A 72,089-nucleotide genomic window follows, 5' to 3' on the forward strand; every position below is an offset into this window, starting at 1 on the left:
TTAAAAAGGGGAACCACCACCCCGGTCTGCCACTCCTTCGGTACTGTTTCCGACTTCCACGCAACGTTGATGAGACGTGTCAACCATGACAGTCCCTCAACACCGAGAGCCTTCAGCATTTCCGGGCGGATCTCATCCACCCCCGGGGCTTTGCCACTGTGGAGTTGTTTGACGACCTCAGTGACCTCCCCCCGGGAGATTGGTGTTGATCCCCCGTCATACTCCAGCTCTGCCTCTAACATAGAGGGCGGAGTTGTCGGGTTCAGGAGTTCCTCAAAGTGTTCCTTCCAACGCCCTAACACTTGAGGTCAATAACGTCCCATCCTTACTGTACACAGCTTGGATGGTTCCCTGCTTGCAACCAAAGTTGTTCTGGAAAACTGTCCGACACCTCAGGAGGGGGTCCTGAGGTGGTTGGTCCAGAACAACTTTGGTGCCGCCCGAAAGTCCTTCTCCATGTCTTCTGCGAACTTCTCCCACACCCGCTGCTTTGCCTCGGCCACGGATGAGGCTGCTGCCCTTCGGGCCTGTCGGTACCTTGCAACTGCCTCGGGAGTCCCCCGGGATAACAAATCCCTGAAGGCCTCCACCAGGAGGTTCGAGGGTTACCGCCCCTTGAGGCACCTAGGACCTTGAGACCACAGCTCCCTGCTGCGGCTTCGGCAATAGAGGCTTTGAACACACACAAAGCCGTGGCAGCACATCACTCTCACCCTCATCCACCTCCACTGGTTGCCGGTCAAGTTCCGCATAAACTATAAAGTCCTCCTCCTGACCTACAAGTCCCTCCATGCCCTTGCCCCCCAGTACCTATCGGACATCCTCCACCCCCATGCCCCACCCCGGAACCTGCGGTCTTCAGACTCTGGCCTGCTCACCACCCCCCGCACCAAACTGAGAACCTTCGGGGACAGAGCCTTCAGTGTGGCAGCCCCCACCCTCTGGAACGCTCTCCCTGCGGAGATTCGCAACATCCCCACACTGGACGCCTTCAATAGGGCCCTCAAGTCCCATCTGTTCATCAAGGCTTTCGGCCCTTAAATCGATCTGTTGTTTTGTCTGTCTGACCTTTGTTTTGTTTTGTGTGTGCTCGCCCCAATTCCTGTAAAGCGACCTTGGGTCCCTTGAAAGGCGCTATAGAAATCTCAGTTATTATTATTATTATTACTGACCACTCTGGTTCAATGTCCCAAACCTCCACAGGAATGCCCGAAAAGCTCCGCCGGAGGTGTGAGTTGAAGGCCTCCTGAACTTGGGCCTCCTCCAGACGTTCCCAGTTCACCCGAACTACACGTTTGGGCTTACCAGGTCTATCCAGAGGCTTCCCCCGCCACTCGACCCAACTCACCACCAGATGGTGATCAGTTGACAACTCCGCCCCTCTCTTTACCCGAGTGTCCAAAACATACGGCCTCAGGTCCGATGATACGATAACGAAATCGATCATGGACCTTCTGCCTAGGGTGCTCTGGTACCACGTACACTTATGAGCATCCTTATGTTTGAACATGGTGTTTGTTATGGCCAATCCATGACTAGCACAGAAGTCCAGTAACAAACCACCACTCCGGTTCAGATCAGGGGGGCCGTTCCTCCCAATCACGCCCCTCCAAGTGTCTCCATCATTGCCCACATGTGCGTTGAAGTCTCCCAGCAAGATTAAAGAGTCCCCTTCAGGAGCCCCATACAGGACTCTTTCCAGGGTCTCCAAGAAGGCCGTATACTCTGAACTGCTGTTGGGTGCATAAGCACACACAACAGTCAGAGTTTCCCCCCCCATAACCCGCAGGCGTAGGCAGGCGACCCTCTCGTCCACTGGGGTAAACTCCAACAACGAAGCACCTAACCGGGGACTTGTGAGTATCCCCACACCCGCCCGGCGCCTCAAACCTTGAGCAACTCCGGAGAAGAATAGAGTCCAACCCCTATCCAGAAGTAAGGTTCCAGAGCCGACGCTGTGCGGAGAGGTGAGCCCAACCAGATCCAACTGGTACCGCTCCACCTCCCGCACAAGCTCCGCCTCCTTCCCCCCCAGAGAGGTGACGTTCCACGTCCCCAAAGCCAGCTTCTGCCGCCCGGGTCTGGTCCGTCGAGACCCTCCGCTTTCACTGCCACCCTTCTGGCAGCGCACCCGACCCCATCGCTGTTTCCCGTAGGTGGTGGGCCCGCGGGACGGAGAAGCGCAGGTGTTGCCCATGTTGCCTTTTCGGGCTGGGCCCGGCCGGGCTCCGTGGCAAGCCCGGCCACCAGACGCTCGACGACGAGTCCTCCTTCTGGGCCTGGCTCCAGAAGGGGACCCCGGGCTTCCTCCGGGCCGGGTATCCTCACTTCTTGTTTTTTCTTTCATGAGGTCTTTTGAACCAATCTTAGTCTGGCCCCTTGCCTGAGACCAATTTGCCATGGGAGACCCTACCAGGAACACAAGGTTCCAGACAACACAGCCCCCAGGTTCATCAGGGCACACAAACCTCTCTACCACGGGAAGGTGCTGGTTCTTCAGAGAGGGATCATGAAAATATTTCCAATAAATGAATAAAATGATTTTTGACCAGTTTGTTGTTCAGATATATCACATATTTGTAACTAAATGAAACATTAATTGAAACTAAACACGGTATAAACTGAGGAGTGACTCTCGTGAGTTTCATGTATTTTCTTCACTCCGCTGGGAAACTGCTCTCATGTCAAGAAGCATCAGCGGGGCGAGTGTCTGAGGATATGGGCCCTGTCTCAGGTCGACTATTTTCATTTCCTCGCTCCTCGGTCTCACCGGAAGTTGATTTGTCTGCGCCATCTTGATTACCGTCCCATGGCTCTTATTTCTGCCGGAGGACCGAGGATCGAGGAGCGATAATGGAGGAGCGATAATCGAGGAACCACCAGTCCATCCTCCGATGAAATCCTCAGACACTTGCCCCGCGTATCGCTCACTGATTGGACGATGCAGTGCATGCACTGATCTCATGCTTCTTGACATGAGAGCAGTTTCCAAGCGGAGTGAAGAAAACACATGAACCTCACGGGAGTCACTCCTCAGTTTATACCGTGTTTTGTTTGAATTCATGTTTAATTTAGTTACAAATATGTGATATATCTGAACAACAAAGTGGTCAAAAATCATTTTATTCATTTGTTGGAAACATTTTCATGATCGCTTTTTTCGTTTTACATTTTCATTTATTGTCATTTCCATTCAGTCAGTCATTAAGTGCTATTTAAAATGTTAATGTGCTACATGTCCACACAAACAAACAAAGTGTGCAATCCAATGAATATTAATCTAACTGGGTTTTGATAGATATCTCTTTTTCTTCTCTCAATTATTTTATTTCTATTGTGCACTCTAATCAATATTAATCAAAGTATTGTTTGTTTATACATTTTAAGAATGGCGTTTATCTTTTTTGAGAATGAGTTCTTATTTTATTTTTATTTATTGGGGTCTACAACAGATGATACAAATGTTTGTGTCAGTAAATGTGTGGCGGGGGTGTTTGTGAAAACGTGCGGCGTTTGTGATGACGTGCGGCGTCATCACAAACGGACGTCGCTTCACGTGACGCTCCGGAGGAAAGGACGTCCCATTGCTCTGAAAACTCATTTCCCTGCTTCTCGTGGTTTCCATGCTTCCCTGGTGGGAGGGACTAGACGCAGGGAACCGACGCAAGTGAGGGACGCAAGGATTTCATTTAACCGACCTGAGACGGGGCCTTCATCGGAGGATGGTCTGGTGGTTCCTCGGTTATCGCTCCTCCATTATCGATCCTCGGTCCTCCGGCAGAAATAAGAGCCATGGGACGGTACTCAAGATGGCGCAGGCAAATCAACTTCCGGTGAGACCGAGGAGCGAGGAAATGAAAATAGTCGACCTGTGACGGGGCCTGTGGCGTTGGCGGAGTGGTTACTGCGTTCGCCCCCCACCCATTTTTTTTTTTATACAACGTCTCGTGAGTAAGGTGCAGTACCGGAGTCTAACAGAGAGGCAGCAGCTGCGAGACAGTAGACTGCGTACTGTGAAACCTTCCCTGCCTTGAAGAAGAAGTGATCCTACGTTGTGAAGAGTCTGCTTTGTGCGCTCCGCACCACAGCAGTAGCCCCGCTGCGACAGAGTCCAACAGAGAGGCAGGAGCTGCGGGACAGTAGCCTAGAAGCAGGGTTGGGTTGTAACCATAGGTTGTAACGGATTACATGTAACGGCGTTACGTAATCAGAATACACAAATCAAGAAGGCTAACTGTATTCAGCTGGCGTTACATTTGAAAAACGAGTCATTTGATTACAGATACTTTCGTAACATGAAGTGAATACATTTTGGAATACCTATTGGAATTATTGGTGGAAAAGTTTCCTCACAAAATGTAATATTCATTACCGGCAGAACTGTGTGTGCACAGCGCTGCAGCATGTCTGAGCGAGAGAGAGATGCAGCAGGCTTGTTTGAGACAAGCGAGACCTGCGCAATTGCGATCAACGTCTTGCTAGTGCGTTGCATGATGGTTAGTCATTTTGTCCGACTTGCTCTGGAGGCTGGCCCACATGAGACTTTGAAATCTCGCGGGACAAAGACGCCCAAAGCCTTGAGAGCGAGGCGGCGCAGTTCGGCCCATTCCCAAACCGCCCCCTACACCCTACCCCTCCGTTTGCGCGTTCACGCGGAGGGTCCGCCATATTGAGGGCTGTTCCAAAGCAACGAGTGTGGAGGGGGAGTGGGCTATCAAGCCCTCAAACAGCGAGTCTGCAGCGGTGCTGACTTGAGACCGGTCTCTACCTGACCGGAGTCACGCTGTGTGTGTCCGTCAGGAAACAAGCTGTTTACAAGTAGTTCCAGCAAACATCCGCTGATAAACTGCGATGTTAACAACCTCATGATAACCTCATATGTTTTTAACTTAGGATCAAACCTGTGTTTAGTCTAGAAAAGGTAAATGTGTGCATTTTATTATAAAGTTGTGTATATTTACAGACCGTTGCAAAAACTAAGAAGCTTATAAACATCAGGTTTAAAACTAAAAGAGCTTTGAAACACAATGAAAGATGTTTGGAGTTTTATTTGAGTTATTCATTTAAACTTTTTGTCTAAGAGATGCTGATTTGAAACCGTTGTTACATACAGTTACGGCACTTCCTGTTTCTGCCGGAGAGAGGGGAGGCCGTCCCAAAGCTTGCTGCTGTGTCTACTCCCTCCATCTGACAGGAGGGAGCCTCGTTGAGCTGCGAGTGTGGCTACAGACGGAGTTCACTCCATCACGGAGGGGTAGGGTCGAGGGAGTGGTTTGGGATTGGGCCTTCCTCTCCACGGGCTGCGGAAGCTAAATGCTTGATGGGAAACGGCTCGCTGGTATCTAGAGCTGAGCGCTCATTGGTGGTTTTTACCCCGTGCTGCTGATGAAACTCTCCAATTGGCTCGGCAAAATGTGTTGTTTTGTGTCAGTTTTACGTCGCCACATCCATTCCCATTTGTCATCATTCTTCCACAATGTTTATCATCATGAAATTAATATCTATATATTTTATACTATACTTGCACTGCTTACCGTTTTCATACTTTGTATATCTTAGCATATTCATACACACTGTTCATACTGCTCACAGGTTGATATCTAGTGTATTCATACCCCTCATTGTTTATTCATCATTCAATTCATTCTATATTTGATTCTGATTCTATTGTGTACATTACTTTTCACTTTACTGCTTGTTGCACTCCTGGTTAGAAGCTAAACTGCATGTCGTTGTCTCAGTACCTGTAATATGTGCAATAACAATAAAGTTGAATCTAATCTTGAGCAGGAACAAATGTATTTACTTAATACATATCTGACATTAACGATTAAACACGTGTGCATTCTTTATAAATGCAAACCGAGTCAAGCCGACTCCGGAGGTGGCGGTATGCACCTTAAAGTTGTTTGCTATCCGCCAAAAAACCGAGAGAAGAAGAAGACGAAGCCGACTCCGAGCTGTCCGACTTCAGGCGAACTTTTTGAGACCTCCCCCGGCTGCGATCGGCTATTCTCGTCTACTTTCGAGGCGAGCCGCTGTCACTACCCGATCTGCAGCTCTGCCCGATCTGCAGTGCGCATGTGCGAGATGGTATTATTTAAAGGAATGGTCCACTCATTAGATAATTAATCAAAACTTCAGTATTTAGTGAAACGTTATGTTTAAACCATACCCTGAAGAAATCAGCGATATTCCCCGGTAAATAATGATTTTATAGCTCTTTTTTATCAAGACCTGTATATTCCGTCTGGCCGCCGCAATGTTTGCCATTTTCAGTAGTCACGTGATGGTCGTGACGTCATCCATGCGTTCACTTTGTCAACACACGGAAACATGGTGGAGTATTTCAGTTCGGACTCGTCAGCAGAGGAACAAGTTTTGACCAATGTGAAGAGATTGGATGGGGGAATTCAGCCATGCATATCAGTATGACAATACGACACCCTCTGTCCTAAGACCCTCACATCGTACAAGGAAAAACTTCCGAAGAAAACCCACAGTTTAAAGGGAACATGGGAGAAACCTCGGGGAGAGCAACAGAGGAGGGATCCCTCTCCCAGGACGGACAGACGTGCAATAGATGCCGTGTATAAATTGAAAAGATAATACATTTGCAACATAGGTAGTCCAAATGTTTGAAAATGCATGTGTATGGGAAGATGATATAAGATACTATATGTATGCATGTAGTACCACCCTTGCTAGCGATTCCCTCTCTATAGTTTAGCATACTCAACTTCGTTGTCCCTGGCCATAGAATCACGATTTTATGGGGCCGGAAAAACTGGGGGGAAATACACACTAGTCGGTACTACGCTATATGGAAAGGCCACCAAAAACTGTCCTGGCCTGGACGTTAAAACGGGGCTAGCCGCTGCAATGGAAATGCGCTATAACATACCTTATTCTTACTCCGAGCACTACTTCTGCTCCTCCGTCGCTTCACACTTGCAGAGGGCGATTTCTCTACTGGCCGAACTGGTGTCCTGGTCGGTGATGACACCAGAAAGACCGATGGTACTGCATCTCCATTAAGTATTGGTTGTTCTTTAAATCCCATGTTATGTTTGATCATACTCTCAGAGTAGTCGTCCGGAAATGTGAAATGTTCGCTGCATACATGAGCCTGTAAATCTCTCGGTTCGGGCCGGCCACATTTCGCTAGCCACTGCCTCCGAATGTACTTATTATGCTTACCTTTTGGCAACAGATGGAACCGAGCATTCCGTGGATTGTTCCTATCCGAATTATGGCAATATTTCGCGATACAGTGAGGCATATTTGAAGAGAGAAACTACAGTAAATAACATGGAGATCAACGTGTCTTCGAAAACCAAACGCATGGATTACGTCACGTCCGGGAAATGGCGGCGCCCACAGTGTTGATGTTATTTCGGTATATAATCAGTTTAAAATCACTGATAATGTCATCGGATTAAAAAAAAAAAGAGAGAGAGACTGGCAGAGACTGGTCTGTTTTATCGGATGATAATTTTTTTTAAATGAGTGTCATGAGCATACCATTCCTTTAACAACTCTTTTTATTGGGTTCTTTTATTTGGGGTTACATTGTCAGAATAAGTGAGAAATTGATTTAACTTCTGTTCGACAGCTATCATACTGAATACATATTTACTGTGAATGTGTGCAAAAATGTATGGCATATAGCTGTCTAACAGAAGTTAAATCAATTTCTCACTTATTCTGACAATGTACTTAACCCAAATAAAAGAACCCAATAAAAAGAGTTGTTAAATAATAGTGAAGTCACGTTGTAATAACAATAACTCATCTCTCTCTCTTGTTTGTTTTTTTTAGCTTTGGCAAAAGCCACTGTGTCAATGTTGTCCTACTTGGGTTGCCGTCCGGAGTTGTCCATCTCGCACATGCGCACTGCAGATCGGGTAGTGACCATAGGTAGTGACAGCCGAAAGCCTGCAACGCGTCTCAAACAAGCCCAGCGTTTCTGTTAGGCCCCGCCCCCGCACGCGGATGAGAGAGATCTTTCAAAAATATATTGAAAGTTAGAAACGGAGATGGTTAGATAAAATGTGCAAGATAACGTTTATGTAGCATTTATTTATTGTCGAAATGATAACATTTCATAACGGGATCAAATCAAAGTGAATGGCCTGCTGCTGCTGAATGCATGGGGCAAGTGACTGGAAAAAGTTTTAAAAGTTATTACATCGTTTCAGATAATAAATAATAATGTTAATTCATTCTATTTAGGGGCGCCTTTCAAAGCACCCAAGGACACCTTACAATTCATAACATATTCAAAGGAAAGGTTTTAAGACTGGACAAAGAATGCAGTCCGGGTGATGTTTTTTATGTGGGGTGCAGATGAGAGAGCTGTCCAGAATGACACCAATATGTTGTGTTTGTGCTCTTGATAAGCCATTAAAACAGTAAAATAAGTGTCTCCTGTTCACCAAAACATACCCATCTGTTATGGAAAAAGAAAGTATTCTAAAAGTAATCTGAATACGTTTTTTAAGACACGTAACTGTAACTGTATTCTGATTACTTTCAGAGCATGTATTCAGTATTCAGTAACAGATTACATTTACAAAGTAACCCTCCCAGTCCCAACCCTGCCTAGAAGTGATCCTTCGTTAGTGTGAAGAGTCTGGGCTATATAAAAATCGCTGGCCCGCGATAGTGTCTAGACTCTATTGGATACATTTTGGCCCTTGGACAAATGTAGTTGGTGATCCCTGCTGTAGTGTGTTATATTGGTTTTTGTGCATGTACATTTGCAAAGGGAAAAAAAAGTCCAGGCAAGAGTCTTTTTGTTCCATTTATTTCCACGTTAAATATACACCAAACAAAGGTACATAACAGGTTTCTAATTCCTTTGCTGAAGCCTTTCCTATGGCTTTCCATGTTTAATCCTGCATGGATCAGCTGGGTAGAAAACCATATGCCTACTAGTGCTCTGGCTCATACCCAGTGCCCAAAGATGCATTAAAAAAAGAAGCATAAAACTACTTTAACTAATTTAAATAATATGACTTAATAAAACATTACAAAAAGAACAAGAAAATAAATGTTTAACTATTCAATAATATAAATCAAAAATATAGCTCCAATATTCATTGAAGTATCCACCTATAGGTCTTTTACCAATGTACTTGAGATTTGTGTTTATATGTATTTATTTTTATTCTAACATGGTGCAATTGTCACGAAACTCCCCACTTGGATTAATGTATTGTGATTGATTGATATGATATCAATATATATATATATATATATATATATATAAACATCGATTTGTAAATGTAGGGAGATAAATACATTGCAAATGATCAGTGCAGGAATCTCTCTCTCTCTTTCTCTCTCTCTCTCTCAGTGTGTGTGTGTGGGTGTCTCTCTCCCAGTGCTGCTTTCTCCTGCCCCCCCTCCCTGATTCCTCCACCGGCAGCGATGCAGATGGAATACACTGAAGCTAACGTCAGACTCCGCAGAGTTAATTGTAGTAATTAATGTCATACTTCTGTTTAATTTGCGAGGATGGTGTCGCCCACTGAAGCCGGGTAATCAGACTCAGAGGCCGGAGCGGCAGGGAAGGCTATATCTGCCTGGAGTTCAAGCAAGGACTCCTTGGTTAAATATCGGCCTCCGTGCAGGATTCTATTGGGCCAATTGTGGATATTTTAGGGCGTATTTGAACCGGGTTCTCTCGGCAGTGGAGGTGGCTTTAGGTGGGTTCGGTTCTTGATGCCCGGAGGGCCGGAGGATCCAACATTAAGCAGCCCAGACTGCGGAGCCCCGGAGTAGGGCTCGAACACCGGGGAGTACAGAAGGTATGTTGGCTCTGCGAAAAACAACCTTTCTATTAATCGTGTCCGTGTGTGAAACACCGTTTTAATACGTTTAATTAATGGGATGGTTAAACCACCGACCAGGCTGCTCAACGTCGATCCACATGTTGTTTAATGTTTTGTGTTGGAGGAAGAAGATATCTGGTGGCTAACTGTTAGCCTCCTAGCATTCCATTGTCACAGCCCGTTGGAGCTAGCTATGCTAACAGACTGGCTTGCTGTGAAATAGGAATTAATTCTAACGTTACATTTAACACACACTATCCTTCGTTTGTATTCTCGTTTCTTGGTTGGTTCAATATATGTCTGTGGATTACTGTATGGTGTTTTAGACGCGTCGGATTGCTTTCGTCTTGTTAGCATCTTATGCTAACAGCGGTGTTACCCCATAAAGCAAGGAGAAGCTTCATTAGCAAGTTAGCATTAGCTTCGTTACCTGGTTGCAACACTACAAGGAATCTCAAAATGTCTCCTCTGACTCTGTCATTTTGTCGGAGCAGTTCACTTCACAAAAATAGAAAACACGAGGACGTGACCCGGAAAACTCTCCAGTTTATTTCGTTTTATTGTTTTAATTCAGCCATAACATTATAGCATGCGCGTGCGTGTGTAGCATTCACACGGCTCATGGTAGGAGGGGTTGTTAGGTTGAGAACCAGACACACCGTGAAAACAGTACGTTTAATACTTAATACACATTTTAACCACTTTACAACAGTGTTTAAAGGACATTTACACGTACAAAAGAATCAGCTGTTCTATTAATGGGTTTTTATTTACTTCAACAATTACAAATTGAACAACCCTTTAACAGTATTTGCTAATTACGACACACAATGTGTTAATATATTGTTAATGTTGGATACAATTTAGCAAATGACACTGGAGCCGAGCAATCAGGATGGTGTGATGGAGAAGACGCTCATGTTCATAAAAACAAATAGCCCATCTTTATTTGGGGTATTGATAAAACATTTTTGGGGATTGGCTAATGGAATAGCTAATTCCTGCTTTACCACTTATTTAGAACCATTGAATTAAAGATGTGTATTGTCCCCCTTTTTCCAAAGTTGTTAATTGTAATTAAAGGGTTTGTTAATAATCTATGAAACATGCATAACAAATTGAAGTAATGTTCAGTACTGAGTCCTGGTTAGCAGATTAATTAAGACAAGTCTCATAGTTTTGTGATTACTACTATTAGCGACGGTATAGTTAGTATTAGGGCTATAACAAATGTAATATATGTTTTATATTCAAAACCTAATGCAACAAAAAGTTGTGTTTGGCTCAAATGTTGTTATAGTAGTATGCATTAGAGGTGCCTTTTTAGTGCTTTTACAAACATGTTTACTTAATGAGATCTTTGATAAATAAATTCAGTAATGTGAATAGCATGTCTAAGTGCAGCGTTTAAAACCGGAGAATACACCTATATTATTTCACAATATCCAAAATCTAAGCAATATCTATTATCATATGATATCGATAAAATATTGATATATTGCCCAGTCCCTGCCGAGCATTTTGGATATTAATTTTAAATGTGAACTTCAACATTGTAAATAAAGTTTTTAAACTACTTAGTACAGCCCTAGTTAGTATAGTTCTTTACAGCACAGAGCAAATTCTCCATCCTTTTTGTTTAAATGTAAATGTAATTCCTTTATGTGATTGTGCACTACTTTCTTCACTTTCAGTACTTTTAAAATGTATCTCTCCACAGTATATTTGATCATTAGTATGATTGGTGCTCGAGTGTGTGTCAGTTACTTATTGTTGCAGATCTTACAGTATGTCAGCGAAAGGAGTTCACAGAATATTTCCTGTTTTCCTCTACTTCTGTTTTTGTCTCATAGCGAACGCCAAGCCAAAGTCCATTCACAAATCTGACAATTAAATGTGACCTTTATCAGCAGCAACACGCCCAGTAAAAGTGATTCCAGACATGTTTTGTATTGTCAGTCAGTTGTTCTTTTCAATGACCAAAACAGACTTTAAGATAAAGACCGCTCCTTTTACTGATTGAAAACACCAGAAGAGTCATTCATCTGAAGAAAGTAAATGGTCTGTAAGTGGCTTTACTGTTTGTGTACGGCCAACAATGGCTTATTAGAGGCATCACTCTGGATTGTTACAAGTTGTGAAAGAGACGCTGGTATCGTATTCAGCTTGTGAGTATGCATGTGTCTTAATAGCAAAATGTGCTCTTATAATCACCTACCATTGTAAGAATTACCACAGAGGTCGTTGTGACTATTTTCCAGACGTTTAGACATTCTTTTAGGGTTATGTTCTGACCACCAGATTATGTTGTTCTGATTACAAGATCCATGACCGTTAGCTGCTTCTGTTTCGGTGAAGAAGCCGATTCAGAGCGCAGGATGAATCAAATGTCATTGTTAATAAAAGAAAATAAGATTAAATAAGGCTGCAGATTCTAAAATCTAACTTTTTTTTAAATTCCACTCGCAGGTGAGGAGCAGAGAAAGCACTAATACGCTTCAGTAAAAGTATAACACTGCAGCATTGTGAGATCTTTTACGTAAGGCTTTATCACCACCATAGTTTCGGTTTGTCGCACAGGTTTAATTCAGACGAAAGCTGAAATATTGGTTTGACGATGAAGGGGGTGATGCTTCATGACACATGGAGTGTTGAATCATCCTCAACCTGAGTGAGTCATCTTTTGCTGCTGCTTTGTTATACATTTTTATAACAGATTTAGTTTCAAATAGTTACGTTTTTATTCAAGTATAGCTGTTTTACTCTTTGGAAAATCTCTTATCTATTTACTTAGATGTCTATTTAGTATACTAAATTATATTCTAAGACGGTTTTATACGGGTGCTTAAAAACACGACTTTTTTCGCTAACTGTGTTTGCGTTATACCTTTTCTCTGAAAACGGCATCATGAGCGCTGAGAGTAAATAGGCCAGCGCTTTTCCGTTATATTAGCCTTGCACGTCAAAATAAATAAAAAACATATCTGAAATACCTGATCCCCTCATAGAAAATGTATGTATATATTATTTTTACAATAGCTATTGCAGTAAAAAGTTGTATTTGAAGCGATGTGTGTATGTTGCAATAAAAGCTGTGAATTAATTCATTCTACTAACCCCCGTGGCCCAAGCGAACCCCTGTGTTTTCTTTCCAGAATGATTTCCAGATTGTCACTTAAATGTTTGTTGTCTGTTCTTCATATGTTTATGTCAGCTGTTAATTCTGACAGCATAGATTGTTATAATTAATCAGAAGATGTGTCCGTTAGTGAGTATTTGTTGAGTCCGGGATGTGTTTGTTTGGTCTTCAGATTCCAATCACCACTGTCTGCATACAGTGCTGTGTTTGTTATCATGTGATATACTGCGTGTGTGTTAATGTGTGTGTGTTACCGTGTACGTAATGCTGTCCTGCTTCCTCTCAGGTGACTCTTCCCGGTGTCAGACTCTGAAGCGTTTTAATTTCACAATGTTTCAACAGGAAACTTTGGTCAAACTTTCACGTATTATTGATCACATCCTAGATTTGATCAGAAGCAAACTCTCTCGACTGAGTCAGGGTCACGGATAATGTTGTTAAGGGACAAACAAACTATATACACTCATATACTCGCATATGAGTGTTGCATAGTGATGTCATTATGTTACAGAAGCAGGAGTCCAATGGAAGCGTTTCAGGCGGGGGAGTGTGGTAGAGAAACTCCCTCTGGAAAAAAAAGATGGAGATTTGAGCCTTTGCAGACCATTTACATGCACAGAAACCTATACAACACACACAAGCTGAATATGGCCTCTTATATAAATAAGTCGGAAGCGGTTAAACTAGTGTGTAAAAGCGGCAGATAAACTATTCCATATTGTTAGGCGCCTCACAGGCAGTCTATGAACGCTGAATGTTATAAAGTATCATTTCAACGACATTTATATCATAATGGAGTCACTTCATATGTTACAGGCTGTCCGCGGGGTCTTAAAAAGTATAAAAAGTTGATAAATCTTTTAGCAAAAATTAAGGCTATTAAAAAGTACTAAACGGCATTTTCCAAGGTATTATATTTTGTAGCTTGTTTTCAATAAGTATATCAATTGTCCAAATGGGTTGTATTCTACAGTGTGCCTGAATGTAATGTAGGTAGGGTTGGGAACCAAAACTCGGTTCCAGATGAGAACCGATAAGAAAATGCCGGGTACCCATACAAAATACACAATTTCGGTTCTGCTTAACGGATCCTAAACGCGGTAGACCCTGTATTCCACCGGGTCCGTCTGCGCTGCGGTGACCCGGTGGAATACATAGCGGACTGGCCATCTGTGTGTTCTGGAGAATCACAGAACGGCCGGTCGTCAGCGGGCCGTTGACGGCCGGCTCGGTACGCTGACGTTGCCCCGCAGCGGTTCCCCCGCCCCCCCGTAGACAGTTCACAAGCTCAGTCTTCATAACACCAAAGATGGGTCGCGGTAAACGCTCTGAAGTGAGGCTCCACTACACTAAAAAAGAAAAAGACAAGGCACAGTGTAATGCCTGTTAATAGCTTGCCACAGGCATAGCTCAGTTAAAATAAAGCACAGCTATTGTATATATTTTTATTTGTAAAAATGTCAGTTAAAGCTTAAAAAAATAAAGATATTTTTGTTATCTAAACGTTTGACCTCTTTCTTTTACAATTTTGGAATCGAAACGGGGGATCGATAAGAACCGGAATCGATACATTTCAAACGATACCCATCCCTATGCGTAGGTTATGAAGTGTAATTCTGTGTAGTTTATTTATGGCATCCCGTTGGATGTGACGTCATCTGAACAGGACGTCGCCCGCTCACTGCTTGATAGCGCGCGAAGCTCCGTTTACGCCGGTTGCTAAGCAACATCGTTATGGGGAAATGCAAGTTTGCGTCCAAATGGTTGGAAGATAAGGAGGAAGGACGATCAATACTGTCTATAGTCAATGTGAGATAAAGTGTGTCGCCAAGGTAACCGGTTAAAACTCCAAGTGGCGATGAGGTCTTAACTGATGTATGGAAAGGGTCTTAAGAAAGGTCTTAAAAGGTCTTACATTTGACTTCAGGACTCCTGCTTATACCCTGATTTACTATGAATTGCTTATAAAATAAAAGTGAAAAGGACAAATTCATCAAGAACCAAAACTGGAGTCAGAAGTGATCAGATCTCACCAACATGTGAACTTCCTTCTGGGAGTTCAATAGCGATAGATGTATTCTGAAGTCCCAGTATCAAAAATACTCAGTAAGAGCTTACAGTCTTGCATTTAAATTGTAACTTCAGTTATAGTACTGAAGACTGAAATGATTCATAGTTGAAATGTTCATTATGCAGAATGAGCCATGTCAGTGTCGCTATTATTGCATAATTTGTACCCATGCATTTAATGTAGAGGGTACTTAAATGTTGAAGGTGGTCAATAACCAAATCAAATGTTTTATGTTCAAAATATTTTTCATTTCAATTTTCTCCATGTATGGCTGAACTCAAAAGGAACAATATGAGATGGATTATTTATTTATTCTTTTCACCTACAAATCACTTATTTGATGGGAAATGTAGTTTACCTAATGAATTCCCTGTGTCTGCCTGTCTGTCTCCAGGAGTTAGTCTGTCTGATTGGACTCCGTCGGGCCACCAGGCCCCCCCCCCACCATGAACCCTATGAACCAGATGAAGGCGGGACTGGCCAACAACCCACACAGGTAGACAAATGGGCACAAACATATTATTACAATATGAGGTTGTTTGAAAATCAATAATCCAGTAGAAGGGTTTGTTTATAATGTTGCATTAGAAAAAGTGACAACATAAAAATAAATTGCACCGACCTTTTATGGTTTTATACATCACCTAATGTGTGGAGCTTTAAAGAAGACATATTCTACTGATGTTCAGGTGTATATCAGTATGTAGTGTCTCTACTGTGACATGTCTCCATGCTTTAATGTTCAAAAAGCTCTTCATTTTTCTCATACTGCCTGTGCTGCAGCACCTCTTTTCACCCTCTGTCTGAAACCAGAGCCAAGTCTGCTCTGATTGGTTAGCTGGCCGGCTCTGTTGTGAATGGTAAACCGCTTAGAGATGTTTCGCCCCTTACAATCACATACAATGTGTTGGAGCGCTAGTCAATAGAAGTGCAAGTGTTACCTGGTGATGTCAATATGTTGCAATAAGCATTTCACAAAATTAGACATTATTTCCTCAGTCGTCATTTTAAAGCGCACAGCTGCACCAGCTTCCATTGTGTGGTTGTTGCATACGTAGCCTAAAGTGTTCTTAATCATTTATATAAAAAAATTAATCATATTGATTCTTTTTACTTATAATGCAATAGCAATACGATTAACAATATTTGAGGTATTTTCGAAGCAGATGTGTACCAAACAAATATGCATATTAAGTCCGTAGTAAATCCGTAGTTGGCCAGTACATCTCTGCAGCGCCGTAATTCTTAATTCAATATTATATTTAACACATATTCAGTCTTTAAATGAGAAAGGTCCACTCACATCCTCTCTCTGTGTTTGTTTACAGTGACGGTTCGTACCCCTATGACCCCTCCGGCTGGCAGCAGCCCAACAATCAGCCGACAGGATCCCTCTCCGTGGTAACCACAGTCTGGGGAGTGACCAATCCCTCAGCCAGCCAGGTATCATCAAAATACAAAATTGGAACAATGACTTATAATTTCCACAGATGTAAATGAATCAAAAAAGGTTAACTATGGAAGAAGACATATCGGATTAAACATTTGTGGGTTTTTTTGTCTGCCAGGGCATGGGAGGAGGAGTAATGGGGCCCGGGGGCAACCCAGGCGGGGGTCCCATGATGCAGGGCCCTGGGGGTCCGGGCATGGGCGGTGGGCCAGGAGGCTACATGGGTCAGCAGGGCTATGGAGAGCCCAGCAAAGGCTACATGAACCAGGGCATGTACGGCCGGAACACTGGCGGTTACGCTGGAGGACCGGGGGGGTACGCAGGGAGGTGGGTTTCTCTCAACAGAATTAATTAAATATGGAGAATAACATTTCCGAAATATATATTTGACAGTTATTTCAAATGTCGCTGTCAGTTTTCAGTTCTCTATAATGTTAAAAATGAAAGTGTTCTTTAATGTCTGGTTTTTTGGTACTTTCTCTGTGTACCGGCTCAACAATAATCTGTATATCCCCCACAGTTGGTACCATATTATATAGTCCTTAGTGAGTAGCACCCTCTTTAAGAAATATAATAGTTAAACTCTAGTTATGATTTCAAAAAGATTCATAGCATAAATACTGACAGTATTTACATTATTTGTTTTATGTATAATTGTACATACTTTCAGTCTGAAGAAAGTAAAACAAACACTAATGTAATCATATCAAATATGAAACATGACTGACATCTCTCGCCAGTTACCCGTCGAACCCCGGCGGCTCCAGAGGCTCGTCTGACTTCTCGCAGGCTGCTGCCGCCGCCGCCGTTGCTGCTGCTGCTGCTACGGCAACTGCCACCGCCACGGCAACGGTAGCCGCCATCCAGGAGAAACAAAACCAGGATATGAACTATGGACAGGTAAAAGGAGGAAAAGATAGGGGGTCACTTCCTATGATTCACAGATATTTCAGATGTCCTCATGGCTAATTGGTTTTGAACTGGTGGAATATTTATTCATGTCCAATCACATGACACCCTCCAGATGTCGGCTGCTGATATGTTATTTAATAGTTGTGTTATTATAAATGTTTGCATCACACAAATCAGAAACAATCCCACGCAGCCACCACTGGAAACTATTTCTATAAACACTATACAATTAAAAGCATTAGCGTAGTTTTGTATTTATCTTCAACTATGCAGAAATATCAGATTTGAAACCACTAATTAGACATGAATAAACATTAACATTCAAATCTTTATTTAGAAAGAAATGTCAACGTAATGACTGAAGCCCTGAAGTAGGGATGCCCTGATCAAGTTAGGTTTCCTCTGAACCGAGCTGATACCTTTTTATTTATTTATTTTTTAACAATAAAATATTAAATAACAATCCCTCTGTAAAACCTTTGGAATGTTCCCTCCTTTTTAAAGGTTTGCAGACTAATGGCGCGTTTCCACTACAGGCCTCGCTCGGTTTGGTTAGGCCTTATTAGGCCCGGTGTCGGTACCAGATGTGTTTGGGGTCCGTCTCTTACCAGTGACGTCACGACGTACGGCGTAATGACGTCAATGACGTCATGCATTGTGATTTTGCGATTTCCCCGCAGGCTAGGCAGTGAAGAATATTCGAATTGGCTTCGGCTTGATGTGGAGATGTGATTTGATGTGTCGTTTGTCCCCCAACTCCTCTCCAAAGTTGAGATATGTAATAAAATACTCAGGGGAGTTTCCTGAATTTTCATGCCCAAAGCCAAGCACTAGGCCCTGGGTAAATTAAGAGGCTGATCTGGGACACTTTTGTCCACTTTCCCTGGTGCTAGCAACTCAAGTCAGGCATCCCTGGAATCGTCTCAGAGATTAGATGATCAGTGGGGCCTTCTTTTTACTGAAACATGATGTTTCGATGTATATTTCCATTGAAAATGCTAACCACTAGCCGCAAAGCTAGCATCGCAGCCACTGCTCCGTCTTCGGAGACTTTGCACACGTTATTCACAAACATTTTCACACGCTAGGAGTATGGGAGTACTTTAATTCGCTTCATCTTGATCTGTAGATGTGATTTGTTGTGTCGTGTGTCCCCCCAAAAATAACAATCGACAGTGTAACATAATTATGTAAATAACCCAATTTGTGTTCTGTGAAACGGAAAAGGATTTTACATTGTTTTTGTTACTTTTCGTTGCAGTGTCTTAAATGTAATTTAGGTTAACTTCCTGTTTGAAGTTGTTGCTATGGAAACAACATCACGGAGAAAAAAGTAATATCTTCTACATATAATGACGGACAAAGTAAAGAATGAAGTGTAGGCTATGTTTAAATGTTCGGAATTTGACCGTGTATGATGGTCCTCTTGAGTTGCCGTACAGCCAATGGCGTATAGCCATTGCTCCGGTTTCATGTTTTTTTAACATGTTTTTCACAAACATTTTCACACGCTAGGAGTATAGGAATACTTCAATTCGTTTCGTCATGATCTGTAGATGTGATTTGCCCCCGAGCACCCCTGGGTAAATTACCGTACAGCCAATCACAATGCGTACAATGCGTGACGTCATTGGTAAGAGACGGCCCCCGAACACATCTGGTACCCCGAACACATCTGGTACCGACACCGGCTCACTTTAATGCTGCGCTTCCATTACAGTTTAGGAACTGGGGTAGTTACTATAGTAACGCAGTGTAGGCGGAGCCGTGACGTCATCTTCAATGAGAGCCCCAGAAGAACAACACAGCCGTTAGCTCTTAGCACTCAGAGCTCACAGATCACAGCTCCTCATATCTGTTCAGAAACTAGACAGAAGTTAAACAAGTACAAACCACAGACTGTCTGTGTCATGGAGAATACAGTCGCTGGTTTATTTATGTCTGTATAGGCCGTTGTGAGTGTGGACGGTCGGAGCATATATAACGTTAGCTTAGCCAATCTCCATTCAGAAAACACGCATTTTAAAAGGGTTGTTCGCCTGCCGTCTGTCTGCAGACTTGTCAAAGCATTAATTCATGGTTGTTACTAACCGGTATCAGTATGTTGTTACTTCGGCATCATTTAGAAACGTGGATTACAATTAAATCACTGTCAAATATGTTCATCTTGTTGTAGTTGTAGCCCCTTGCCAGCGATTCTCTCTCTAGTTTAGCATACTCAGCCCGACTCAGCCTGGTTGTTCCTGGCCCTAGAACCACAATTTTATGTGGCCAGAAAAACTGTGAATTAGGACCCGCTAGCCGGTACTAGGCCAAGAGGGCTAGGGCCCCGGCACGCTTAAAGCGAGCTACCCGCTGCAGTGGAAACGCGCCATAAATGACTGACAAAAGATAAATTGTTTCAATCTAGCTCAATAAAGCTGATACGATAACTTTTCTATTGCCTTCAGTTCCTCGGTTCTCTACACTACTCTGTACCCTCATCAATATGATACCAAGTACTCATGCTTTTATTTTGTTTGTTTTTCAGATGGGAGGGCCGGGTTATAACAACCAGTTCATGTCCCACTCCGGCCCCCGCGGCCCACCTGGTATGGCCCCTGGAGGTATGGGCCACGGGCCAGGACCGAATAGGGGCCCTCCTTCCATGGGCCCCATGTATGGACCTGGGGGTGGCTCCCAGAGGGTCCCTCAACACCCAAACTATGGCCCTGGACCACAGCAGGGTCACCTGAGACCCCCACAGGGCCTCAAACGGCCCTACAACCCCGAGGTAAGATCAGGAGGTTCAATCAGGGTCAACACTTCATCAGAGTAAACACAGATAAAGCTAGATTTGATTGGGTTACAATAGATTATTTCTGTTTGTTTATTTTACATTATCCTGAATGATCAGAATGGGTATCTATGATATCTGATAATCACAATGAACCACATCAGAATACATTTTCAGTTAATATATTAACACAACATTGTTTTTGAAGCAAACTTTTGGAATGTACTGTTCTGTTTCATATTTGATTACATTTTGGGTTACATGACCCTTCCCTCTATTGCCTGTCGTGTTTGATAGTTATTTTGAGAAAACTGCGTTATAAACCTTTTCGGATAATATTTGTGGCAAGTGCATCACTGTAATATTTCTGGCAAAATGTAACGATTTAATCAGGATAGTGAGGAGATACAGAATGTCAATGTCCAGCCAGCTGGAAATCATACAGGGCTAAGTTATCAGATCACCTAATAACTCATTATTATGAGATACTTACAAATTCGAATGACTTACACAATCTTTTTTCCATCAACATTATTGTACAAAATCAAAAAACATTTCATCCATACCTCCTTCTTGTTCCTCTGCTTCTTCCTCAGTCGTTCCCAGGAATGTCTCAGCAGTATGTTGGTCCCAATGTGAACGTGATGTCCGGTCCTGGGGGTGGCGGTGGTTCCATTCCAGGTTCAGGTGGAGGCGCTCATGCGGGACCCGGTCCATACTCAGGCCAAAATATGCAGTACCATCCAGGTATGATGTGAGCAGGAGCAAAGCTTCCGCCGTGTTTTGTTATTTTTCCACTATAGTTTGAAACGAAACACAAAACAATTGGGAAACTTAAGTTTTGGTATGCAATCACCAAAATATTTTAATCGATTTTTGAGTAGTAAGAAATGGTCAAATCTATGCGCAACAAAGGTATCAACCCAAAAAACAACTACTGAAATAATAGCCGTTTGAATGGCCGTCATACCATCGCACTTTACGAGACTCACTCTAAGATTTGTCTCGACACCCGCAGCAGAGTTTCCGTTAGAATTTTGTTTGCCGGTCAACATGTCCGTTAAAGTTGAAGTCTTCCGGACAAAATGAGAAAAGTGCCGGTCAAAGGTCTTCTTTGTTCTTTATTGATCTCTAAAACAAATTGATATGATTCGATATTAAACAAATTAATTATTGTAGATTAACTACATTATTCAAACGTGTTCAGTAATTTACAATAACACAGGAATAATAAACGGAGCGCTCTCTCCCTCAGTCTCATGCAGCTCGCGGATCCAGTAATGAGTGACCCGACAGTAACACTAAACACATCTATAACTAGTTACGGTAGTTTGAGAGGTAATTAAAATAGCTACGTGTGATATTCTAACCTGAAGTGTGTTTTGTTCTGTGATTATGCAGAGCTGCGTGTCGACTCGTCAGCAGCAGCTGATCTCTCTCTCTCTCCCGTCAGATTATACTCGCGTTTATCTCCATATCGATCAGATCCAGCTAGTTCTAGCTAATGATATGACTACCTGCTTATTAAAAGACACCTAAACAATAAGTGTCGCTATGCAACCGGGTGAGGCCGCAAAGTATAGCCCAGCATTATGCATTTGTTTACATGCCCACCGGAACCCCGAGGCATTACCAACAGATCAACGCACAATCAACCCATCCAGGACATCTCTTTCTCCACATTAAGTGTTAGACTTTAGAATTGACTATTCTTGTCTGTCACATACTATTCTTGTCTGTCACATAAGTGGCGCAACTGAAGCGGTATTGCGCTAAAGGGAAATTATTTTTGACCGGAGAGTTTTAGATTTGCCGGTCTTCAGCATATTTTTACCGGTCAAAGTCCGGTAATTACCGGCTAACGGAAACTGACCCACAGATAGTTCCTCATCAGTATAGGCGGGTGATCAGCTAGTCGGTGTTGCGATGCTGTTTGTTACTTCCGTTTAAACGTTTCGGTGTGGTTCTTATAAAAGTACTACATATTATCTCTATTGAAAAACCAAAAAGGGCAATTTGAGTAGGAAGGGGTGGAGTGGAAGAAAACAAACTTTTTTTAATCAAACATTTATACATCTAAAAAAATTGCAACTGCGGAAGAAGTAGTTTAATTTTTGCTTTTCGGAGTCAAAACTTATTCTAGTTTGGCTTAAAGATGAGAAACCCTTTTCTCAGCTCCATGGATTTAAAGTTGTTGTTTTGTGTTTACCTGAAGGTCTTGGTGGTCCAGGCCCCGCCCCTCAGCGATCCAGCTCCTCCCCTTCATATCAAACCCATAAAATGCCCCTCCCACAGTACCCCCCCTCTGGACCCCCAAACTCACAGTACTACAAGGTGAGGAGAGAGTGTGTGTGTGTGTTTCATGTATTTCATATATTTGAATATAATGAGGTAAATACCACATCGGTTGCAAAGATTTGGGTCCAATGTGGAAGTTTAAAACCAAACTGCAGATGGGTAGGGTGTCCCTCAACCTGGGCCCCCAACAGACATGCGCCACCATAATAAGAATACTGTACTGTATTCTTACTTATGCAGCAAGAAAGAACATTTCATTTGATTGTATAAAAGAAAAAGTTGCAACCTTTGATTGTTTATATCATTGTAACCTCTGTTGTTGCATAATGTCAACTTGAAAAGAGTGTTTCTATTTTTTTGTCTTCTAAACTTATTTTCCTCATGTGGATTTCATGTTATTGCATTTAAAAGCTGCAACCACGGAAAGACAATTGTCGCTACTTACAAAAAGGAGCTCTGCAGAGTGCAATGACAAACGGTTACCTGTAAAAAAATAAAAGGAAAGTAATCAATAACCTAATCCATCACAATATTAAGTAAAGTAACCTGACTTTCTGTTAATTTTCTAATGTGCAAAACAACAGAAAATCAATCGATAACAAAGCGTTCACTTAAGTGTGTTATGTAAAACAACAGGACAATTTAACCTTAGAAAAGGGTATGTTGTACAAAATACTTTCCACCAATACAAGAATACACTCTTTTTATTGTGTACTTCAGTATATGGATTTAGAGGACCCACAGTATTTTAAACAAATCATGTGTGTACTACCTTACTGTCAAAAAGAAGACAACAAGCAATATGTACAAACCTAAAGACTCCAGATTAAATGATAAGGTAGGCTTACAGAATAGTAGTTTCCAAGGCTGTTTGGGTTGAATATAGGAAAACACTGAATATAAAAAAGCTGGTAATTCCCATTCTAAGAAATGTAATAGTAATCTGATAACATATTTTTTTATCTTATTGTGAGGGAATACAGTTACCTTGTTTGTGTCCTGTTTAAGTATTCCCATTAAATGTAATCCGTTGCTCCCAAAGCCTGTTGCCAATGAGCCAGATGCACACATTCACTTGACCTCCATGCTCAGTTTCCTCTACAAAGGAGGGGGACATCTTTTGGGACGGACAGAGTGACAGTTGGCGTAAAAACATTAACATGTGTTGTTGTTTTGGTCTGTGTTTCTGCAGCAGGAGCAGTTCAATGGTCAGGGTGGAGGTTTGAGTGCTCTGAACACAGGAGGTCCCGGCGGAGTGTACAACTCCTTCAATCAACCACCTGGGGTAAAGTGTGTGTGTGTGTGTGTGTGTGTGTGTGTGTGTGTGTGTGTGTGTGTGTGTGTGTGTGTGTGTGTGTGTGTGTGTGTGTGTGTGTGTGTGTGTGTGTGTGTGTGTGTGTGTGTGTGTGTGTGTGTGTGTGTGTGTGTGTGTGTGTGTGTGTGTGTGTGTGTGTGTGTGTGTGTGTGTGTGTGTGTGTGTGTGTGTGTGTGTGTGTGTGTGTGTGTGTGTGTGTGTGTGTGTGTGTGTGTGTGTGTGTGTACTCTAATAGGGTAAGCCAATACGCTGCAGGGGGAGTTCTAAAAATAGTGCGAGTCACCGCTTAATAAATAAATACTTTTTTCTTACCTGAATACATCAAATGAAATGCTTAACATTACATTTATAAATACATGTTTTTATTGCCAAAATTATTTATTTGAATTTTTAACATAACAATATAAAAACAAGAGAAATAATAACAAACATGCTTAATCTGTAAAATACAAGGCAGTCTTTTGAAAACATTATGCAGTAAAGAAAAGACACACAATTACACAGTGTTGGGAACTGCACCGGCAATGCATCTATTCATCCTCTTGAACATTAGATACATTAAGATCCTTTACATAATCAATGAAGGGCCTCCGTACGATCTCAAACACATGCTGTTTAGCTCTTGATATACAAGATATCTTCACAAGCTGCAGGATCTCCGCCCCATGTAGCGCATGTTAGAAGGATCGGTGAAAGAAATCCAACATTCAGAGTGCATTTTTTATTTCTGATCACGGAGAAGTGTTTCAAAACTTCTGATCTCTTGTCTGAGTGTTTCTGGTGGTTCAGTCTCCGTGTGTCAGCAGTCTCTGCGTCAGAACAAAGTCAACTCTTCTCTCCAAGGCAAACACACAAACACTTTTGAAATCGCGCTGTTCATAGACAGTTTGGGTTGTTTCGCAGCAGTGTTTTATATCGATCCTGGCGATGAATTATTCCAAGAGGCCAAATTGACATCAGTATATACATTGACCAAACTCAATGTTCTATCTATTATTTTTAACAATTGACGACTGATACTTCAAAGACTGAATGTTATAACAACCATATCGCCCAGTTACATTTGACACGAACACCAAATTTGAATCCTTCCTGCATCAAATTTGTATTCATATGTAGATTTTAATGTTATAAATGAATCTTGGAAACTAATTGGTACAGACAGAGAATAACGGGAAGTTGTCTTCCTCCTTTCAGTTCTGCCAACGTGGCAGCCATGCAGCTCAAATTAACTGCTTCTTGCCCGTTTGATTCACGGTGGAGATCATTACTTTGGCTAATGGTTAAAATGTTGACTCTATGGTCAGGGGCGGCGGGTGCTGTAGGCTGGAAGGCTAAGCCTTCCCAAATATTATTGTCACTGCATCCTGGTAAAATAAAAATATAAAGTATAATGTTTGTGTCTTTGACATTAGCGCTGCTATGCAGCCACCTGTGCCCTGTACTACGAAGCCAGTTCAACAGACCCTGGATATGTTTGAGTAACAAACAAACTAACAACAACAAACTAACAATCGAGATCTCGCTAAGCGGTCCTACGACGCTGGTTATCAACTCGGTAAATCAAGCCAGGGTTTCTCTCTCCAGCTGAGAGTGCGTTCACGTGAAAGGGGCGGGGTTAGCTACATTTAACCAATCACAAACAGGGACAAGTGTAGCCTACTGACAGCGCAGCGTCATACTTCATTAATGAAAAGTAAACTAATATTAGACAAATATGAACTTTAAACATCCATGACTTAAACATATAATCCAGGATACAAGCCACAGAGTTGCTGCAAGGAGAATACAGAACAACTGGTTAAAAAATAAATAAACTACCGAGTGTTTGAAAGCGTACAACAGTTTTATGATGTCACGTGGATCTGACTTTAATTACATTTGAGTTGAGTGTTTCGTAACCCAATGTGTTGCTTAAAATAATACTTCTGCATAACAGTATGGGACAATGTAAGTGTTGCACGGCCAGATACGGCTCGAGAAGCAATATGAATATATTATGATCGATGATGTGATATGAATGATAAGTGCCTAGTGTGCGACACGTCGGCGTCTTCTCTGCATACGGCAGTTTAAACCGTATTTCCTTTATCCTGTAATATGACTTGATAGATTTAAACTCCGCACACTGAGCTCTGATTGGTCAGCAGGCAGTGCTTTCACTGAGTTGATCTCTTTTCTATAGACACAAATAACTTAATTATTAAGTTATTTAGCCTCCCCAAACCTGAGCCTCACGCGCCGCCTATGTCTATGGTTACTGGTGCTATTCTGTCTGTGACCATCATTTATATTAAAATACATTCTCTGTGTCTCTCAGCCGGGTAGAGGCCTGCCTGGTTATCCCTCCTCTCCGGTTCCTGGGAACCCGACCCCTCCCATCACCCCCAGCAGCTCAATGGCCCCGCCCTACATGTCTCCAGGCAACAGTGATGTCAAGCCGCCTCCCTCCTCCTTCCTGCCAGATATCAAACCCAACATGGCCGGCCTGCCGCCTCCTCCTCCTACAGGTACATACACACACAACCGTGTTCATGAAAACACTCAGATTGATGCATATTATGCCAAAAATAATAACTGAATCCATTCTTTTTTTATATCATAAATCTAATATGTTTACTTTTAAGAAATGCTGGAAACATTTATTAATCCTCACGAATAACAACTTTGTAGAGATTCCTTCTCCCAGAGTCGTCAAACCAGATACAAATAGTGTGTAAAGAATCGACATGTAATGAAATTACAGCATAGACAATCAGGATGAAAAAAAATATAGATGGATAGTAAATATTGATGAGATTAATGGATCTAGAAAGATGTCAAGCAGCTTCCAGGTTAGTGTTGCACGATGTACCGATACTTGAAAGGTACCGTGATACCCTGCCGTTAAAAACGTTATGATTCCTCCGTTTCATTAGTATCGGTACTTTAAGAATGACGGGGAAAAGTACTCCGGTGAGAAAGCGCCGTTTTAATAAGAGCCGTGTGTGTTCAGCGCTCTGCTTCCACTCCCTGCACTGCAGCGTGCCTGCAGTCCCGCCCCTCTCAAGCACGCTCTAAGTGCCTCCCCTCTCTCGTGCACGCGGCAGCTGCCAGAGCACGTGAGAAAGCGAGAAGCATGGCTGCAAGTGGGAGTGAATCAGGCGCTGCGCCTCGGCTTGTTGACAAAAAAGACCCCAGAAGCGAAATGTGGAAGTATTTGAGCGATATCTCTGACAGTGAGGGCAAGCCTACGGACACCACGAGGCCTGTCTGTGAGACATGTTTTAGATCCCTGCAGACCAAGGGAGCCAACACATCAGACTTGGCTAAGCACCTCGCCGACCGGCATCCAGAGCTGTTTAAAGCATTTAAAGACAGACAGGTTAGCGAATGTGATAGATAACATCATTACATCATGCTCAAGCCCATGCCCTCAAATCTAAGTCAAACCAGTGAAATGTATTTTGTGACAAACGAACGTTTTCGTAATTTGCAGAGGCAATTAATGGCAATGATAAGTGTCTAATATGGCTATCTTTTTAGCTAACTTACCAATGTGGCTAACATCTGCAATGTACATTTTGTCAATTATTTAATTACATGTTAATGTCAATTACATGTTAATAAAATATAAAGTTAACTATCAAAGAAATCACATAAAGAAGAAACCATGTTGTAAGAAAACACTTAACAGATAAACTACAATTTTATTGATCGTGAAGATAATAAAAGAAAAGTATCGAAAAAGAATCGGAATCGCAATTCTTGACTTGGTATCGGTATCGAAACCAAAATGTGGGTATCGTGACAACACTATTCCAGGTGTTGCAGCCAAGCCTGAGCCATACCACCTCCTCTCCACCATGTAACTTGGGAAGAGTATAAGGCGCTTTCACACCGGATTGCTTTTCCCAGGAATAGTTCCGATAGTTCCTGGGATTTTGCGTTCACACCAAAAAGATCTGGAACTAGAACTTTTTTTTGCGAACCTTTTCACCCCTTTTTATTCCCTGCTAGAGAGCAGGGACTTTCCTGGGGAGAAAAAGGTTCCAATTTCTGAACTGGGCTGGGCGAATTGCAAACCACGCCTTGTAAAACTCTGAAAGTTTTTGTGAAGCCGCCATTGTAATTGCTAGCATTAGCCCCGCGCACCAACGGAGAGAGACTAACTTATGGCAACACAAAAGAAAACATGGGAGCGGTGGAGATGAGGAGGTGTCGGCGTTCTGGTGATTTACTCGGAAGCCAGTCCCCAACTCCGGGGACTTCGGGCGGCAGTATACGCCGTGAAGTGGTTTGCGGCCTGCCAGTAAACCCAAAGCAGAAGAAGAAGTGACGTTAGTGGCTTCATTTGCGTAATCTTCCCTCAGGGACTTATTCCGGTGTGGGCGCGATCTACTAGATAGCTCCGGGAACTATTCCTGGGAAAAGTACTTGGTGTGAAAGCGCCTAATACTACACAAAGACACAGGAAGCATTCACACACGGTCGTCTTTCAAATGTTATAAAGGTTCTTTGTCTATTTCCTGCATCATTCTCCGTACTAACACTGGAGATCAGCACTTCATTATTCTTCTTCTTGTTCTTAATTCATCTTATCTGATTTATCCTAATGGGTCACATTTAGATTATCATCAGTCAGGTATATATAGGCCAGTGGTGAGAGGTGTTTTTTTGTCTTTCAAACTTTAGTTTTTATTGAGTTAAGTTTGTACATAATGGAGAGACAGCACAGACAAATCACATTGTACTTATGGCTTTTCTTGGCTTATAACAATGAGAGTAAACACAAGTACAAGATCATAAATCGATCTGTTGTTTTGTCTGTCTGACTTTTGTTTTGTTATGTTTGTTTTTGCCCTATTACTTGTAAAGCGACCTGGGGTCCCTTGAAAGGCGCTATATAAATCAAAGCTATTATAAATCAAATAAACATCAAACTGAAATTCAACAGTCATGGTTACAATTGGCATTCAGATATATTGAGCAGTCTCCTGAAAAGCATATGCATATGCCCTAGCCTTTTTCCACAGTGTCATAAACGATCCATTTCTTCCATTTACTCTCAAAGATATTGACTCATTCTAAGTTGGTAGGTAATTTGTTCCATGATATATACCTCTCTTATAATATCCACCCACTGGTCTTTTGTGGGGGGCTCAGCCTTACACCAAGTTCTGGTTATTGCTTTCTTGATGGTTATTAACAGTATCTTAGTTATATATCTATCAGTATTAATCACGCAATCATTTATGTTTCCAAGGTATACAATGGTGCATTCCTTGGGTATTGATTAACCCAGAATGTCTACAACAGTTGCATGTATATTTTCCCAAAAGGTATTTAGTTTATGGCATTCCCAAAAAACTACCACTTAACCGCCAACATGTTTGTTGTGTACCGTTTGTTTACTCTTAATCAGTGTTTCCGCCAGACCAGGGCTGAGAGGGCGTCCACCCCGAGAGCGGGTTGGGGTGCTTGAATTTTGACTTGAGCCGTCCCTTATAGATACTGTCTTTTTACGTTAGTGAGCCGGATCATTTGGCTCGGCTCTCTTAAAGAGCCGGCTGTTTCGGCTCCCAAACGGCCCTTGATGTTACCACAGTTTACCACGGAGCCTCAGTTTCGCCGCTCACGAGCGTGCTCCACGAAAACCCCCCTGCTCATCGCGTCCAAATCGCGCACGTTCAGTGTTGTCCTGTAGCAGGCGCCTTCGATGTCGGGGAAACGATCTTCAATACTCCGAAAAGAATCCCACCAGACTCCTTTGCCCCTTTCCCAACAGAGGGATGTCCTTCTCCTTTTTCCTTTTTGTCATTTCAAGCGATAAAAACTCTCGATCTTCTCTCGAATTATTAATATTGTTGGACGCCCTCGGCTCGCGTTCAGGGCGTCCCGAGCTGAATAAGGGCGTCAAATGACGGCAAGACGCCAGAAACCTTCATCTCAATTTCTTTCCACTTTGCACTATAGTCCTTATCGCACCACTTAGACCCCGTTTACACGAGGACGTTACGGGTTGTATCCGCATAGATTCTCTTGCGTATAGCCCTTTCGTTTACACGAGGCCGTAACAAAACGGCTGGTGGACTACCAGAGAGATTTACAGCAGGAGTACACGCCGTCCACCGCGGAGAATAAACAGAAGGGCAACCATGGCAACCATGCTCCGGGGTCTTCTTCGCTGCTTGTGGTGTATTTTGTGGCGGCAGCAGCGCCACTTACAGGCCCGGCATATGTACTACATCGTTTCCAGCGGTCTCGTGTGAACGGACACGTTCATTGAGCCAAATGCGTGTGAACAGAAGACTTTTTTGAAAACGCATATGGTGCGTAAACGCAAACGTTCCCGTGTAAATGGGGTCTTAATTACTGAACCTAGTTGTGCTGCATAATAGTAGTCTTTCAGATTTGGTAGTGCCATACCCCCCTTTTCCTTGGCCAATTGTAATGTACAAAATGTAATTTGTGGTTTCTTACCATTCCATATAAATCTAGAGATCATCTTATCCCAAATTTGAAACTTTTCTTTGGGAATCTTAATCGGAAGTGATTTGAAGAAATTAAGCAGTCTAGGGGATATGTTCATTTTAATTACTTCAATTCTTGAGCTTAGGTCTAGTGTCAAGGTTGTCCATCTCTTTATGTCTTTTTCAATCTGTGAGTGGATCTTGTCATAATTTATTTTATAGAGATGAGTCAGTTGTTTTGTTAGCGTCACACCAAGATAATTCATAGATTTTGAGTCCCATTTTAATTGGAAGTTGCTCTTCATTCCTTGAGTGGGGGTATAGTTAAAGGCCCAAATCTGTGTTTTATTAACATTCACCTTGTATCCTGAATGGTCACCATATATTTGTATAAGGTTCATATATTTAACATTATGATATGCTGACCTTTAACCTTTGTGTGCTGTTTGGGTCTGTGGGACTCGTTTTCAGTATTTACTAAAATAAAATGTATGCAATTTAATTAATTTAACCTGCTTTATTTGAGGGTGGACCTCACATCATCTAGGGGGGTCCGGGGGCATGCACCCCCGGGAACATATTTTTTTAAATATTGAAGGTAAAAGCATCAATCTGGAGCACTTTGAGCACGAAATGAATTTATAGATACAGCTCTCAATACTCAGATGAAAGGGAGCTGTATACTTTTCAGTAATCCAAACATCTTTAGAATATAATCACAACCAATAACAAATAATTTAAACTGATTTATTCTTATCTTATGTTACCTAGTTAGCATTCTTTCTTTTTCTTTATGCATATTTTACTAATCACTCCCCTTTTAAACTGTTTTTTTTTGTTACTGTCCTATAGTACACATTGGAATGATTTCTTACTTTATTTTAACTAGGCTATATTACATTTTTGTCTGTCTCGCTCGCTCACAGAGGCTGTGTGCTCCTCCGTGGCGATGACGGCTTGCGTTAAAAAATAATAATAAATATAGGCCTATTTGTAAAGTGGTGGGACACAAACGGGATTTCGAAAAGTGTCACGGTTAAACCCCTTATGAAGTGGTGAGGTGCCGCTCCACATTGCTTTTCTTCCCGACTGCAACGTGTGTGTTTCCCGGTGGGCCGCTGCTGTTGGTGGGCCGCTGGCTCTGGCATAGGTGGGCCGTGGACTTTCACAGCGCCGGTACTGCATCCGTCCCCGCGAGGCTCCGGTGGGTCCGGCGCAGCGGCGCTGTGAAAGCCCACCGCCGTTGCGAGTCTCCGGCTGTAACAGTCCACTACCGCCCGCGAGGACCCAGGTTTGATTCCGGCCTTATTTTTAAAAAAAATCTCCCGTTCATCGCGTCCATACGCAACCCACCTATCACATCTCTGCGCCCCGCCCCACACTTTGAGAAACGCTGTGTTAGACTACAATTAATTTGTATTCTAGCTGTGGGATTTTGATAGATAGTTTCAATGCACTTAATTGAGTCCTTATTGAATTCAGCATCTAGACCAGGGGTGTCAAACTCAAATATACAGTGGGCCAACATTTAAAAATCGGTACTAGTCGAGAGCCGGACTGGTTCAATGTTTATTGCAACATTTATTGAAATGAACTTATTGCACATATTAAACCTGGAACTAACAAAGCTTAAATTATTGCCTATAAAAACAACATTAAACATTAAATAATCAGTTGCATTCATTTCTTACGATTACATTTTTCCGGAGGGTCAGATCTAATAGTAATTAGAAATTATCCTGCGGGCCGAAATTAAATCCACCAAGGGCCTGATTTGGCCCCCGGGCCTTGAGTTTGACACATGTGATCTAGACTTACCAAAAGAGCACTAGTGTTGTTGTTGTTGTTGTTGTTGTTGTTGTATTGAGTTAATAATTTGCAGTCCTCCTAATGTTGTTTTGTGTTTGGTGGCCCACAATAAAACCAGTTTGATCTTCATCTATTAAATCAGTCATAAATGTCTCATATCTCTTCGCTATAATAGTTGTATAAATCTTGTAGTCTACATTGAGAACAGATATGGGTCTGAAGTTGCTACAGTATTCTGTCTCTTTCCCCTCTTTGGGAATAACAGAGATTATGGCCTCCTTCCACGAGGGTGGTAGCTGCCCCTCTCTAAGAGTGAGTGGTAGTTTTACAGGAAGTGTGCATGTGGCTGAGCTGATTTTGACTTCCTGTTACAGGTAACCCTAGCGACGACCTGCGGCTGACCTTCCCGGTGCGCGATGGCGTGGTCCTAGAGCCCTTCAGATTAGAGCACAACCTGGCTGTCAGTAACCACGTCTTCCAGCTCAGAGACTCCGTCTACAAGACTCTCATCATGAGGTGAACACACACACACACACACACACACACACACACACACACACACACACACACACACACACACACACACACACACACACGGTGTAGCATTGAAGCACGGTTCAAATATCTAGCTAGCCGCCAGCTGGCTAAATAGCTAGTTTGCTATTTCTGCTATGACAGTAAAGAGCCCCCTATTGTCTGTTATTAAAAAAATATATATATTATATTATAATATTATAAATATACACAATCACACCAATGTGCGTAAACGGTGAGGGTGCCTATGCAATGTTTTCTTATTTTCTCACTTTTTAATTAATCCCAAAAACTATAGGTCTAACTATAACACTTTCTAACAGACACAGGCTATATTATTATTCCAGTCAGTCATGTTGAGCTGAGGTGAGGTCAGCTCAAAATGACTGAGTCATTATCGCCTCTCGACGTACAAATGGTATTACAAGAAAGGACAGCTCTGGGCTAGTCAGTTAGCATGCTAATTCAGTTCCATGCAAATCAATACATAGACGTCTTTGGCGAAAGCTCAAAACAGTACATACTTTATATGCTGTCGATGCAAGTTCCTTTTGAATGATATCAACTAAAATGATAACTATACTTTACTCCTTACACTGGTCAGAAAGTGTGCAGAACATAGTTAATTGAAATGTGCTTTCCTACACCTTGACAAGAAAGAGCGGACAAAGTATTTCATTGTTACATTTACTTTGGGAACTCCACTGTTTGTTGTTGTTGTTGTTAGTGAAACCTAACTTCAGTGAGTACTCAATGGCAGCAGTACACAACAAAGTGGCAGCCACTCTGATCAACCCTCTACATTGATTGAAACCGTTTCAATCTCAATAAAACATTTGAATATTTGTTGTAATTATGTTTTGTATTATTAATATAGCAAAGGGAACTAATGTTATCAGACGCATGTAGTAAATTAAATGAACATTGTGTCCCTCTGAGATGTAGAAGGTAGCATAACATTAAGGGGCGGTGGTGGCAAAGTTGACAACTGCCAAATGTTACCGAGGTGTCCCTGAGCAAGGCACCGTTCCCTACACTGCTCCCCGGGCGCCGTACATGATGGCAGCCCACTGCTCCTAACACTGCAGAGACCACAAACATGTCCCAAATTGGAATCAATAAAATACTATCTTATCGTAAAATAGTCAGGTAAAGCACAAGTACCCCAGAATTGTACATATATTGAGTGTTTGTTCCCAAAGATAAATATGTGTTTGTGTTTTTGTGTGTGTCAGACCGGACCTGGAGCTCCAGTTTAAGTGTTACCACCACGAGGATCGACAGATGAACACCAACTGGCCTGCCTCCGTCCAGGTCCAACCTCCACCCTTCTTTTATCTCCACGCTTTTCTTCTTAACCCTAATTACTATCATTTGGTTTTAAATGAAGACACATACAAGAAAATGTTAACTTTGTAAAAAGACTGTGTTAAAGCTGATGCAGCAGAAGATAAGCAGTACAAATACAAAAGCATTAAGGACAAAGAGAAGGTCCGCTGTTCAAAGAAAGCGATCCTTGCCTGAAAATATTTGAATCTGCAAGTAGGCCACATTGTGGAGCTAGCTTGCTGCCTCAACAAACCGCCTATTGTTTATATTGATTTAACCTTGTAGTAGCCCTCACCTTAGAGTGCCTAGTGCTCCTTTTAACGTTGCTTTTAAAGGGTTTTATACACCCTTTTTAACAGCAGATTTCAAAAGATGCAAACCAAAGACAAAAAATAAGGAACAAATAAATGTTCCTTGAGTTCAGCATCTTAGAATAGAGTCTGTAATAATAGAGGGTTTACATACGTTAGATTTTTTATTTCCTTCTCTTCTCCACAGGTGAGTGTGAATGCGACTCCTCTCACCATCGAGCGAGGCGACAACAAAACTTCCCACAAGCCTTTGTACCTGAAGCAAGTGTGTCAGCCGGGCAGGAACACCATCCAGATCACCGTGACCGCCTGCTGCTGCGTAAGAACACACACACACACACACACACACACACACACACACACACACACACACACACACACACACACACACACACACAGACAGACAGACAGACAGACAGACAGACAGACAGACAGACAGACAGACAGACAGACAGACAGACAGACAGACAGACAGACAGACAGACAGTGTTTACATGTATAAAGACTCCTGCATTAACTTGGTCACTCAAAACATTCTCTGCAGCATTTAGCTTATTGTGTGTGTGTGTATATATATATATACATATATTTGTTTGTATATAGTTTACTTTACCTGCATTACTTGCACATTGGCCTCGCAACACAATCGGGCACTATTTTATAATTCAGTTGGAGGAGCGCGGGACTTAAGAATGCCATTTCCATATTTACACTGTAGCTGCTGGGCATATGACAATGAATCCTTTGCATTCTAATAAATATTAGAGATGTGTGATTGATCATCCGCTCTGTTTCTCTCCAGTCTCACCTGTTTGTCCTCCAGCTGGTTCATCGTCCGTCGGTCCGGTCAGTGCTTCAGGGTCTGATGAAGAAGAGGCTGCTGCCTGCAGAGCATTGTGTCACTAAGAGTAAGTGATTTACCTGAGGCTAATCAAACCAGCAACAACACTGCTTTGTTGGCCAGGAACCTGAGACACAAAAGAATGGAGCCGTCTTAGCGTGGATCCTGCATGTAACCCTTCCTAGTATTAGGAGCAGCTCAAAGGCACCACATCAGTACTCAGGGGGTCCGCGGGATCTTACAAAGTATTAAAAGTTGATCAATCAATTTAGTGAAAATGAAGGCTATTAAAAATGATTCAAGGGCATTTCCCAAGGTGTTAAATGTTGTAGCTTGTTTTCAGTAAGTCTATAAATGGTCCAGAGAGGTTGTGTTCTGCAGTCTGCCTGAATGTAGTCATGGCGTAGGCGTGTCGTGTGATGCTGTGTAGTTTATTGATGGCGTCCCGTTGGATGTGACGTCATCTGAACGGGACGTCGCACGCTCACTGCTTGATAGCGCGAAGCTGCGTTTACGCCGGTTGTTAAACAACATCGTTATGGAAAATGCAAGTCTGCGTCCAAATGGTTGGAAGATAAGGAGGAAGGACGATCCATACTGTCTATAGTCAATGTGAGGTAAAGTGTCTCCAAGGTAACCGGTTAGAAGTCCAAGTGGCGATGAGGTCTTAAGATGTATGGAACGGGTCTTAAAAGGTTTTACATTTGACTTCAGGACTCCTGCGCACACCCTGTACTTCCTCAATCCCTACCAACTGAGCTACTGCCGCCCTCAATGCACAGGTGGATGAAGTATTCAGATCTTGTACTCAAGTAAAAGTAGAACACTTTTACTTGTACTCTGTTACAAGTTTTGATTTGAATTATTGATGTTTATCAAGCTGGTGAAGGTGCAGCTAGTTTGAATGACTTTGTATACTGCAGGCCAGGGTATCATTTACTCCAGGTGTAACTAAAATCAGATGTAAGTGTTAAACATATTGTTTATCATTAATCCAGATCTGCAAAGTAACTAAAGGTACTTCATTAGTGTAGCGGAGTAAAGTACAATATTTACCTCTGAATTGTAGTGGGGTAGAAGTAAAAAGTACTTAAGTACAGTTCTTGAGTAATTGTACTTTGTAACTTCCCATTGGAGATCTAAGATTCTCCCCTCCATCGTTGTATATCACTCAAAATGTGTTTTTGGGTAGATGTGACAGATTTGGAGCAGGTCACAAATATCACGCTAATACAGTTGAACACTGCACGCCTAAGTGCTCAATTCAGATGAATTGCATTAAATCCAACTTTTTTGTTTGGCTTTTCACATTATTTTTAAATGTAGCTAATATCTGATTCCAGTGGGAAGTGGTCGACTCCTGAACTGACCCACATGTGAAAACAACAATAATAAAGACACATTCACACACTGTGGCACAGGCGTTAACATAAAGGCTACTGAAGGCAGCTTTATGGTTCCCTTTTTTAACTTGATGTGCACTAAAAGCCAGCGAGACATATATCATATAAACTCAGACCTGAGTTATCATATAAAAAAGGACAGATCTTAATGTTAACGCTCAGATTCCAGGGGATGGTCGTTTACCTTGTGATCTACGTAGGTGGAAAGAAATCAGACTTAGTTAGTGACTCACATGAGTCAAACAGAATGCACTGCTAAAGTCAAGCCTATACAAAAGTGTGTGTGTTATATTCTACTTTATGGTGTTGGAGACATGTTGGAATCGAGTAAATCACTTTAAATAAACCTTTATTGATTTACATCTTCCTTTTTCGCATATGGTCCGTAATAGTTATGAGGCTGTTGTGAGCTTACACTTCCTGTCAGTTACAGTCAGGATTGGGAGTATTACTTTTATTGTATTTTGTTATAATCGCTGCCTACATGTAAAAAAAAAAAAAGGTCATCTCAGTATCAAAAGTAATGTAGCCTGATCACTTGTATTGCTTACGTATTATGTAAGACAACAGAACTATTAGAAAAGAAGAAATCAAGATATCTAATAATAAATACTAAATAAAAGGCTTGGCATAAAGGATAATAGTTTACAAATGCTGTTTCACATTAATACATTATCATTAAATAAATTGGGTGTTCACATACTGCATTTAGAAATGATATGTTTTAAAGCTCAGATAATCCTCCCTGAGAAACTGGGACTTTAGGAAGTCATGAAACACTTCAGGGCTCAAATGTAATCTCAGTGTCCTTGTGTTTTACATTCTGCTGTTCACAAAGAGACGGAAGTATCAGCCTTATGAAAAGGGTTTATTCAATCTGTGAGTTTCAATGTTTTCTTTTTGTTTTTATGTATTTAAAATCGTTTTTTATTCTCTCTTTCAGTAAAGAGGAACTTCAGCAGCGGTTCCATCCCTGGGACCCCTGGGCTAAACGGAGAGGACGGCGTGGAGCAGACAGCCATCAGAGTCTCGTTAAAATGTCCCATCACCTTCCGCCGCATACAGCTGCCCGCCAGAGGTCACGACTGCAGACACATACAGGTCAGACCCCGCAGCCAATCAGGACGCTCCACACCGGTCTTGTCACAGCAACCCATCAGAGATCGCTACATTTACAGTACAATCTATATTCTTTGACTACTTAAAACATGACATGAATTGGTGGTAATTCATGTGCATTGTCTCTTCTTAAATAGAGTATATCGAATATTTGGGTTTTTTTATGACACTAAACAAAGTTATTATAACTTACATACAGACATATAACTTCACACACATAAATGTCAAGTAGTGTATGTGATTGTAATACTGTACATCAACAGATCACTCCTACATCACTTCCTATTAAACACTTATTGCAATAAATAAAAGAAAGTCAGATTTTAAAATGATGGTGTGGTTTAATAATTCTAACTCTGAATCCCACGTTTTAATATTGATATCTCATTAATTATACTTGAACTTTTTGCGATAACTTTAAAAACTATAATAATAAAACTATGATTTAATCAAATGTATCATATAATTTTTTTATGATTTTACACATTGATTCTTTTTCAAAGTATAGCTTTTTCTATGCTCCCCGAAATGCAAATTGGATTTCTTAATGACATCTTTTACAATCTTAAGATTTAATTTCGGAGTTTTTTTCAAAACGGATAAATAACAGGTGCCGAACAACTCAAAATTGTTCATTAAATAAATTAAATAAAAGTGTAATATTGCTTGTTAAGAGAAGCAGTCTGCCATTGGCTGCCAAAAGGATGAAATAAATGGACACAATGCAAAGATACATGCATTGTGTTTGTCATCATCGGCCTAAACATTTACAGATTATCTTAACAGACATCATTTAAAGGGGACCCATCATGCAAAATGCACGTTTTGATGTATTTTATACATAAATATGTGTTCCCGGTGTGTCAGGGAACTCACAAAGTGTCAGAAAATAAAAATCTCTAAAAACGGGAGTACAACGGAGCTGATCCAGATTTGCGTCTAGCATGATATTGGTGGACCCACGGCACTATCAGAAACTATCAGTATCAATGCCCGACTCTTTTGGACGTAATATGGTCTTTGTTTACATTAGCAAGCATCGCTAACACTCAGAGCTAACCTGTATGGAGAGTATGTGTAAAAAAGCCGGAAATAAAAAAAGGAACTCACCTTGTGGTGAACCCACAAGAGAAAAAGCATTTGAGCTCCATACTGTTTCAGAAATAATCCTTGATGTGGTTTGGAACATGATATGGCGTTTCATCACCGCAGCATTTAGACAGTATCTGCCGGGTCCGCATGAGCAGGCATAAGCTCCGCCCCCTCCGTTTTCTTTTTTTAAAGCTTTATACCCCGAATCAGCACTTTAGTAAGAGGAAGTGAAACAGAGGGATATGAGGCATGGCTAGAATGGGTGATCTGTTTGGTATTTTGAGCAAAACACATAGAAATGTTTTTTATATATCTGAGACCTATGCCATTGCCAAAAATAGCATGATAGTTGACCTTTTAAGAAGAAAAGTATATAACACATTCCTTCAATATGTCTAAAAACAATACGGATAAGAGGTAAACATTTCAACAGAAGAAATTGCCATACATGTATTTGATATATCATACAATCACACTGCTCTCTGTCTGTCTGCAGTGTTTTGATCTGGAGTCGTACCTGCAGCTCAACTGTGAGAGGGGAACATGGAGATGCCCTGTGTGCAAGTATGTCTCCACAAACACACTAAACGATTTCTTTACACATTTCTGATATCCTGAATAACGTGTGTGTGTGTGTGTGTGTGTGTGTGTGTGTGTGTGTGTGTGTGTGTGTAGTAAAACAGCTCTGTTGGAAGGTCTAGAGGTGGATCAGTACATGCTGGGAATCCTCATCTACGTTCAGAAGTAAGACACTTTCTTGTACCGTTGTGACATGGCATGTTGAGTGTTAATCTTAATGTGGATGTCCATTGGGCGTTGTGTGTGTGGGAGAGAGAGAGACTCCCTCTGGAACTCTGGTCAAGACCATTTACATGTACAAAAACCTATATAACCCCCCCCCCCCCCCCCCCCCCCTCAAGAATTATAATAGAAAAGTGTACATTAAACTCTGGGGGAAGAGAAAAAAAGAATTTCTCTTTTTGCGAGGCGTCTAGAGCTCCAACATGTGTACATGTGTTCCTTCTTTACTGTGAACCAAACCTCGTCACATCAAAGGAAAGCGTTTGATGCAGGAACAGCAACATATGTTTGCAGTTTGAGAACTTGTTTCCTCAGCCAATGAATCACAAACTCAAAAATGAATCACAAACTCAAAAATGAATCGCTTCCATCGCTTCATTTACCATCAACACTGATTGGATATCTACATAAAAGGTGACACATTTCCCCTTATTTTCTTTGCCTGGATTAACACTTTCTCCTCTCCCCCCCTCCCCCCCCCCCCCCAGCTCGGAGTACGAGGAGATCACCATCGACCCGGTGTGCAGCTGGAAGCCGGTCCCTGTGAAGCCGGACATCCATGTGAAGGAGGAGTCTGACGGTCCGGTGCTGAAGCGCTGCCGGACCCTCAGCCCGAGTCACATGGTCCTGCCTAGCGTCATGGAAATGATCGCATCGCTTGGCCCCGCCCCCTCCTCTTCTGCCTCCCCGATGCCCTACCCTCCTCTAGGGGGCAGCAATAACAGCAACACGCCTGACTACCCTGGACCAGGTACACGGGAGGCAAGATCTGATTGTCTAAAATGTTTAAGTAAGCAACATTATTGGAGAAATTACTTTGATCTTTTACCTGAAAGTACAAGTATAAATATTGTGGTTTTAAAAAGCACCAGGGCGAGGTCGTGGTGTCCCTGAGGCGCTGAGCACCTTCTACTGCTCATCAAGATTAGAAAAAGAAATCTTTGTTTGCGTTTTCTTTTGCTGATTTCCTCACAATGTTGTTACATTGTTGATACACTTGGAAGAATATCTGGCTACCTACATCAGTATCTTTGTTTTGACAGAGTAGGAAAGGTAACTATATTGTTCTGATCTGCTTTGATGTATAACATTTTTGACAGAATGTGATGGAGTTTCATTCTCAAAGTTAAAAGGCAAGGTCACTCCTGAAGGTCCAGTTAGAGGGGGTGATCTGATTAACTGCAGTTCATTATAATCGGTGCTACAGTTCACAGGAAACAAACTCGTGTTTTGGAACCAATGAAGTGATGCATTTATGGTACCCTCCTCCTCGAAAAATGTTATCTTTGGAGGAGGAAGGGTAGTTGTAGTATGGTCCGCACCAGAGTCCAACAAATGGGGTAAATGCTTCCAGGTTCGGTTAAACCAAACTAAAGAAGGCGTTAACATAAAAAAAATCTATTGATCCAAAACCTGAAGAAATGCCACGTCTGACTTTTGCTTGACACAATATACTATTGTGGAACATTTGTATTAATCCTTTTAAAAAAACACAAACATCTTGCAAGAAACAGCGTCTGAGGGCTTCTCAACATTTAACAAACTCTGAATGTGTCATATCCACTTAACGGGAAGAAACTCAGCTTTCAGACAATATTAACCATTCTTAGCGAAACGAAACGACATTCGCTAATATTCAACACACAGTGCTGTCCTCTCCTCGTGCCTGACTATTAACATCAAACCCATCTTCTTCTGGGGTATCGGACAGTCTGCTGACCTGGGGATTGGCGCCCCCTGCCATCGTCCGCTGTCCCCTACAGCCACGCCAGGGCTATAGTCACAACAACGGTCACTGACCCTGAACGCATTATCTCTATTTTTCCGCCACACACACACTCCCAATCCTGTTCGCCAGCTCTACCCAGTTTGCGCGAGGCAAATACAAAGAAGAGGAATTCTACACAAAAACCTCATAAAAGTGAACACCAAAAGTACATTAATGCAACAAAACAAGACAATTAATTATGGACTGTTAAACATCAGATCTTTGTCATCTAAGGCTGCATTAGTTAATGACTTAATAACAGACTATCAGATTGACTTATGTTGCCTCACTGAAACCTGGTTGCGACATGAAGAATATGTGACACTAAATGAAGCCACTCCACCCAGTCATAGAAATACTCATGTTGCTCGAGTCACTGGTCGAGGAGGCGGAGTCACAGCCATCTACGACTCAAGTCTTCTCATAAATACAAAATCAAAACAAAACTAACTCTTTCGAAAGCCTGATTCTTTTGCACCCAACTTGGAAAACAATTCAGCCAATATTAATTGTCAGTGTATCGGGCCCCAGGTACTTATTCTGAATTCATATCTGAATTTTCAGAATTGTTATCAAGTTTAGTCCTTAAAACCGATAAAGTCATTATTGTGGGTGACTTTAATATTCACGTTGAGAATAATAGCCGTAATATTGTTTTTACCTTTCAATTGGTTTTATACAGAATGTACATCAACCAACCCACTGTTTCAATCACACCCTCGACCTTGTTCTAACATATGGTATTCAAATTGAGCATCTATCAGTCAGTGCTCATAACCCTGTTTTATCTGATCACTACTTATTAACTTTTGGTGTTCTGTCATTAGACTACAAGCCACTGCATAAGAATGCCTACAGAAGAAATCTATCAGATTCTGCTGTAGCAACATTTATGGAAACAATTCCATCAGTGCTTAGCTCAGTAACATCTCACAGTCCAAGGGAGGACTCCTTTACTAACCTTACGCCCCCCCCAAATAGATCATATGATTGATAGTGTTACATGGGCGCTAAAAATAACACTGGACTCTATTGCCCCTTTTAAAATTAAACTAAGAAGACTATAGCTCCATGGCATAACAATGAAACACGCATAATAAAGCGGAGGACAAGGCAACTTGAAAGGAAATGGCGCTCCACCAAGCATGAAGAATTTCGGTTACTCTGGCTTGATAACCTTAAAAAATATAAGAAGGCACTACGCACTGCCAGAGCAGCTTATTATTCCTCCCTAATCAAATAAAAACAATGCCAGGTTTCTTTTTAGTACAGTAGCCAGGCTGACCGAGAGTCACAGCTCCATTGAGTCTTCTATTCCTACATCCATCAGTAGTAATGACTTTATGAACTTCTTTAATGATATAATTATAACTCTCAGGGACAACATAAACCACCACCTACCCTTAGCCAGCACTGAATCACCCTTAACACTGGACATATACTTAGAGTGCTTCTCTCCTATAGACAAAAACCAACTAAATTAAATTATTTCATCCTCTAAAGCATCTACCTGTATCTTAGACCCTGTTCCATCTAAGCTGTTCAAGGAAATTGCACCCCTAATTAATACACCTGTATTAAATATGATGAATATATCTTTACTGCCAGGCTATGTTTCACAGTCATTTAAAGTAGCTGTAATTAAACCTATTATAAAAAATAAAAAACTTGATCCTGAGGTTATGGCCAACTACAGGCCGATATCAAACATTCCCTTCCTCTCAAAAATCCTCGAGAAAGCAGTGGCCTCACAATTGTGTGCATTTTTTAATACAAATTGTTTATTTGAGAAATTCCAGTCAGGTTTTAGAAAACCTCATAGCACAGATACAGCACTGGTTAAAGTCACAAATGACCTGCTTTGTGCATCTGATAATGGACTTGCCTCTATCCTGGTTCTGTTAGATCTGAGTGCTGCCTTTGACACTATTGACCATAACATACTACTCCAAAGATTAGAGTTTTTGATGGGTATAAGGGGAACTGCACCAAGCTGGTTCAGGTCTTATCTATCAAAACGGTCTCAGTTTATATCCGTCAACGATGAATCCTCATTACAAACTACAGTCAGTCATGGAGTACCGCAAGGGTCTGTACTTGGACCCATCTTGTTCATCATATATATGCTACCATTGGGCAATATCATAAGGAATAACTCCATACATTTTCATTGTTATGCAGATGATACACAATTGTATATCAATTAAACCAGATGTACAATTTACATTAGTTAAACTGCAAGAATGCCTCACAGACATAAAGACATGGATGACCAGCAACTTTCTATTATTAAACTCCGACAAAACAGAAGTCATTATACTAGGCCCCCAACACCTTCGAAACGAACTGTCCAACAACATCATTTCTTCTAATTGTATTACCATGACCTCCAGCACCACGGTAACAAATCTTGGTGTTATTTTTGACGAGGATTTGTCTTTTAAATCCCATATAAAGCAAATTTCAAGGACTGCCTACTTCCATCTACGGAATATTGCATAAATCAGGCACATCCTAAATCACAACAATGCAGAAACACTAATGCATGCTTTTATCACCTCCAGGCTGGATTTTTGCAATTCCCTTTTATCAGGCTGTCCAAACTCTTCATTAAAGACCCTCCAATTCATACAAAATGCTGCAGCACGGGTTTTAACAGGAACAAAGAAGATCACATCACTCCTGTTTTAGCAGCATTGCACTGGCTACCAGTTAAGTCCAGGATTGATTTTAAAATACTTTTACTCCCATACAAAGCGCTAAATGGTCAGGGACCATCCTACCTACAGGATCTTTTAATCTCCTATTGCCCCTCTCGGGCATTAAGAGTGCAGGTCTGTTGGTGGTTCCCAGAGTCCACAAAAAAAGGTCAGGTGCTAGAGCTTTCGGCTACCAAGCCCCGTTCCTCTGGAATCAACTTCCAGTGACGATTAGGGAGGCAGACGGTGTCCACACATTTAAGAGTAGGTTAAAGACTTTCCTTTTTAGTACAGCGTACAGTTAAGACTTTTTATACATCCTCATGGACCCTTCGTTTTATGGAATTTTATTTATTGTACTGTATTTGTGTCATTGTGTTATGTTCCTTTTTAAATTGGTATTTTCACATTGATCTTGTAAGATACGTTTGTTGTTTTTACATTGTTTTACATTGCCAATTGTGTTTGTTGACTTGTGAAGCCCTCTGAGACAAATAGGATTTGTGATTTTGGGCTATATAAATAAACTTGAATTGAAACATAAGTGTAATAACAAAGGCTCTGAATTAGCCCTGAGCACTTAACACAGAACTCACGTTAAAATACCCTTAAAACGATAAAAAAAAACGATAAAAACGCTGCTGAAGGTTAATCCAATGTGTCTGTCACTTTGAAATGATTTCTGATATTCCATCATTCCATTTTTATGTCAATAACGGAGATTTCATATTAGCTGCTACTAGAGTGTCAATGTCAGCTTCCAGTTTTGGGCATTCTGGCTACGCATCACTCATTCACCAATGGTAATGTTGATGATGGAGTTTAGGAACTTCCCCTCGATTCTATTGGCTCTAGCGTTTAAAAAGAGGTGTCAATCATCAAAATCGACTGAGTGGGGCCAAAGATATCTAAAATGCACCCAAATGGGTTTTTTTCTAAATCTCTCTAAAAAGGTCAAATGTCACTTATTTTTGCATCAATCCTGATACAGGGTACTTGTTATGTTATAGTTTGGATTCCTGAAGCTTTTAGTCTCCCATCCATCATCCATCATTCAAGGGTGGTTGATTCTGACTTTTCTACATCCAACTCACAGGTTTTTCATTGCTTTGAAAAAAAGATGATTAATTACCCCTTTTAGAAGATATGGTCATTTGTTCTGGGAATGTCATGTTCGAGCCTGAGACCTGAAAAACAGGCTCAGGGCTCAACTGGCTAATTGATAATTGTATACGAGCAGATGTATTAATGTGTGTGTGTGTGTGTGTGTGTGTGTGTCTCCTCAGCTCCGTCCTATCCTAGCCAACATAGTTTCTCAGACTTCAGTGGTCCTGGGACTCCGGGAGTCGGGGGGGACTTCTCCTCCCCCGGTCCTCCCCCTCTCTCCTACCAGTCTGAGCTCTCCAGTGCCCTCCTAACTCCCGACAAACCACCCCCCCACCCGCTGGCTGGACAGGTACACCATCATCAACGTCCTCATTGACATCTTCATGTTTTATGAGTTGGGAACTCAAATTGTCCGTGTTTCCTTACTTCCTCTCCTCTCTCCTTTCGTTCCCTCCTCTCAGATGTCGGTCTCGAACCGTCTGGACTCCTCTTCCCATGGTGCTCCTCTCTCCCAGCAGCAGTCGCAGGGTCTCCACGGCAACTCTCAAATGGGGGGCGGCAGCAACCAGATGATGCAGCGTAGCAACCAGAACCCCCGTCTCCAAGGCGACAGCTCCTTCGGTCTCGGGGGGTCAGCAGAGGGTCCTGAAGCGTCTCTGGACGTGAGTAGAACCAGACTGAAACTCCACTGTCATTAGATAAGGGTCCAACCTGTAGTGCACAAATACAATTTATCAATTACTATATATATATATATATATATATATATATATATATATATAATATCTGCATAGTGACTGCTGTCATTACTTTGTGTTAGGTTCAAAGGAGAGAGGATACATTTAATGAAGTAAAGGGTTATTTAATCCACCACTGGCAAACAGACTACAGTATTTAAGCATGATGTGATCACTGCTGATGCAGGTTCTGAAGAGAATTTTTTCTTCAAACGTTTAAATGAGGTATTTCTTAATTAATTGTTTAATTTCATCTATTTACATGTATCGTGTGCCTCTACGGTGACTGTGTGTACAGAAACCTATAGACCACTACAGGAGAGGGGAAACTGCTGCTGTTGCTCAGATTCTAACAGAAAATCATCTCATCTGTTTGTTTCTGCAGTTGCTTCCAGAGTTGACCAACCCAGACGAGTTGCTGTCGTACCTCGGACCTCCGGACCTCCCGAACAACAACAACGACGACCTGCTGTCGCTGTTCGAGAACAACTGAACACATGCAAACACACACCTCCAGACATGAGACAGAACTTTACTGTAAGATATGAACTCTTTCTCTCCTCGCCCGCCAACATGACTGGCGGTCCAACATGGCCGTCATCTGCACAGGATGGAGCGGAGGATTAGAAGGAAACAAAAAAAAAAACTTTTAAATATGAAATCTCTTTGGTGTGTGACGATGATGGTAACTTTATTTTATTGTTTTTTTGTATTCTCTGAAACTGTATTTTGATGTTTCCTACTCATTCCCCGGAGTCGACAACCCTGCCGCTCACAGTAAGCTCTGACTGTTTCAAGTTGGTGACCACCACTGCTTTAAAGGAACACTTCTGTATTTTTTAACAGGCACCCAATGTCCCCATGTTTTGGTGTCTTACGGCCCGTCCACACGACAGCTTCACAAGCGGTTTCCAACGCGTCTGCCCATTCACTTTGAATGGGGTGACGTCACTTTTCGCTGAACTGCATTGTGGGAAGCAGAGCGGAGGTTTCCTGGCTTTCAGGCTGCAAAAGTTGAGCAATGTTCAACTTTTGAAGCTTTCGGTGGAAGCGTCAGCCAATCAAATCATATGCCAGTACAAGCTCTAGCCAATCAAACCGCTGCTTGTGTGTCAGGGGCGGGAGATACATGTGATTGGTTGTTGGTCGAGCTCCAAGCTTTTTTTGAAGCTGTAGTGTGGACGGGGCGTAACTAACAAATGTAAAAAAACAAATTAAACTGGGTTAGTATTGAGTGAGAGCTCCGCACTGTTGAGGTACCTCCACTAAAAGTGATTTTCTAGCCACTGACAGGGACGGCCTACATTGTTATTACATAACATTTTATTTAGGTTTTCAGTCTAACGACGGTTGGTCACTTTTTACCAGAGCAGATTATTCTTGAGATAACAGATCAACGCATATGAAAGCATCGACTGCTGAATTCTACCTTATTTGACCCTGCAGCTGCATTCACATGATGCAGGGTAAAGATCAGAGGACAGTTGTATGTAGCGAGCATTGGGGGTAACCATAGGAACAAAACATTCAACTGCAACCCAAGGAACTTGGTAGCAAATAAAAACATGGTTCAAAAACAGGATTAAAGGTGAAAAGCAGATTTAACTTTCATATCTTTCAGCCACAGCATACATAAAAGTACTTTGTAGCAAAGTAACACGGCTCGAGAAGCTGACACAATATACGATAAGAATATATTGATATATATTGTCACTAATTTTCTCCATTATTTTTACACCGCCGTGGTTTACTGCTAAGAGACCTTTTTGGTCAAACAAGAAATAATTGCCAAAAGAGGACGAATAAAACATCAGATATTATTTTAATCTATAAGAATACATTAAAGCTACACGTTAACTTAATACAGAAAGGTATTTATAGTCAGATCTACTCATGCCTTACACGGGCAGTGATATTCTAAGCCTGTTATTTTAATCATTCACAGTTTTGTTGCCAGCTGTCCCTCCTGCTTTTGGCAGCTGCAACTGTGTTTCCTTCAGGCTCAATGATGTGTTCTTCGTATCTGTAATATTATAGTTTGCTTTGCATTAGTCAAATATGCTGCTCTGCTTAGAGTGGTAGGACTTGTCCATGTTTGGGATTGGTCAATTTCGCTCTCTGCATACAGACAAGTTTGTTCTCTCAGCTTAATATCGCTCCAATCAAATCCCCAACGGTTCACTCCAGCAACAAAAAAGCTGTGTTCAATACGACTTGCTGATTTATCAAATATCACTTTTTCTACATTTAAATCTTCTGCTGAGGTATTCCAATGAAGCTTCAAAAATCTTTCGTCATATTTAATGACATCTTCCTAAATCCTCGAACCAAATCCTTGACTTGAATAACGTTTCTTAAATGAGTTGGCGTTCTTTATTAAATCAGCGTTCTATAAATTGGTAGAACTCATCAGTTATGTAAGATGCCAGCCACCTTTTGTGCAGAAGGGAAAGCAATAGTTTGGCCGTAGTGAGGGCTCGACCTCAGTAAATATGAATTCAAGCTTCAAAGGTCCTAGAAAGACAAGCTGTGAAAACATAATATCTATATTTTTACATGAACTCAAATAGATTTATTGGACATTTTTGGATAACACCGAAACTAAAAAAGGGCTCAATGTAAAATCCTCAGGCTCAATTTCACTCCCCCCTCAGATGCTCTGCGCTGAAAAAACTGAAACTTTAATTAAATGTATTAGGTCAACAGATTAGGTTAGTTGAAAACAATAATATCAAGTTTAAATGAAATATATTAGGTTCAACTTAATATTGTTGATTTCAACTAACCTAATACAGTTATGTGAAATATGTTGACATAATTGTATTAAAGTCAACATTTCAGTGTGTTTCTATAAATATAATAAGGATAAAGAAAATGTATTTACTTTATCTTTCCCATGATCCATCATTTTTTCTTTTTAAACCTGCCGAAGGACTCCTTCTGTAATCTAGCAAGAGACGACTTAAATATTCAGCCGTACATCAATAATCTTTTGATACCTCTTTCTGTACCCACACTCAACTCTCACGCAGAAATCAAGTCACCTCACGTCAGATTTAAGAACCGGAGCCTGTCAGGGACCAAACTAGCTCAGCTACAAACACTTATACCTCATTCACACCAACGGTGTTTCAGAGCCGGTTCGGAGCTGGAGCTTGGAAAGCACCGGGTTTTCCTGTTCACACCGCAGCAGAGCAGCCTCAGCTCCGGAATCCGGTTCCTTTCAAGCACCAACAAATTGTCCAGCCAGAGCAAAAGCACTGCATACGTCACGCTTACGTCGAGGCGGGGGCGGGGGCGGGATCAACTCCTGAACAACAACAAGAAGCCCGCGTTTTATCCAGCTTGTACACAACGATGGAGAAACGTAACAAGCAGCAGTGGTCCACTGAAGAGACCAGCTACCTGCTGGGAATCTGCTCTTCCGAAGAGGTGCAGAGGAAGCTGTAGCACAATCGGCCATTGTTGTTGTTGTTGTCGATGTCAGCTGTGAGGGTTTTCTGCACGGTTTGGCTTTATGAAGCAGGCACGCAAACGGTTACGTCATGATGATGCAAACGATGACTCAATGACGCAGCACCAGTCGGACTCTGGGCAGTGTGAAAAGAGCCAGAGCTAAACCGAAGAACCGGTTCTGAACCGGAAGTTGCGTTGGTGTGAATGAGGTATCTGAGGACGCACATCGACGGTGCTAACTGGCCGCAGCACTCTTACTCAATACTGGACCAGACTAAATGAAATGTTGTCCTCATTAGTCACGATAGCCCTATTAGCACAGGACTATTGTGACCTGGGGACTTCTAGTAGTTTGTAATGAGTGCAGAGATCATCTGTGATCATAACCCCCGAGTCTGCCACGTTTGAATTGGTCAATTAAATTAAATGTCACTTAAAATTGCCAACCTTATTTTATTTCTGTTAGTTCTGTGTGTGTTGACATAGATTTATTTTTGCAATATATTTTTTCCCATGTTGTTTATTGGGTCCATCTGAAATACTGGTCCTGTGTGAACCAGGTTTCAGATACACACACAGTAAACTGAGACGAGATTGAAAAATACAGAAGTGTTCCTTTAACCCCCCCCCCCCGTCACTGCTGATCATCCAGCAGCTTTTACACTTCTCTTCCTCCCAGCAGGTTTCAGTTAATTCCTACCAGTCAGATTAATTTAATGTTGAGCAGAGACGGGATGTGAGTTGTGATGAATGAGCGGCGTGGTCCTTTAAAGGCAGAGTGTTTCTGGTCCACACGTTTTAAATGTAAAGGTATAAAAAGTAGAAAATTAGCTTTAAAGGAGCATCTGTTCTGTCTGACATTTTTTGTTGTTTTCCATCTGAGATATGTGGAGACACTGAAGGCACCATTTACACCCAGCAACAGCGACCAACCTTTTTGATGTTTATTTTGTATCCTCCCACCATTGATTGTTACTGTTGTCATGGATTTGAAGTTTCATCTTAAATACAGAACTGCCAATAAGTACAGTTTTTTTTTTCTTCTAAATGTCGGATGTTATTCTTTTATACATGACGGATAACATGAGAATATTTTTTGTAGAACAACAATGTTAAAATGTTCTTTAAAAACAACCAATCAATTCATTTGTTTTCCACTTTTGAACCATCGATTCAAACGGGAAGTTCTATCCATCCCCTTCACTCAATCACTCAGTGTATTGTTTAGCTGTTGTGTGACTGAAACAGTAAGTTAATCAACTGTTCAATTGTCAGCAACCATTTAGATAAATGTTCCATTTACCCAAAATGTCTATGCGGTATCTCCGCATAGACAATGTTTTGTCATGTAATCGTTATTTAAGTGAATCGGCCAATTGCGTTTCATATCTGCTTGTATCCAAATTTCCCTGGCAACGCAGCCGCAACGTTTTGTGATGCCAGGCCAGCGGCGTAAATGAAGGGAAGGAGGCTCCTCCGTTGCGTCACACACCCATCTGCCGATACATTTTGATCTCCAAAGTAGATTAGAAATCCGACAGACTCATTATGTGAAAACAATACCAGCGTCATGGTTAGTAAATCCGCATTAATAGGATTTAAAGAAAGGTAGAATGGATCACACGACACGTTGAGTTGCTGAGTGTAAATGAGTGTTAAGGGACATCTGGATAGACATCTCTCAGTATAAAGCTTTTGTAAAAGTTGTCAGGTGAACTCTGGGCTTTTAACCTGGAGGGTCGTTGGTGTTCTCACTCCTGCAGTCAAGTCTTTTTGTCTATCGAGCAACTTTTGTTGCCACATTCGTTTTGACAACCTTCACGAAGAACGGTGATGTTAACAGCGGAAGAAACATGTGATAAAAAGCTCGGAAAGTTTCTGTTAATGCCTAGAACTGTTGCTCTGAGATTACAGAGCTGCCCCAAGAGCCGTTTGTTATGTTCGAGTTACTGAGGGGTCATCTTCATCCTCCTCCTCCTCATCCTGTTTGTTGTGAAGTGACTACAGTCCTGACAGTTGTGGTGTCTCCATGTCTCAAAAATAAATCTGGACATGATCACACTGTATGATTTAGTAATAATGTCAATGACAAACCATTTGTAATAAACACACACTGGAAAGACACACAGTGGCTATTTTAATAGTCGGTTATGCATAAGCTGAATGACATGTTTGCGAAGAAGTCTGGAGGAAAAAACATGAAAAATAATCAAAAGAAAGATTACATTTAAAATCAGTTATTAATCCCATGCTGAAATATAAAACATTACAGCAGCAGAGGTATTAGCTAGAATTTGCTAGAATTATTTTAAACCAGCAGAAATACCAAATATGATCCAGTTCTAGCTTCTCATATGTGCTGCTTTTCTCTGTTTTGTATCACAATAAATTAATATCTTTGTATGTTGGTGTTGGTCGAACGAGACATTTGATTGTGAACATTGTGATTTTCAGTGTTTTATTACGGTGCACGACAACGCGCTAAAACGCTTTACAAAAACATTTTGGTTGACATTTGTTGACGTTCAGTATTTAAAAAGTCGATGATGGCAAAGTTAGGCTGTTTCATAATTGTGTTTTTCCCCCTATATTTAAGTTAGCCATGTTAGCTAGCTAGCTAGCTTAGAGCAGATCTGCAATAATATCAGCAGGAATCATGTGATCACATTGGTCAAATAAGCCAATAAAACTTACATTTTAAGTGTGTTTCCAACAACAGGGACAGTTGGTCAACTTTATAATCCCTGAATATCAACAACGCTCTGTGCGACACGTTTTAGTGTCCCATGGTTTCCGATGGGTTTTGAGATGAGCGTTTTTTTTATTTGCAGCGTTTGGTTTATGCAGCTTTTTAGTAAAGGCTGCTCGTGTTTTATAATTTGCATTATTTTTGAAATTGCAGTATGTGTTTTGGACATCTAGTAAATGCACAATTATGACGCACATCTTACAAACATTTGTATTGACAGGTGAAAGCACATGCAGAGAAATACAGATGAGATAAATAGATGACTTTATAATTGGAAAACTACACATTAACACCAGCAAAAAACCATAGATGAGAATAGTTATATTAGAACAAGAATAACATAAAAAAAAGGCTGAATCAATACTCCAACTCTACTTGTGATACATTGATAGATATATTTAGGGGGAGTCGGCTACTTTAGTAATACCAGCAGAACATTCAAAAATGAAGGCAGCTGCAAAAACTAAAGTACTTATTAAATAAAGAGCTTAACAAATCACTGATAAACAACTACAATCAATATAGTTGGAATAAGTATAACTCTATAAAGTGAAGTGCAGCAGTAGAAAAGTTAAACCTGGTTAGGTGAACATATGGCAGGTTGTGCCAGTAGTAGTAAAAGTGAATAATATAAAAATAATTACAAGGGTGGATCTACTGGTTGGCTACACGCAGGGGTTCCCAAACTTTGCCATGCCAAGGACCCCCATATAGCATTTTCGTCTGGCGGGGACATTATGATGGAAAATATAACAAATTAATCATACAGCTTAATACATTTTCTTAATATATATTTGTATTAATAATTAATAATCAGTTATTCTTCTAAAAAATGTTTGTATTTATCTTTTGTTTGTCATTCATTACATTGATTGTGTCTTCTGTTATAAACATTCTTAACACAATATTAAACAGTAATATCAACAGTAAACATATTTTTAAAGCATTTTTAAAGTGATTTCTGTCTTTATAATATTATATAATTTTGAACAGTAATATGAACAATTAAAATATATTTTTAGCATTTTGAAAGCTACTTATGCCTTAATAATATTATATATAATATTCAACAGTAATATTAACAGTAAACATATTTATATTCATATATATAAACATCAATATTTGCTACATCCGTGCTCTCATCCAGCTGCAGAGCAAAATATTCACTAGCTTTCACTTGCTCCAAAAGCTGAGCAGATACTCAGTTTCACGCTCAGTAGAGGCAGCTCGATTCTGATTGGCTTGAAGGGCGGTCATGAGATTTAAAAACAATAAAATAAAATATGAATAAATAAAAAATATTAAAAGATAGGCATCAAAGGAGGACACATAGATTGATAGATATACAATTATTAATAACATCTAAAAAAAAAAATTTAACTTTAAAAAAAAAAAAAAAGATTCCCCTTTCCCTCAAACTTTGCGTGACCCCCCTGGCGGCCCCCCGGGGGGTCGGGGCCCCCACTTTGAAAAACACTGGGCTACAGTTTACATCTTTTAATAGCTATGCTTTAAGGTTCACCTCTAAAATCTACAATCCAATACCACAGCTCAGTGAATATTTAGTTCACCACTTTTTTGGGTTCAATCTTTAAAGCAACTTCCGCCCTAATCAAAAATACCAAATATTTAATCCTTTTCAGGATTTTAACCCTTTAAATGCCATTTTTAATAAATTAAATCCCTGTTGTTTTTCATGATAAAAACAGAGAAAATGTGTTATTTTCCATATAATACATATCTGGGGACGGGCTTTTTTTTTAATCACAGTCTTGGACATGTCAAAGATTAGCAACAACATGGATTTGTATGCATTATTAGTTTGTGTACAGAATCAGATTAAACAACACAATCCCTAATTAGTCATTTGGGACATTTGGAATGTCCACTTCCAAAAACTGCTATAAAATGATAACAAATTATTATTATTTTTGTTACTTTTTGGCGTTAAACCTTTCAATCAACTTCAGTGCTGATCAAAAATACCAAATATTGAATTATCAGGATTTTAACCCTTTAATTGCCCGTTTGAAAACATGATGTCGCGTTTTTTAAGAAAAACATGCACAAAAGGGCAGTTATTTTCCATACAGATGTTTGGGCGGTCAGCTTTTCTTTTTTTTATCACAGTCTTGGATATGTCAAAGATTAGGATTTTAACCCTTTAAAATGCCATTTTGAATACATTAAATCGCTGTTGTTTTTCATGATAAAAACAGTGAAAATATCTGGGGACTGACTGTTTTTTATCAAACTCTTGGATATGTCAAAGATTAGCAACAAAATAGATTTTGATGCATTATTAGTTTTTGCACAGAATTAGATTAAAGGTGGGGTAGGTAATTTTGAAGAAACCAGCTCAAGTGCGCTAGAATTTTTAAATACACAACCGGAAAGAATCTGCCACTTCCTTACAGAGCCCCTCCTCCAACACACACGAACGCGCACCTGACCAATGAGGGCACGAGATAAGTTTGTTTACAGATGGAAGGCTGACAGGCAGGTAGGCCATCCAGTTATTTTAACCGGGCCGGCTAAAATGATTGGTCGTGCTTTTTACAGTACCACGGCTTCCACAGATGACATTTTTTTATGTCATAGATATTCATTACTATCGGGATGTTAAGAGCATTCCATGGAATATAACAAAAAGTGTATCTCGAGCCGGTTTCTCAAACAGTCCCCCCTCATGGATCCATATCAATTTGCTTACAGAACCAACAGATCCGTTGATGACGCTGTCAACCTGGCAATCCATCACACTCTACAACACCTGGAATCCCCCAACACCTATACGCCCGCATCTTGTTCCTGGACTTCAGCTCCGCTTTCAACACCATCAACCCGGAAAAACTCTTCAATAAACTAATGGACATGAACACTGACCCCTGCATCTGTCACTGGGTCCACAGCTTCCTCTGGAACAGACAACAACGGGTCAAAATAAATAACTCCACATCCCTCCCTCTGCACCTCAGTACAGGAGCTCCACAAGGCTGTGTCCTATCCCCCTGGTTATTCTCACTCTACACAAACCAACTCACATCCCAGCACCCCACAGTCAACATATATAAATACGCAGATGACACAACAATAATAGGACTCATCTCAAATAATAATGAAACACAATACCTCACTCAGACCCATCAAGCAGTCACCTGGTGCTCAGAAAACAACCTACTTAACACAGCAAAAACCCAAGAAATAATCATCGACTTCAGGCGAAAGCCACAGCCCAAGTCACCTCTATCTATCTCCGGCAAACTCATTTCCACCACAGAATCACTCAAATTTCTTGGCACTCACATAAGCAATAACCTCAAATGGAAGACCAACACAGACCACATCTACAAAAAAGCCAACCAAAGGCTATTCTTTCTGCGGCAGCTCAAGAAATACAGAGTGAGGAAACATCTCCTAATCCAGTTCTACACAGCCATCATCCAAAGCATCCTCACATCATCCATCACAGTCTGGTACAGCAGTTCAGACAACCTCTCCCGGAATAAACTTCAACGTATCCTCAATAAAGCATCAAAAATCACCGGCAGTCCCCTTCCATCATTCGAATCACTTCACCACCAACGAACTGTCACAAGGGCAAAGAAAATCATTTCTGACCCCTCCCACCCAGCTCACCATGTCTTCCAACTTCTGCCCTCAGGGAGGCGCTACAGGTCACTGTCCGCCAAAACCGCTCGCTTAAAAAACAGCTTCTTCCCCTTTGCAATACGGACACTAAATGGACTCTAAATAACCCCAATGAACAATAATAATCCACCACACCTTGAATTTTAAATTATGATATGTCTTTGCCCTGTGCTGTGTGTTGTACTTTTTATTGTCTGTTTATTGTATGTTGAACTGTATGGAACAAGCTGTAATACTCTGCACTGAACACGAATTCCACCAGCCTGGCTGTGTGGTCATTAAAGATTCTAATCTAATCTAATCTTTAAACAAAAAAAATCTCTAATAGCCACTCGTGGACAAAAATGTCCCATTCACTCCCATTATAACCACATATTTTGATCTCTCCGCCATACCGGTATATAATCATGCATTTTGTAATTTGGGGGTTTTATTTTGGAGGAAACGCAACATCATGTCTTCAAACTGGCAATTAAAGGGTCAAAATCCTGAAAATAATAAAAAATGTGGTATTTTTGATCAGGACTGAAGTTGATTGAAAGATTTATATTTTTTAAATATTAATCTGTTATCACTTTATAGCAGTTTTGGAAGTGGTCATTTTTGTCCCGAATGACTAATTAGGGATTTTTTTTTGTTTAATCTGATTCTGTGCAAAAACTAATAATGCACCAAAATCTATTTTGTTGATATTTTCACTGTTTTTATCATGAAAAACAACAGGGATTTAATGTATTCAAAATTGCATTTAAGGGTTAAAATCCTGAAAATGATTACATATTTGGTATTTTTGATTAAGGCTAAAGTTGCTTTAAAGATTGAACCCAAAAAAGTGGCGAAAAAAATATTTTAATGTTTTTATTTAAGTTTTTTGCAGTGGATATTTTTGTCCCGAATGGTGAATTAGGGTAGTTTTCACAGTGAATTTGAAAAAATGTAATTGGAATTCCAAAATATCATGCCAAAGTTATTGCCAAATGAAATGTGAAAAACGTCTGGTTTTAAAGACAAAACTAACTTTAGACATGGTGAACTTTCCGTGATAACGTTTTTTATGCGGAGAACCGGACGAACCGCGCCCTGACCGCGGGGTCGCGCATTCACATTTTTCCCCTGATAGTGGGAGCGAGCGCTGACTTCGGGACTGTCCGCTCACCCCTTCGCGTGCGCTGCTAGTATTGGACGCCCCTGCTGTCAATGATCCGTGGCGCGCGTTGCTCTGGTCCTGGGGAGAGGAGGTTTTCGTCACCCTGACAAAGAAACGGGGGTGGTGTCTAAGCAAACCTATAGGTTACTTACGTAACCCCAGTTCTCAGAGTAACATGAAGTGAGATGTCTCACTATGGGATGTGCCTCATCGCGGAGCAAACAGAAGCATCAATCTCATTACGCCAATCCTGATTGGCTGGTGATCTTGACATCATGCGTCATTCAAAATAAGCACCTCTTCTCGCTTCACCATAGCAAGGAGGGCCGTCTGGTGAGACATCTCAGTGAGATGATCTCACTTCATGTTACTCTAAGCACTGGGGTGACGTAAGTAACCTATAGTTCTCATTCATAACACTCCGTTCGAGTTCTCACTATGGGATATTGTAGCTCCCGTATTGCCAGACGAGCTTATCTCGAAGATCACCGATCAACCAGAATTTAACAGGTGGAGTCCCGACTCAACAAGGTGCCCAGCACTGCTCGGGCCACGCTTGGAGTAAAAGCAGACAAAAGTGAGCGGCGAAGACCAGCTTGCCGCTGCACAGATGTCTTGGATGGAAACACCATTGAACAAAGCCCAGGATGTAGCCAGGCCCCGAGTCGAGTGAGCCCGCAGACCCGAAGGTGCTTGCAAATTCTGACTCGTATAGGCCAAAGCAATTGCCTCCACGATCCAGTGCGAGAGCCGTTGCTTAGTAACAGGCTTGCCCTTGTGAGGATTAGCCCAGGACACGAAGAGTTTGTCATTAAGACGAAGCTCCTTTGATCTGTCCATATATGTGTGTAAAGCCCGGACTGGACACAACAGATCCTGCTGCTGCTCCCCGGAGGAATCAGCTGCGGAGGAAATGCCTCAATGTCAATCGGGGTACACGAACCCACCTTTGGTGTAAAGGCAGGGTTGGGCTTCAACAACACTCTCGTTTGCCCTGGGGCGAACTGAGTGCATGAGGGATGTACAGACAGTGCATGGATATCGCTGACCCGCTTAGCGGATGCCAGGGCCAGTAACAGCACTGTCTTGAGTGACAGATGTTTCATGTCAGCTCCTTCCAGGGGTTCAAATGGGGTCATTCTGAGCCCATTTAAAACCACTGCCAGGTCCCATAAGGGCACCAGCGACCTGGAGACAGGGAGGAGCCTGCGCGCTCCCTTCATAAAACGGCAAACCAAAGGATGTTGGCTATAGCCGTCTTACCCTCAAAGCCCACATGGCATGCAGCAATAGCAGCCAGGTACACCTTGATCGTGGAGAAAGCTCTGTGTTTATCGATCAAGTCCTGTAGGAATGATAAAATCACCCCGACAGGACATTGAAAAGAGATGTGTCCTTCTTGAAGGCACCACTCCTCAAACACCCTCCACTTACAGTCGTAAAGAGACCTGGTGGAGGAAGCTCTCGCACTCTGAATAGTGTTTATCACCTTCTGAGGGAGTCCCACTGTATTCAGATTGTACCACTCACGGGTCAGGCCCATAGTGCCCCGCGCTCTGGGCGTGGGTAAAGGATCGCCCCCCCGCCTGAGACAATCTGTCCCTGCGTGGTGGGGGCTGCCATGGCTGCCCGCACAACAGCTGATATATCTCTGCCAGCCCGTACGTTGCGGGCTAGGGCGGAAACATCAGAGTAACGGCCCGTACACACTACAGGCGTCAGAAAAGCTTGAAGCTGGGCGTGTCCGAGGCTTAGCGCTTTCTCGCGCCCAAGGCGACCAACAACCAATCAGGAATCTCCCTCCCGCCCCCGGCATACAAAGCAAAAAAAAGCCCGGCTCTTCTTCACTATTGCCAAAATGGATGCCGGTTTTGTAGCAACGGTAGCGTTGGTTTATTCAATGTATCGCAGTAGGCCACGTAAAGTGCGTCGCTGTTGGGTACATCCGATACTCAGAAAACGTCTGCAACGGGGGGAATACCACGTTCTTGTCCAAGAGTTCCGCCTGGATGGTGTACTGTTTCAGCAGTACTTCAGGATGAGCAAAGACGTGTTCGACGAGTTGCTCGGAAAAGTCGGTCCACTGATTGCAAAGGCAGACACCCATTTGCGTTTGTCAATCGGACCCGCCGAGCGACTCGCCATCTGCCTACGGTACGTTTTGTGTATTTCTACTTCTTTAATATGACTCTGTATATAAAGAGAGAGAATGCATGCAATGGATGAATGAAGTCTGTGATTTAGTTCAGATGAATGACATTAATTAAGATAGCTAGGTAAACGCAGTATTGCTCCCGTGTGTGTGTGTGTGTGTGTGTGTGTGTGTGTGTGTGTGTGTGTGTGTGTGTGTGTGTGTGTGTGTGTGTGTGTGTGTGTGTGTGTGTGTGTGTGTGTGTGTGTGTGTGTGTGTGTGTGTGTGTGTGTGTGTGTGTGTGTGTGTGTGTGTGTGTGTGTGTGTGTCTGTGATGTGTAATTGTGTGTCTGTGGTGTGTGTGTCTGCCTGTGGTGTAATTGTATGTCTGTGATGTGTGTGTCTGTGGTGTGTGTGTGTGTGTGTCTGTGATGTGTGTGTGTCTGTGATGTGTATGTGTGTCTGTCTGTGGTGTGTGTGTCTGCGTGGCGCATAACCCTTTTTTTTTAAATCTTGTATATTACTTTTTTCTCAGGTACCTGGCAACCGGTGACTCGTACACAGGGTTGGGAGGGTTACTTTGTAAATGTAATCAGTTACTGATTACTGATTACATGGCTCTGAAAGTAATCCGAATACAGTTACAGTTACGTGTCTTTAAAAAGTAACATAATCAGATTACTTTTAGATTACTTTTGGATTACTTTCTTTTTCCATCTAAAATGGGTATGTTTTGGTGAACAGGAGACACAAAAAGCAAAAGGAAACTGAACGTGTTTTTACTGTTTTAATGGCTTATCAAGAGCACAACTGAAACATCACATCTGAAACGATTTAACAACATAATACACTTGTTGGGGATGCAGCTTGGGATGTGAGGAGTGAGGGACACGGCTTAGAACGGGCGTGTCGCCTTCTGTCCTGCCAGTGTTGGCAGGACATGAATTAAAATGTCGAACTCGGACTTCATTTTAAGAACATTTCGGCCAGGGGTGTAGACAGGGGCGGTGTTATGTGTTTGTGCCCTGATCAGGCGCTCTTAGTGTGATGTGTCATGTCTAGCTGTAGTTTCCTGTTATGGTTTTGTAGTCCTTATCGTTTCTCCTCCAGGTGTACCCATTTGTAATTAACCCAGGTGTGTCTTGTCTCGTCATTACCTCATGTATAAGGATTCTGCTTTCCCCTTTGTCTGGGGCTGATCCTGTCTGTGCAGTACGTGTTCTTGTCTGTCATTACTTTATATTTCCTTTGTCCAACCATGGTGGTAATTATTAATTAAATTCTTCTTTTGACTACTTCGGCTACCGTCTCCTTTATTATGTTGCCTTGACTCGACATTGAGCCTGCTAACAGTCAATGGTAACGTAATATGGGGGCTCGTGCCAAACTGATTTGAGCAGGAATTTGGTGGTGGCCGCTGAGCTTAGTCCACACTTTGAATTATGGTTGACAGTGTCGTGTGTGTGGCCCATGTTTTATACCCTCTTGGTAAATAATTCTCCAATAAGGAGCGTTTTCATCCAGCTAGGGCAGCTGGACCATTTTCTATGGTTCCTTCCTTCGCCTGGAAGACATACCGTCTATGCTGGTCGGGGTAGTAGGAAGACCCTGTCAGGCTCCTCCTAGGCCGGCGTATGTCAGCTAGTTAGTTATATAGGGGGTCTGATAGTGAGGGATGGAAACGTTTAAGGGATGGGCCTTAGTTTTTTTTTTTTCCTGTTTTGAACACACGACAGTTGTTAATCTCTTGCGAATAATTTTGAGGGTGGATGCTTCAGAAGGTCATACCGGTGCTCTTCTCTATTTAGTGGGGAGCGGTGGCCAGAGTTATTAAGAACAGACTGTACAGACGTGTAGGGTGAAGCCGGTTTTGTTTGTTTTTTGTGTATATGTTAATTGGTTGGTCGTATATGCTGGTGGAAGCGGGATTGGTTCTTTAGTTTCTTCCTCCCCCGGTGCGACGGTACTAGGGCAGGTATGCCTGTGAAGGTATGTGATTTTGTGGCTAGGCCAACGGTCAACGTGTTGAGCTTGTGCACTAAGGAGGAATTATCGGGGATAGCAGAGCATTACGGTGTCAGGCTTGCCCCGAGCATGAAAAAGCAGCAGCAGCGGTTAGCGCTGGTGGAGGCTTTGACCGCCATGGAGGTTATGGAGTCTGTGGGCAAACTTGAGGAGCAGGAGGTAGTCACATGTGACCCGGTTTCGGAGAACCAGGTTTTGCTGAGGAAGATGGAACTAGAGTTTAAATTCGAGCAGCTGAGACATGCAGAGCGGTTATGCGCTCGGGAAGCGGAGGAGGCAGAACGTGGGCGTGTGCATGAGCTTGAGCTTGGAAGGCTTGGGGTAGAGGCGCGGGCAGTGCATCTTGAAGCTAGGTTCGATGCTACTAGGCACCTACGTCTGGTCCCGCAATTTTACGAGAAGGATGTTGACAAATATTTTTCTATGTTCGAAAATATAGCCACAACTCTGAAATGGCCTAATGACCAGTGGACATTACTTCTCCAGAGCGCACTCACCGGGAAAGCACAACACGTTTACGCGTCACTTTGCCCAAACACCCAGGATTACGCCGTGGTGAAGGCTGCTATCCTTAGGGCTTACGAGCTTGTGCCGGAGGCGTATAGGCAGAGGTTTCGCGCTCTTAGAAAGAACAACGTGCAAACCTACGTGGAGTTTGCTTACGAGAAGGAGCTGGTGTTTGATCGTTGGTGCGCGTCGGAGAAGGTGGACACTTTGGTTAAGATGCGGGAACTCGTGCTTCTTGAGGAGTTTAAGTCCTATTGTTTGCCCGATAATGTGGCGATGTACATTAATGAACATAAGGTGACTGAGTGCTCGGTGGCTGCGAGCCTGGCGGATGAGTTCGTGTTGACGCACAAAGTGCTCTTTGACAGACCTAATTATCCCGTGCGCAGGGTGGAGAGTAGACCGAGGTGGGACTTGGGTGACAGGCCTGTGGCCTCTGGCGGTGGCAGTGTGGGCGAGGTTGCTGAGCGGGGAATGAGGGGAGAAATGCGTGAGTGTTACCACTGTGGTAAAAAAGGCCACATAAAGGAGAACTGTTTTGCCCTTACCCGTCCCAGTAAACAAATATCGTTGATAATGACACCCACACCCACACACACATCTCTGAGTAGGGATGCCCAAAGGGGTGAGGATATGAAAGCGTACTTACCGTTCATCAGTGAGGGGTTTGTATCCTTGTCCGGCGAAGGGGTGAAGGTTCCTGTGACCATATTAAGGGATACGGCTGCGTCCCAGTCATTTATTCGGAGAGATGTGCTGCCTTTTGACAGTGGTTCAGAGGTGGATGCTGGGATAGCTGTCAGGTCTTTTGGGATGCATGTTATGGAAGTTCCGCTTCACACTATCCATCTTACATCTGAGTTGGTGTCGGGGCCAGTGGTAATTGGGGTGGAAAATTGTTTTCCTGTCGAGGGCGTATCATTAATTCTCGGGAATGATCTGGCAGGGGGTAGGGCCCTCGTGAAGGCAGAGGTGACTTGTGTGCCAGCAGAGTCTGGGGCGGTGGACGTCCTGGCGGATGCGTATCCGAGAGTGTTCTCCTCATGTGCAGTCACGCGGGCCATGGGTATTAAGTCTCTGGCCGAGGAAAAGGACGACGTGGACTTGTTTGATACCATCATAGCGACTGTTAACGGGGTGCCTGAGTTTCGTGACCCACTTATGGATAATCCCCAGGGTGCAGTACCACGGGGGCCTGAGGTGGAGGGGGCGCTCCCGGGGCAACCCGACTTGTGGTCATCATCTCAGCTTGTTCCTGATATTGCCCCTCTTGAAGGTGATGCTGTTCTTCCATCTATTCCAGCCGGTCTCAGCCCTTTACTGCCCTCTACTTCCTCGTGTGAGTCTGCCAGTAGCGCGGCTGGGTTTTCTTTTGCTCGTGAGGAGCTTATCGCGGAACAGGGTAGAGATCCAAGCCTGTCAGGCCTTTTTGCGAACACAGCAGGAGTGGGAGAGAGTGAGGTTTCTAAAAGTTGCTATATCCTGAGGGACGGGGTATTGCTGCGTAAATGGTCTCCTAGCCTCGACGCGTCAGCGGAGAATGATTGGAATGTGGTGACGCAGGTTGTGGTTCCGTTTAAATACCGTCACGATATTCTGTGTTTGGCTCACGATCACAGGCTCGCAGGACATCTGGGGGTCAATAAGACGTATGAGTGCTGCGTCAATTTTTTTGGCCAGGGTTGAAACGGGATGTGGTGCAGCACTGCAGGGGGTGTTCAACGTGTCAGGTGGTGGGTAAACCTAACGGGGTCATTCCACCGGCGCCACTCTACCCTATCCCGGCAGTGGGGGAACCTTTTGAGAGGGTTATCATTGATTGTGTAGGTCCACTCCCTAGAACCAAGGCAGGTAATAGCTTTCTTTTGACCATTATGTGTGCCAACACACGGTTTCCGGAAGCAATTCCGCTGAAACGGATAACGGCCAAAACAGTGTCACAGGCCTTGGTGAGGGTTTTCTCCGTTTTTGGTTTGCCTCGCGTGGTACAGTCCGACCAAGGTACGAATTGTGTATCCCGCATCTTCTCGCAGGTTTTAAAGCAGCTGGATATATCGCATAGTTTCTCTAGCCCATATCACCCACAATCCCAGGGGGCTTTGGAAAGGTTCCACTCCACGCTAAAAACAATGCTTCGGGCGTTCTGTCGTGACACGAAGGACGACTGGGATGAAGGGGTTCATTTAATGTTGTTTGCCGCAAGGGAGGTGGTGCAGGAATCTTTGGGATTCAGTCCTGCAGAGCTGGTATTTGCGCATTCGGTTAGGGGGCCGCTTAAGCTGCTGAGGGAGAAGTGGTTGGGGGAGAGCGAGCCGAAGAACCTGTTAGACTATGTCTGTGGCTTTAGGGAGAAGCTGAAGAGGGCATGTGAACTAGCGAGGACAAATCTGAGTGACACACAGGGGAGGATGAAGGGCTGGTATGACAGGAAGGCTCGGGATAGAACGTTTGTGCCAGGGGAGAGGGTTTTAGTGTTGTTGCCTGTCCCAGGCTCCAGCTTACAAGCACGGTTTAGTGGGCCGTACCTGGTTAGAGAGAAAGTAGGGGATTTGGACTACCTGATCGAGACACCGGATCGTGGGCGGAAGACTCGCTTGTGTCATGTTAATATGATTAAGCCATATTATGTGAGGGAGCCTCTGGTGAATCCTATTGACAGTATTGTTGTGCCCTCTGCGAGTGTGTCCACTGTGCCGGTGTCAGTTTGTATGTTGGCGCCATCTAGCGTTGATGAGAGTAATGACAGTCTTTGTTTTTCAGAGGGGGTTGGACAACTGGAAGATGACGTCATTATTCCGTCCAAGGCGGTCGTGGAGGGACGGTTGACAAACACTGAGTCATTGATCACTCTTGACTGTCATCTTGGCCATTTATCAACAACGCAGCGAGATGATATCATGGGTTTGGTTGGGTCTCATTGTGAGCTGTTCTCCGATATTCCTTCGCGCACTAACGTATTACAACATGACATTGATGTGGCGGAGGCATTACCCATTAAACAGCACGCGTATCGCGTGAATCCATATAAGCGGGCACGGTTACAGAAAGAGGTGGAATACATGCTCACTAACAATATCGCTGAGCCCAGTTTTCAGCCCATGGAGCTCGCCGTGCTTATTGGTTGATAAGTCAGACAAGACAGATAGGTTTTGTACGGATTTTCGCCGAGTAAATGACGTGACTAGGCCTGATAGTTTTCCATTGCCCAGAATGGAGGACTGTGTCGACAGGGTGAGGGGGTGCTATTTATCCATGAGGTGGTGTGGGGGTTATGGCCGCCCATACCGGTGCTGTTAGTACAATTTGTATTTGTTATTGTGCTGACAGTATTATTGTTTCTTGTTTCCTTCTTCTGTTTATGTTCATTCCCCCATTTCGCCTTGGGGTTATGGACATAAAGTTGGGTGTGGGGGTGTTATGTGTTTGTGCCCTGATCAGGCGCTCTTAGTGTGATGTGTCATGTCTAGCTGTAGTTTCCTGTTATGGTTTTGTAGTCCTTATCGTTTCTCCTCCAGGTGTACCCATTTGTAATTAACCCAGGTGTGTCTTGTCTCGTCATTACCTCATGTATAAGGATTCTGCTTTCCCCTTTGTCTGGGGCTGATCCTGTCTGTGCAGTACGTGTTCTTGTCTGTCATTACTTTATATTTCCTTTGTCCAACCATGGTGGTAATTATTAATTAAATTCTTCTTTTGACTACTTCGGCTACCGTCTCCTTTATTTATGTTGCCTTGACTCGACATTGAGCCTGCTAACAGTCAATGGTAACGTAATAGGCGGACTGGCCATCGGGACGTTCGGGACGAATCCCGATGGGCCGGTATTGAAGTGGGCCGGTCGGTAACCGGCAGGGCTCGACATTAAATGGCCCGCTGGCCCTGAAGCACTATTAAGACACCCCAGGCCAGCATAACGTACTTTCCACTTGCCCGCGCTCGGGCCACTAAACATATTGCCTTAAAAAAATGGTCCTGTGGTATTGGTATTTTGACTAGCAATTTAGTTAAATTGTTTCGTTTATCAACGCTACAACATAGCGTTCCGTGAGTCGGTTGTCGTTGTTGGGTGAAAAGCAAACTGCTGTTTGCTGTGGAGCGCAGCGCGAGCAGGCTCCCGTGAGCGCGCTCCTTCACTACAGACTATCGCGCCACCTAACCATTCGCCAAAATGTTTTTAATACCAGCGGTAACCGGCCAAGCGCCGGCCAAAAAACAATCTTCAAATAAAAGAAAGTCACCGGAGGAGTTAAAGGAGAGTGACAGGGAGCATGGGAAGAAGAGGGAGAGAAAGTTTCAGCTTGATCGATGGAGTTGGCTTCTAGTGGTGCGGTCACGCGTCCTAAAACCCTTTTATAATCTATCGATTAGATTTATGATTCGGAAATTATAAAAGTAGGATAGACATGTGGAGATTATCCGGCTGAACAAAACGTGCATTTATCAAATAGGTTTGTTTTCCACAGACCTTATTTCCAGCTATTTTCCAAAACCCTGTGGAGAAATCCCATTGCTTTTTGTCGAGGGAACCAGCAGCTTTTAATAAACCAAATATGAACAGAGGGCCAGTGGCATTTTACCCTTAATGTCTACCTCTGCGGTAAGTCACTAGACAATTTACTAGCGGTATTTACTTGCGGTCGAGAGTCCCGGGCTGATTTGTAGTCCCAGTCCGCCCCTGGGTGTAGAGCTATATTTGTTTAAGCACCTGATCGGCAAAACAGGAGAGGAGAGTGTGTGCACCAGTCTGCCTTGATCTATGAATTCCTGTCTGTGACTCTCACGGTATCTGCTGCCCACAGCTGTTTTATAGAAGGAAAACCTGCTTCACTTCATGACATCTCTGCAGCGCCAGGAGGCAGCGGGAGGGTTAACTCAGCCTCTGAGAAGACGAGCTCGCACCGCCTTTCGCACACTGCCTTCACTGTGTTTACCTTCAGAAATAATCATTTGTAAGACTAAAGAGCGACCGCAGGCTGATGTGTTTTAACCACACACACATATACACACGCGATTTAAACGCAGACTTTTGTTCCTCCATGTTTCGTTGTTATTGTTTCAGAGCGAGCAGACCCGCGATTTTTTTTCAAACGCTTTTTTGGCCCATCTGCGGTGGTAATAGGTTTTGTGCGCTGTGATGATTCCGCTGTACCTTTAGTAATGCATATTAAATGTTGTGAGGAAATCTTTCCACCAATAATTCCAATAAGTAATCCAAAATGTATTCACTTCAGGTTTACGAAAGTAACTGTAATCAGATTACTCGTTTTTCAAATGTAACGCGAGCTGAATACAGTTACTTGATTTTTGTATTCTGATTACGTAACGCCGTTACATGTATTCCGTTACAACCCAACCCTGCTCGTACAGGACCATAGCATTCAGCTATCGGGTCGGGCATACAACAGTGGCTGTCATCGTCAAGGAGGTTGCGGGTGCCATCATGAGGAGACCATGCCGGTACCACAGACGGAGGACTGGAGAGCCATCGCTGCTGGGTTCCAGGAGCGCTGGAACTTTCCAAATTGCGTTAATGCCATTGATGGGAAGCACGTGGTGATCCAGGCTCCAGCAAATTCTGGGTCCATGTACTTCAACTACAAGTCCACCCACTCCTTGGTACTGCTGGCTGTCGTGGATGCCCAGTACCTCTTCAGGGTAGTGGATGTCGGAGGTTTTGGAAGGAGCAGCGACGGTGGGAGCCTGCGGAATTCCACTTTTGGAGAGCGCCTCAGAGATGGCAGTCTGCAGCTACCACCTGACACCGTCGTCCCAGGAGCAGAGCGGCTCGGCCTTCTTCCCCATGTGTTGGTTGGAGATGAGGCTTTTCCGCTGCTGGACAACCTGCTGCGTCCGTTCCCTGGACGTCAGCTCACACGCGAAAAGAGGCTGTTCAACTACCGCCTCAGCCGGGCCAGGTTGGTGGTTGAATGTGCGTTTGGCATCCTCTCATCTCGGTGGAGAATGTTCCGGCGTGTCATCACCACCAGCCCGGAGGTAACAGAGTTGTGTGTGAAGGCCACATGTGTGTTGCACAACTTCCTCCGCAGGAAGACAATAGGAAGGTCATCACGCACACCTGTCGTCGCAGAGTCGAGTGATGAAGCTCCAACCCTGCGCGATGCACCTATGATGGGCTCAAACAATGCCACACGCCGATCCATCCAACTGCGGGAGACCTTCTGCTCCTATCTGAATGAGGAGGGTGCAGTGCCATGGCAGCAGAACGTGGTGTAGGGTCGCCATGGCTCCTCCAAACCAAAAGCTCTTTTAAGAGCTACCCATTTTCTTTAAAGAGCAAATGTTCCAAATGAGCCATTTTAAAATCAAACATTGCTAATAAACATGTTTCTTGAATTGATATTATTATATTATGATATGACTAACAACCTTTTTCTTTCAGCCCTGTTTTTACTGATAAACCACTCATAACTTCAACAGCTTTTCACTGACCAATTACAGAAGAAAGCACATTATATATTCAGACATACATGAAGCTTCTGGTATGTTGCAACTGACAAACCACATGAACAAGTGAAGACACAGTATAGCCATAACATACTTGAAATGTTTTATTTGGTGAATTTGAGTGAAGTGTGTGTGATGAGTGTAAAAATGTTTAATGTGGATCAGTACGTGTGAACAAATTATAAAATTATACATTGTTCTCCTGGTCCACCTCAAAAATGAGCTGGTGTACCCCGAGGCGGACTCTTGCCCTCTGTGCCTTTGTCATCTGCCTCATGGTGGGCAAGAGGCTCTTGAAGAATTGAAAGTCCTCGTCCTCCTCCACCACTGGTGGGGTTGGCTGGGCCATTGGTCACAGCAGACAGCAGACAGCAGACTTCTTTCATCTTTTCTTGCAGACGTTCTCTAATGAAATGAAATGAAATAATAAAGTGAATTTCTTTAATTTACTAAATTATTCCTCCATTAATGAATGCTATTTTTATGCTACATTCCATGCTGGCTAAATATACTGTCTATGCTTGATAGCTGTGAATCAAATCAACTTTTATTTATAAAGCACATTTATAAACGCTTTTTGGTGGAGCCAAAGTGCTGTACATATAATAAAATTAGCCTCCAGTAGAGACACTTTACAGCAAATACAACAACACAGATAAACGACACCCTCTGCATGTATTATATGTTATATATTATGCTTATACTTATATTATATATAATATTTTTTTATTATTATATTAATATTAGGGCTGTCAAACGATTACAATTTTTAATCAGATTAATCAGCTTAAAAATTAATTAATCATGATTAATCACCATTCGAACTATGTCCAAAATGTTGTCCATTTATTTATGTATATTGTTGTGGGAATGGAAGTATTAATGAAAGAAGGCGGATATATCCATTTAACATACAGTATCTATGTTTATTATAACATTTTTCTGCATGTCAAAATGAAAGACAACCCACACACCTATCAATCATCAAACCGTGGGGTCTTAATTCATTACGTGTTGATTTCTATCAACGGGGGAGTACTTCAGGAAAGTCGACAGAGGGGGGGGCGGCGGCGGCTAGTGGAGTACTTCGTGACCACAGAGTGTGAACGTTGTGATCAGCTGTTTTAGCGCAGTTCTCCAGTGATGGGGGGAGTCTCCCTCCGCAGCCGGTTGGCGTAGTTTTGGCACAGTTCCGTTGTACAGACCGACGTTAACAGCAGCCCTGTCTGTGCACACGGAGACCGACTCTGTCGTCCGGTGATCTAACCGCCTTCTGGAAAAGCTTCACAAGTAGTCGGTACGCAAATGCGCTTTGTGACACAAGTGACGGTACGCATTTCAGATTACATAACCTGCGTACCAGTTATGTGCACCCCTGTACCAGAGCCATATTATTACTATTATATGGCTCTGCCCTGTACTACAGCAAGAGTATTCTCCGTCGGGACTTCCTGCAACAACACCACGCCGTTATCAAAGATGTTCTATTGAGAAGATGATCACTACGTGACAAAAGTTTTCAAAACCGTGGCTACTGAAATCAATCTTACTAACTGCTGTCTGTGCAATTTACTCCGCGCGAGTTGGCAGACTTTATTTTGCTTACTTTAACATCATTTTTCATGGTAGGGCTAAAACATTTCTTGGTATGGGTGTAGCCTACCCCAGCCATACCCTGGCGCTGCCACTGGTGGCACGTATGGGGCGGGCCATTCTGCACATGCGTTAAATGCGTTAAATATTTTAACGCAATTAATTCAAAAAATTAATTACCGCCGTTAACGCGATAATTTTGACAGCACTAATTAATATATATTATATGTTATGCTACATTACTAGCTGGCTAAATATACTGCCTATGCTTGATAGCTGTGCATGTATTATATGTTATGTTATATATTATGCATATACTTATTATAATATTTTTTTATTATTATATTAATATATATGAAATTGTAGTGCTGAGAGATATGGGAGTCGGAGGCGATGCATCGAAGGTGGTCACCACAATATGTTATTATGCTACATTACTCGCTGTCTGTTCAATGCTAAAACGAAGTAAACTGGATATAAACTCTCCAAACAGTTGAAAACCTACCAGTTTCACCAACTGTCTCTGCCACCTCCCGCCATGCCTGGTTCCTCCGGTTTAGGTCCCGGGAGGTGAACAGAGTACAGTCATACAAGACTGGGACATTTGCCACGGCAACGATACATTTTTCCTCCATTTGATGACATAAGGAAAATAGTCGAGACCTGCATACACGCGGTTTGATTGGCTAGCGCTTGTAATGACGGGAATTAAAAAACGGGATTTGATTGGCTGACGCCAGCTTCGAGCAAGCATCGAGCCTCAAAAGTTGAACATTGTTGAACTTTTGACGCCGATAGACGCTCGCGAGGCTTGCAACGCCTTGCCATGCTACCACCAATGCAGTTCGGCTAATTTTGAAAATATCCTACTTCACCCCATTCAAATGAATGGGCGAAGCGTTGAAAGCCTTTTTTGACGCCTGTCTCCAGAGTTGGGGGTAACAGAGCCAGGGGTGGGAACACGCACAGAGGACCCGGAGGTCGATCGTGTACGAGTGTGTCCCCGCCTAACAGTGCGTTTAAATCGTGCATTAAAGAGAACAGCTCATTGAGCATTTTCTCTTTTTGCGAACAGACTTAACGCGGCTCCGCCGTAACGCACCCACAGCGGACTCCCGATCCTTGGATGAGGAGTCCAGTCTGCATAGAGTGGTGCACCTCTGGACAGTAATTCTGTCCCGAGGTGCATAACTCCCGGTACCTGTGTCGCTCTCAGAGAGAGGAGACGTCTGTCGCTCCAAGGGATCAGTTTGTGTGCCAGTGTGTGTGACTGGAGACAACGCAACCTCCCTTGGCGGTTCATACACGATATCGTGTTGTCTGTCCTCACGAGGACATGGTGTCCTCTGAGAGAAGGCAGGAAGCGTTTTAGGGTGGGGAACACCGCTAAAAGCTCCGGGTAGTTTACGTGTGCCCGCTGGAGGTCTCTGCTCTAGGGACCTCTCACCGGGCGACCTTCGTAGATATCCTATCAGCCTATCTGACCTGCGTCCGTGGTGACCACCTTCCGTGAAAAGACAGCACCCGTAGGCGCGTACCGCACTAGAAAAGTCGGGTGTAGTGCCACTACGCATTACACAATAACCAATACTCTCCGCACGCCGTGGCGCGCGGGGTTTAGTTTTATTATGAGGCCCATGTTGAGCGGGTGCTTTACGAGGACATTTCCCCCCGTAATCTGACTCCGCTCGGTGGGCATTATAGATAAAACCCTTCTTTCCAGAATATGGGTTGACTCTCTCTGGGTTTGTGAAAACAGATAAAGTATAACTGTTTTGAGAAGCCCAGGCAGATGTCGTGAGTATCTCCTGCTGTATGCTCCTTAGAGCCAGCGGAGATGTCACGCTTACGGCTCAGTCCGGCACTGCGCATGCGCGTGACGGAGGTGCCCTTACAGCTCCAGCCGGCACTGCGCATGTGTATGACGGTGGTGCCTTCACAGCTCCAGTCGGCACTGCGCCTGCGCGTGCCGGTGGTGCCCTTACAGCTCTAGCCGGCACTGCGCATGCGTGTGACGGTGGAGCCTTCACGACCCCAGCCGGCACTGAGCATGCGCGTGGCGGTGGTGTCTTCACGGACCCGTCAATAATCCGCCTCTTGAGAGATGCCGGAGCTGCTCTCAAAAGGGGAAGAATTGGCGGGCTGTCCTTTACAGCTCTAGCCGGCACTGTGCATGCGCGTGACGGTGGAGCCTTCACGACCCCAGCCGGCACTGCGCATGCGCGTCACGGTAGTGCCCTTAGGCAAGGCAAGGCAAGTTTATTTATATAGCACTTTTCGACGCAGGGTAATTCAAAGTGCTTTACAAAAAAGAAATGAAAGACATTAAGCATTAAAAAAGAAAAGCTAATAAAATAAACATTAAGGAAAAATACATGGATAAAAGTTACAGTGCAGTCTAAAATATGAATAGTTCAATTAAACATTACAAGAAAAAGTACATGGATAAAAGTTACAGTGCTAATAAAATAAACATTAAGGAAAAATACATGGATAAAAGTTACAGTGCAGTCTAAAATATGAATTTAGACAGACTTTCTTCACCATATTTTGCTCGCATGAC

At 42.6% G+C, this 72,089-nt stretch overlaps 1 protein-coding gene across 3 annotated transcripts; it reads left to right on the forward strand.

Moving 5' to 3' along the window:
- The first annotated feature begins 9,392 nt into the window (after positions 1-9,392).
- Positions 9,393-51,666, forward strand: LOC117452121 (zinc finger MIZ domain-containing protein 2-like). 3 transcript variants are annotated; one of them, XM_034090598.2, is made up of 21 exons: positions 9,393-9,815; positions 15,444-15,545; positions 16,378-16,492; positions 16,618-16,826; positions 17,240-17,399; positions 19,942-20,184; positions 20,784-20,934; positions 22,403-22,521; positions 23,678-23,770; positions 26,121-26,310; positions 32,436-32,577; positions 33,831-33,909; positions 34,423-34,554; positions 35,038-35,143; positions 37,423-37,580; positions 39,187-39,254; positions 39,366-39,434; positions 39,980-40,281; positions 45,245-45,414; positions 45,527-45,727; positions 46,188-51,666. In XM_034090598.2, the coding sequence occupies exons 2-21, from the start codon at positions 15,496-15,498 to the stop codon at positions 46,293-46,295; spliced, it is 2,865 nt and encodes a 954-aa protein (XP_033946489.1). In that variant the 5' UTR covers positions 9,393-9,815; positions 15,444-15,495; the 3' UTR covers positions 46,296-51,666. The 3 variants fall into 3 exon arrangements, with proteins under 3 accessions (XP_033946489.1, XP_033946490.1, XP_071060414.1); XM_034090599.2 differs by having other exon boundaries at positions 39,980-40,242; XM_071204313.1 differs by lacking the exons at positions 9,393-9,815; positions 15,444-15,545 and adding an exon at positions 15,834-15,909.
- The last annotated feature ends 20,423 nt before the right edge of the window (positions 51,667-72,089 follow it).

Source organism: Pseudochaenichthys georgianus, chromosome 9 (assembly GCF_902827115.2).
Source record: "Pseudochaenichthys georgianus chromosome 9, fPseGeo1.2, whole genome shotgun sequence".
Lineage (NCBI taxonomy): Eukaryota > Metazoa > Chordata > Actinopteri > Perciformes > Channichthyidae > Pseudochaenichthys > Pseudochaenichthys georgianus.

Excerpts from the sequence above, each read along its gene's own strand:
- LOC117452121 (XM_034090598.2), top strand. The coding sequence starts at position 15,496 with ATGAACCCTATGAACCAGATGAAGGCGGGACTGGCCAACAACCCACAC. Across the intron at positions 20,935-22,402 it reads AAATATGCAGTACCATCCAG|GTCTTGGTGGTCCAGGCCCC; the intron begins GTATGATGTGAG and ends GTTTACCTGAAG. Across the intron at positions 26,311-32,435 it reads GCCGCCTCCTCCTCCTACAG|GTAACCCTAGCGACGACCTG; the intron begins GTACATACACAC and ends TTCCTGTTACAG.